Source organism: Macrotis lagotis, chromosome X, assembly GCF_037893015.1.
Source record: "Macrotis lagotis isolate mMagLag1 chromosome X, bilby.v1.9.chrom.fasta, whole genome shotgun sequence".
NCBI classification, from domain to species: domain Eukaryota; kingdom Metazoa; phylum Chordata; class Mammalia; order Peramelemorphia; family Peramelidae; genus Macrotis; species Macrotis lagotis.
In genome coordinates, this window is record NC_133666.1 from 428531980 (window position 1) to 428604068 (window position 72089).

The 72089-nt window shown below is 34.1% G+C and overlaps 1 protein-coding gene across 1 annotated transcript; it reads left to right on the forward strand.

Moving 5' to 3' along the window:
* The first annotated feature begins 12687 nt into the window (after positions 1-12687).
* ALKAL1 (ALK and LTK ligand 1) lies at positions 12688-42804 on the forward strand. Its single transcript, XM_074201150.1, has 4 exons — positions 12688-13081; positions 38199-38252; positions 39507-39587; positions 42692-42804. The coding sequence occupies exons 1-4, from the start codon at positions 12688-12690 to the stop codon at positions 42754-42756; spliced, it is 594 nt and encodes a 197-aa protein (XP_074057251.1). The 3' UTR covers positions 42757-42804.
* The last annotated feature ends 29285 nt before the right edge of the window (positions 42805-72089 follow it).

Genomic DNA, 72089 nt, shown 5'->3' on the forward strand with positions numbered 1-72089 from the left:
TGCTCTCAAGAAGCTCACATTTGGGGCAGCTAGGTGGAATAGTGGATAGACCAGCCCTGGAGTCAGGAGGACCTGAGTTCAAATCCAGATTCAGACATTTATAATTACATAGCTGTATAACCTTGGGAAAGTCACTTAACCTGCCCCCCATTCCCTTGCAACCCCCCCAAAAAAAACCAAAAAAAGAGGTTCACATTCTAATAGGGGAAGGTTACATGTAAAAAGAAACTAAAAAAATATGGTAAATGGGGAAGTTATTGTAAAGAATGTCTAAATTGTAGTTAGTGCGTGTCTGTCTGTGTGTGTGTGTGTGTGTGTGTGTGGATTACTTCCAAAGTATGAATTCTAGTGCTGGAGTGAAACCTAGAAAAGAATGATTAGCCTCATTAGAAGTAGTTTCTGCTTTTTCTGACCTATTATAATCCTTTGTATCTCTCTGATAATCACATTCTGTGTACTGTGTTTGTTATTTGTAATATATTTTTATCTCTTGGCAATTTTTAAGCTCTAGGTGAGGTCTCATTATTTATTTCCATATTCCCATTTGTGCATATCACAGCTCACAGGAGCCACTAAATAAACTTTTTTTGAACGTATGATATTCAAATATTTTAGCCTTGACTTCATTGCCAAATTCTAGTCATGTCTCCAGCTATTTTTATTCTTCTTGTAACTCCATTTTTCAACACCAAAAGCAGTCCCCCCCCCCATGACTTGTCTATTTCCATTTTCTTTAGTTATATCCGAATGAGATAATATTTGTAAAGCACATAGTACATAGTGTTGAGGAACATAGTAGTCACTATATGTATGCTTATTCCTTCTCTTTACTTTCTTTGACAATCTGGTTCAAAAATGTAAAGTCTTTGATACCTTTCCCTCACTCCCTCTCTCTATCTTGCCTCTCATATTATCAGTCAACAAATTCTTTCTGAAGTTTGTCGTTTTCTTACAATTCATTGAAACCACACTAGTTAAAGTCTTTAACTACATCAGTTCATTCTTAGCAATATGCTTGGAATAACCATGTATTATAATTATTGACACTGTCAATATAAATATTTTTAACCATAGGCCAAAACAATTTCTCTGTTTTACTGAAGTAAATTGACTACAAGAAAGGAAATAATTTATCTATGATTAGTTAAGAAGTGGTTGAGTCAAAACTGAACTGAGATTAAACTAGATTAATTTTATTATTCATTTAAATTATTTGATCTTTGTTGATGTGATTTTAATCTTTTAACAATATTCCTAGATGAGTTAAAATAAAGCAATAAATCTACCTAAAATTTTTAATAGTATTTAGAAAGTGAAAACAATAATGACAGATTGACTTTCTCTAGAAGTTTGCACATAAATAATTTTAAGGTATATTAATGCATATAGGTGAAAAATAGGACATGGATATTTATTTCTTTTCCTATCTCATGGGACAAAATGTCATTCATTTACTTGTTGAGGACTTCTTTACGAAGAATATAATTTGAATAATTTATATTGAGCCTATCTGCAGAAAACAATTATTTTAGAAAATTTGAATTCCATTGAGAAAAACTAGGTAATAGTAGAACTACATGCTCCTGGTCATAATCTCTTAGAGCTAGAAGAGATCTCATAAGTTATCTAATCAAATCTACACCTGAAGTCCGAATTCTCTTTATAACTTGGTATATCATTTAAGCTAATTGCTTAGCTCAATGTTTTATGCTATTTTTAACTCTGTGACTTTATCACTATCACATTATTGATTTCAGATGTTAGCTCTTATCAAGTTAACTTTATGATCCTTTTTAAAAAGCACATTATAGAATTTGGAATAAATACATAATAACTGCATTTCTAATGAAAATATTGTCAATTTCAATTACATAAATAATACCCAAGATTAAATTTAAATTCACACATTATTTTCTGGCAGAATTAGTGATAGAAGTATATCCTTTTTAGTTTGGAACATTTAAAGAAGATAAATATTTGCAATTTATCTGGGTACAAAGTGATGCATTCATTTATTCATTTGAGTTGTCTTCTGAGATATTTTCCTATTCATATATATATATATATATATATATATATATATAATATATGTGTGTGTGTTAAATTTATTTCATTTTTATTTTGTAATGCATGCTGAATTTATAGATAAAACCTAAATTTTAAGAACCATACTAATTATTATCATTACAAATAATAACCTTATATGTAAATGATAAAGATATAGAACATAGTGGAACATTTCCACATCAATAATAGTTGTGGATAATAGACTAGGAATTATATATAACTGTATGTGTGTGTGTGTGTGTGTGTGTGTGTGTGTGTGTTTATTAAAAAGCACCCCGTTATTTCTTAAAACTCTCCAGGATTTTGGATGAATTTAAAATAGTGTCACAATTTATTTTAATTTTTGCTTGTTTTGAAAATTTTTATGGAATAAGCAAGTATTTTCATAACATAGTATAATAAAAAATGTTTGTACATGAACCTGTAAATTTCTTTTAAATATATAATTAAGTTATACAAATTTTTTCCTTCCCTCCAACTTCATGCCCTAATGATGACCATCATTACACAAATATACGTATGCATTTAAGTAATCATTCATGCTTATTTCTATTTATCAATTCTTTCTCTGAATAGCATCTTCCTTCATATGTCCTTTGTAGTTAATTTGGGTATTACAATCATATAACACAATTTGATCCTATTCACTAATTGACAGGCATCCCCACTAGTGTCTAGTTCTTTGGCATCACAAAGAGAGTAGCTATAAATATTTTAGAACATATGGGTTCTTTTCCTTTTCCCCCTAATCATGCAATTTATTTTAGAAGTATGTATTTTAATTTAGTGAAATTTATTTAAGAGAAATACTTGAGACCTCATGAGGAATCAATAGATTGCAGTATTTTCCCCATTTATTCTATAAATTTATTTGTCATGTATGAAAAAAATAGTTTTATACTTGTAAGACCCCTCAATTTGAATATATTAAAGGATGAATGAATGTTTTCTTTTAACTCTTTTAATTTTAATTCTCTGTTCTATACATTTTGGTGTGTAAGTATATGTTTTCAGATTATTCTATATCATGTTTGTTTTATATCTCCCTAATGAGAAAGTGTAAGTTCTTTGAAGACAGGAACTTAACTATAGTTCTTCTTCCCTTTCCTCCTTTCTCTATAACTGTTCTTCCTTCTTTTTCTTACCCTCCCTTTTACTTCTGCTTGTTTCCCATCTTCTGCCCTTCTTTCCCATCTTCTTTGTTCCTTTCTCTCTTCCTCCTCCCCTTTCCTCTCCATGAACTTCTTAGGATGAGAAACAAAAGTCATAAAATGTGCCTTAAAAGTGTGATTTTGACAGTATTTCATTGCTAATTTACTAGAAAAATTAGTATTAGAATTTATATGGGGAATACCATATCATGATAAAGAGGAACATTTTGAATAGCAACACTCAAGGACAGAAAAAAAATTACAAAATGAACTTTCACTTAAACTTAATCTAGAATTAAAGTTGAAGAAAGAAGGGACCCCAGTCGCTAGCTAGTTAATCCCATAATTTTATAGATAAGGAAACTGGGGCAAAAGGAGATTAAGGTTTCAAGTCACACAGGTAGAAAATATGAGTTTTGAACCTAGATTCTCTACCTCCACAACCTATGTTCTTTTTTACTGTCCCATACCACTACAATCTGCAAGATGGACTGAGAGTAGGGGCAGCTAGTAGTGCAGTGAATAGAGCACTGGCCCTGGAGTCAGTAGGACTGAGTCAAATTTGATCTCAGATACTTAATAATTACCTAGCTGTGTGACCTTGGGCAAGTCACTTAACCCCATTGCCTTTCAAAGATCAGAAACAAAAAAAATGGTCTGAGAGTAGTCACAGAATCAAAGGACCTTAGATTAGGACCTACTAAGGACTTCTGAATTTAAAAAGAAATTCCATCCACATCATCCTAAGAATTTATACACTAGTAAGAGAAACATTACTATCTAAAGTAGCCTATTCTACTTTGATTTTTGTTTTTGTTTGTTTTTTAGGGTTCTTTTGCAAGGCAATGGGGTTAAGTGACTTGCCCAAGGTCACACAGCTAGGTAATTATTAAGTGTCTGAGGCTGGATTTGAACTCAGGTCCTCCTGACTCCAGGGCTGGTGCTCTATCCATTGCACCATCTAGCTTCCCCACCCCCAATTCCACTTTGGGCTAGAATTATGATTCTTGAGAAACTTCTAGTCAAACTAGATGGTAAAACAGTTAAACTTTGATTATGAAAGAAAGCTTGAGAATTATTTCAAGGTAATTTGTACCTGATCATATATCTTCTCTAAAATTCTCCCAGCAATTACAGTCTTTGCTTGAAGACGTACAGTATAAGGAGTTCATCTCCTGAGGCAATTCACTTTTGAACCATTCTGTTATTAGACCAGCAATATTTAGGGAGGCAAATAAATATAATTGCAGTTCAGTATCTCCACTCTTGAGAAGAGAGCACTCAGTCTAGCTACCTTTCTCCTGTTTCCCTCAAGGCAGGAATGGTAGTCTCCCTTAAAGAGGAGGGGAAAGATTCTAGAGACATTGATGGATATCACCCCATGAATTGAATTTAGATAATCCCTGTGGTCACATATAATCTACTTGGGTAGTACACACACACACACACACACACACACACACACACACACACACACAATACTGTCATGTCCTGTGTGACTTTGAACAAGTTATTTGACCTCACTAAGCCTTTTTACTATGCATGAAATAAAGAGGTTGTATAAGACGATCTCTAAGATCCTTTCTAGCATTATCTATACTTCTATGAGCTTTTCAATAGATACATAATAGGTCATTCATTAACCTATGTTATTGTTTTCTGTATCATTCCACAGTTTGTCACAAGGGTCCACCTAACAACGGGGGGGGGGGGTCTTTCTCACTTTCCCTTGACATGAGGATGAAAGTAGAACAGATGGGTTATCTAACAATTATTCCTCATACCTGTCACATGACAAGACCATCTTCTGGTTTTATATATAGTAAGAATGTCAAGATTAATATTATACAGTTTATTCAAGAGTGTTTGCTCATCTATCATGAGATAATCTATCATCTATCATATTTATAATACCAATAGCTAAAGCTAGTCTTAGTATCCTTTTCCTCTCTTCCTGATACTATATTCGCTGTCACTGTAGAAGTGGACCAGGGTTACATAGTACTGGTGCTATCAGTGGGATAAGGAATGAGGAAAAGTAACTATATCACTAGTCATAGTGACATAGTTACATAGTAACTAGACGAGTCATAACCTCTTTGTTTCTTTGTCTGTAAAATGGGGATAAAAGAGCCTACCTTGCAAATGAGGAGCAAGTAAAATAACATGAAGAGTGTTTTGTAACCCTAAAGTATGATACAAATGATAACTATTCTTATTTTTATACTGAAAACCATTTTGTACTTGTTTGTTTAAGGACTACTAAAATCAAAGAAGTCATTAGCCATTCTACTTATTCTCTTAGAGTGGTATTCACCACCAGTGAGATAAACATCTCTGTACTTAGTTGTTTAGTCAATCAATCAATAAACAATTATTAAGCAACTTCTATGGGCCAGCTAGGTGATGCAGCAGATAGAGCACTAGAACTGAAGTCAGGAAAACTCAACTATTTGAGTCCAAGTCTGGCCACAGGCACTTACTAGCTGTGATCTTTGGCAAGTCACTAAACTCCGTTGCTCCAGTTTCCTCACCAGTAAAATGAGCTGGCAAGCCACCTAGTGTCTTTGCCAAGAAAACTCTAACTGAAGTCACAAAGAGTTGAACATAAGTGAAATAACTGAACAACTCAAGAAGCTTATAATCTAATGGGGGAGACAACATGCAAGTAAAGCACAATCTGTTACAGGGACCATCCTCTAATCTTTTCCAGCAAGGCACCACATGACAGAGTTTATAATCATTTGACTTAGCTTCCAATAACTTGGGGTAACCTCTGTGCCTCAAAGATGCAACAGAAAAGATCTTTAAGGAAGAATTTCTTTCTTGAGCTGATTCAATTCCTCTACAACTTCCATCCATTGCTTCTAGTTAGAAAGCTTCTTCCCAAATGTATTGACATTGTCGATGAGGTGGCACTGGGGGAAATATTAAAAACATCATTTTCTAAAGCTTTCTGATTAGTAACATGTCAAATACTATGGCAGGATCTATTTGTCTAGCTTTCCAAAGAAGGTACTGGAGGAAGGCTTCATAGGATAATTACTAGAAAAGTATCTTACTGGATCTGGGCAAATCCAATCTCAGGCATATCATTGGACTGAGGTGCTTTTTGTAACTTCCATAATCATGGCTCAATATAGCCAGGAAAAAAATTGCAATAGATTGTAATGATAATAAATAATAATAATAACTGACATTTATATAGTGTCTATTGTGTGTCAGACACTATGCTAAGTCTTCTACAATAGCTACCTCATTTGATCTTCATGCCAAGACTGGTAGGTAAGTACTATGAAATGATTTGCCTAGGGTCACACAGCTATTAAGTGACTGAATTCATATTTGAACTTGATTCTAGGTCTGACACTCTTATTCACTGCACCTCTTTGGTACAGACTTTGTTTACCTGAATAAGTTAATCTTTGTACATGATGTTTAATTCTGCTCTTTTAAAATTTTTTTACAAGTTCAACTTTTGAGATCATTTGCTATATAAAACTGCCATTTGAAAGAAAACTTTGTACGTTGACTTTGAATCCCGAAAAAATAATAAATTATTTTCTTCAAAGTCACAATTTTATATTACTTCTACTAGTCTCCCCTTTTAGGTGAGCACTCTGAAAATATTTTCAAGAGAGATGAAAATTACCTGAAAGCATTGAGCTTATTTTGTTCATTTTGCAAGATCAATATTTTTTAGTCATTCTACTTTGATCTTTCTCTAATGCAAAAAGTTTTCTTCAGTTGTCCTTTGTTTACTCCTCTCTTCCTCCCTCCAAATTCTCTTTGGTTTGGAATGGCTCTAAGCCTACATGAGTGCAAGGGGTCTTTATACATGATGCACTTAACATAGCGTCCCACAAAAGTTTCTATTAAATGTTTATTTATTGATGGACTTATGGATCAGGAAAAATTTGGCTTAGTAGCATTTGTATTAGGTTTGAAAATAATGAAGAAATATTCAATAGCCAGAGAAAGACAATGGTTTCAGGTATGAACAAAAGCAAGGAAGTGGGAGAATGCAGGGAATTTTTCAGAGAACTCTCCAATTTGGTGAGGGAGAGGTTTGAATGCAAGGTTGTTGAGAACCTTGAATACCAAGAATGACTTATTCATTAGGCAATAGAATGTTCCTGAAGAGTTTTTAACAGAGGAATTAAGGAAAATGATATAAAAATGATTAGATCTATCTATAAGGAAGATATTTTGATAGTACCATGAAGGAAATACTGGAGGTGGCAGAGTTGAGGTAGAAAAACCTGCTAAGATTTTTTTATATTAAGTTTTATTTTCAGTTATGATTTCTCTACGTAACCTTGTTCAACTTCCATATCCATTAAGAAGGAAAGAAAATAAAAGAAAAAATTTTGTAGTTTGAGTCCATCACTTTTTATTTAGAGCTGGATAGCATATTTCATTATAGATCTTTGGAATTGTGATTGGTCATTGTGTTGATCAGTGTTCCTAGGTCATTAGGATAGTGTTACTATTATATAAATTATTTTCCTGCTTCTGCTGACTTCACTTTGCATCATGCCATACAAGTTTTCCAAAGGTTTTCTTCCCTGAAACAATCTCCTTCATCATTTGTTGTGGCACAGTAGTTTCATATAAATTAATTTTTCCATTATATAAATATTTATTTGATTTCCAATTAATAGTAGTTTCTACAATCTTTTTTTGCAAGGTTTTGAGTTTTACAATTTTTTTCTCCTGTTCTCCCTTCCTTTCCCCCTTACCCTGCTACAGAAGGCAATCTGATATCATCTTTACATTTGCATCCATGACATGCAGAGATCAAAACTAAATGTCTTGTGAGAGAAGAATCAGATACAAAAGGAAGAAAGAAATCATTAGAGATAGCAAAATTATATAATACATAAGACAACTTTTAAAAATTGAAGATAATAAGCTTTGGTCTTTGTTTAAGTTCCACACATCCTTCTCTGGATACAGATGGTATCCTTCATCCCAGATCCCCTAAAATTGTCACTGATTATTGCACTGATGTGGTGAGTGGATCTACCAAGGTTGATCATCACCACATGTTGTTGTTACTATGTAAAATGTTCTTCTGGTTCTGTTCATCTCACTCAGAATTAATTCATATAAGTAGTTTCATATATCTTAATTTGTTCATCCATTCCCCATTTAAGAGACACCTTCTCAAGTTCTAATTCTTTGACATCAAGAAAAGAACACACACATTCATATAATATATGGATCATTTCCCTCTTTTTTTGATCTCATTGGGATGTAGAACAAGTAATAGAGTCACTGAGACTAAGGTTATGAACAGTTTAATAACTTTTGGGGCACAGTTTGCAATTGCTTTCCAGGAGGCTGAACTGATTCACAGTTCCACCAGTGGTGTATTAATGTTCCTATTTTCCCACAGTCTGTCCAGTGTTTGCTATTTTCCTTTTTTTTTGGTCAACTGTCAATCTGATGGTGTTGAGGTGATAGCTCAGGGTTATTTTAATTTAATTTTTGTAATTATTAGTATGGTTAGAGTTCTCTCACAAACACATACAGGTAGATAGATATATATCTATATATGGTATTAGAAATTAAACCTTTTGAAAAGAACTATTTGTACAAAAATATTTATAACAGCTCTTTTTGTAGTGGTTAAGAATTCATTTGAGGGGATGTCCATTAACTGGAGAATGACTGAATAGGTACATGACTATAATGGGATATTTATTATTATTGTGCTTTGAGAAAAAATAAAGGGAATCGTTTTAGAAAAACTTGGGAAGACTTACATGAAATGAGCAGAATTAGGAGAACATTGTACACAACAGCAATATTGTATGATGAACAACGTTGAATGACTTTATTATTCTCAACAATAAATGATACTAGACAATCCCATTGTACTCATGATGAAAAATGTTATCTGCCTCTAGAGGAAAAAAAACTGAAGGTATTTGAATACAGATTGAAGTCTACACTTTTTACCTTCCTTCCTTCCTTCTTCCCCCCCCCTTTCTTCCTTTCTTCCTTCCTTCCTTTCAAGTTTTTCCAATAAAATGACTAATAGAGACATGTTTTCATGTTTGGACATATATAATCTATATCAGATTGCTTGCCATCTCAAGGAGGGAGAGGAAAAGGGAGTAATTGTATTTGGAACTCAAAACTTAAAAAAGATAAATATTAAAATTGTTTTCCCACATAATTGGGGAAATACAAACTATTAGAATAAAAAAAATTTAAAAAATGAGATCTTTTCAGGGAAATTTCTTGCAAAAATTTCCTCTTCCCATTTCTTGCTTCTGTTCTTATTTTATCTGCTTTTTTTTGTTCATGAATTTTTTTTAAAATTTTATGTAAGTAAAATTGTCCATTAGGAATTTATCATAATCTATTTGGGGAGTAATGTGGGTTTGTACTAGAATGACTGTTGTGAGACTAGGGAGGAATTGATGGCATAAAGGAGTTTATGTAGGTGGAATTGATAGGATACAGGAACTGACTGGAAGTGAGAGGTGAGGAAAAGGGAACTTTTAAAGACAATTCAAGATTATAAATATGGGATATAAATAGTAAAGTCAGAAATATGACCATCTTGAAGCAAAAGAAGATGTTTGGTTTTGAAAATGCTGAATTTGAGGTATCAGTAGAAAAACATGTGGGATATTTCTGGTAGAGAGTTGGTGACAGGGTGTTTAATTCATAAGAGAGATTAGGACTGCAGATCTAGATTTTAGGGAATATATAAAGGTGCTACATGAAGCTATGGGAATGAGCAAGATTGACAATTAAGAAAAGGGAGATAGAGAAAAGGACCAAGGACATAAATTTGGAGAATATTGAAATTGAGGAGAAGTAAGACAAATGGTGAAAGGAATAGAGAAAGGAAACAGAAAAGTAGGAGTTAGTGTCAAACCAAGAGAATTCAGTATTTTTAAAACCAAGGGAGAAGGTTGTCCAGAGAAGGGGTGATCAACATTATCAAAAACTGAAAAGTGTTAAAAAGTAAAAAGAAAGCATTTGCTTTGGTGATTTGGATGTCACTGATGACTTTTAAGAGAGTAGGGTCAAACCAGTATTTTTATATATATGGAAGGTGGTAGTAAAATGACAGAAGAAAAAGGTTTACAATAATTGAGAAGGGAGTCCAAGTTAAATTTGAAGGCAATAGAGGCTAAATTGGGGAAATAGATTGAGAGGATTGAGATGGTCAAGGGTACAAAAATCAAGAGAAGGAAAAAAATTGGTTTAGGGTAAATGAAGGAATAGGCAAGATAAAAAAGATAGGAGGTTGCAATATGAAAGTAGTTTGGTTAACAAACCTGAAGGAGCTTCTTGAAGCATAATCATAGTAAGGCATTTGCCTAGAACCGCAGAACTAATGAGTGTAAGAGGCTGAATTTGAATCCAGATTCTTGCTTCAAACCTAATATCCAATATTGACTCTTTAAATATAAAACAAAAAAATCCATCCATAATCAACAAAAATACTGTAATTATCTGATACAACAATATTTACTTATAATTGTCTTTTCCTCATATTTTACATAGAACTAGAAAATTTTATCTCATTTTTCTTTTAGTAGCATTTCCAAGTTTTGAGTAGGGATTTTTTTTAAGTTTAAAAATGTTGCAATTCTTTGAGTCCTTTGGAAAACATTGCTGATTTACAGAGAAATTAGATTTCACAAAGAGATCTGAGGTACTCTAAGCCAATGATTCTTCCCTTAAGTGAAGCCTATGGAGGGGAAAAGGAAGCAATAGAAGTTTGACATGAAAAGCCAGGATGAACTGAAGAAAACATTACCTAAAATGTCCTCAGCATTTGCCACCCACCCAGAGTCTACTAGAGCTCAATTGAACATGCTCATATAAAACAGAGGAATGGAATCCAGAGGGGCACTCATTCACTGTCTTTTGGGCGTGTGTGAGAGCCACACTTCATCTAGTAAGAGGGAGTTCGAAGACAATTAGGAACTGAAGGATAAGAGAAGACAAAAGCTTTGCATTTTGCTAGTGAAGAAGGATTTACTTATCTGCATAAGGTAAACTCCCCATACTTCAAGGAGCAACTCAAAGAAAGGCACTCCTTCCCCTATACTCATAATCTGGCAGCTACTCTCTTTAATATCCAGCAGAGGGGTAGTTTCTTGGGTGGTAAAACTTTTGGCCAGGCCAAGTTGTTGCTGGTTTTAGTAACCATGGAAGGAATGAAACAATATTATTCCCCTGAGATTAGTATGAGCAGTTCCCTGGAAGTAGAGGGAAGGAAGGGATTCCCTGTGAGGGTGCAAAATCATAGTAAAGGAAAGGCTTGAATTTAAAATATTGTCTTACATGGAATTATAATTTTTGCCTCTGAAAAAGCAATTGTCTTTTATACCTCTCCTTGATTGAGGGTGAGTGAAATTTTAAAGTGACCTGATCTTATTTATTTATTTAGAGAGAAAGAATGAGAGGGAGGGAGGGAGGGAGCAAGAAAGGAAAGAAGGCAGAAAGGAAGGAAGGAAGAAAAGAAAGACAAGAATGGAAGTAAGAATGGATAGAAGTAAAGAAGACATGAAGAAAAAAGGAAGAAAGGAGGCTTTGGTGAAACAGAGAGAACCCCAGGAAAAGCAGTCTGAGCATGGGAATGATTGGCTTTTCTATCCCCTCAGGTTTACCAGTGGATAGAAAAGTCTCCCAAACCTCATCCCAAATCTCCTCCTCCCTCGTCCTTTCTCCCCTTTCCTTTCACAGTACTTATAGGGGAATCTACATAGCGTTTGTGACACTTGAGTATCAGAAAGCGTCAAGCTTGTGGCTCGGGGGTCAATTTGTCCCATGGTGTATCTCCTACATGCCGGAGTGGTCTGGGGAGCTGAGGGACCACTAGAACGTGACAAAATTGTCCACGAGAAACTTTTCTTGCGATTCTGAAGTTGATTTGTGTCAGATCATACGTGTCAGATCTTCCTGGGCAATCTGGCTAAACCCATCTTTTCCTCTCTCCTCTCCCTTCTCTATACCTCCACCCTCCCCTTCCTCCCACCTCTAGAAAAGTTCTCCATCTTCTTGAGCGCCTCTTGGGCAACTGCCCGCTTCCCAGTGCATGGCTTTTGGGGAATTTGAGCTGCAAGAACTGAGACAAGGGCTGATGGACCGGTGAGGGCTACTTGTCCGAACCGCCTGGCAGTGCCCGCCAGGGTTTGGGAGGGGAAAGGGATCCGAGAGGTAGATAGGCTTTGGGGACTGGGAAAAGAAGGGTAACAGAAAGACTATTTTTTAGTTCTAAACAAGATCCTCTCTCTCTCTCTCTCTCTCTCTCTCTCTCTCTCTCTCTCTTCTACTCCCCCTCCGCCTCCAACCTCCTCGACCAAGTTCTTTTCCCCATCTGAGTCCTTCCTTTCCAGTCCAGGTTAGGAACGTGTCGGGCAAGACCCCTGGAGGATCTAAATGTTGCTGTTTTCTTTTTCTCTTTACTTCTTTCTCTTCAGACGCACGGAAGATGAGGGAAGTTAACGAGTGGCCCATGCTGCCTACCCTCTTCCTTTTACTTCTCTCTTTGGCCTCCCAGGAGAGTCAAGGAAGCCCTCGGGGCCGCAGGGAAGCAGACAAAGAGAAACTTCTCCATCACCTTCCAGCGCCCGCGGCTTCCAGAAGCACCCAAGTCCCGCAGCAGCTCCACGCGGGTAGGGAGCGCTCCTCCAGCCCGCGGGAGCGCGTGGGGTATGCAGCTACCTCCTCTTCCTCCTCATTCTCCGAATCCCTGGGGGGCCGCGACCGGGAACTGCTCTTCTCCACTACCTCCTCCTCCTCCTCCTCCTCCTCCACTTCCTCCTCCTCCTTCTCCTCCAGAGAACCAGCCGACTCCTGGCTCCTCAGCGCACCTAGGGGCACAGGTAAGAGCTCATTACAAGACCTGCTTCTTTCCTTCACCACCTGCTCGGCGTACGGGACCCGGGATGTTGGAACGGGCTAGAGTTTGAGAGAGCCTCCTATTTTATGCCAGAATCCCAGTCTCGCCGCAAAGCCAAAGCATACTATTTACACTCTCTCTGAAGCTTCCTATTCTAAAATCTGCCCCTGAGATTGGTTAGTTCCGTCCGAGGATTTTGAGAAAGAGAAGGGAAGGGAAGAGAAAGGAAGAATATGTTCCGCGACAGAAGGAGGAAGAAAGGAAGTAAATTATGCTAAGGGGCATGGAAGTCCAACTCACCGAAAAAAAAATCAACATTAAAACTCTTCTACATGAATTTGGGCTTTAGCTTCCTTTGAGGACAAGCAGTCAGAGGTTTACATTTCTTCCCAACTGGCCACACACGTTGATTTCTATTATTATTAAAGTGGGTAGCATGCAAAGTTACTGGATTGAGAACAAGCATTATATAAATCCATATTATTTAGAACTGGATTTAGAGTCAGAGGACCTGTGTTTGAATAGGGCTCTGCTATTTATAACCTGTGTGACTGAGCAAGTTAGAAGTTCTCTGGGTCTTTAACATTCCTTCTATTTTGACATCTATTTTTCTGTGATCTAAATTTCCACCTGTTAGTCAGCTTCTCTGGGTTTTTTAAAATATCGAAGGGTTTGGAAAGAGACAGAAATCCCCAAACTATTTTAGGGAGCAAGTTGCCAACAGGTGGACAGTGGGAGAGGAGAAAAGACTGGTTATGGAGAGAACTGCTAAACAGGGAAGTGTTTAGAGAAGGCAGAAGATATGGGCTAGGATGAAAAGGACAGATATTAGATGGAAAGTGTATAAAATTATTGGCAGTCACCTGTACTTATACATACATAGATACATACAAATATAAATACATAGATATCATAAAGCATGATCACATATATTATTCATTGGATACGGGATAAGCTATTGTTTTCTTTTCCCTTCACCTTGTCAGCCAGTGACTAAGTACTGAGGATACAGTTTTACAATTGAAGAAATCAAGGATAGTCAAATAATTTAACTAATACATGGCTGAATCAGAACTAGAATTCAGATCTTCTGATTTTAAAGTCAATGACTTTCCACTAAAGTACTGCTATGTCAAGTTAGCTGGGAAACTTGAAGAAATAAAGTACTGAAGAGATGATTTTTCTGGTGTTTTTTTTTAAACATCATTATTCATTGCTTCTTAGTACTAGATTACTGTTCATGGTCCCCCCCCCATCTGTATAGAGTCATATGATCATGGATTTAAAGCTAGAGGGACCTTACAAATTATTTAGACTTGACCTCTATTGCTTACCATTTGTATGCCCATAGAAAACTCACTGCTTTTTTTTGTTGTTGTTTAGTTGTTTTCCAGTAATATCCAACTCTTTGTGATCCCATTTGGGGTTTTCTTGGCAAAGAAACTGGAGTCATTTGCCATTTCTTTCTCCAGCTCATTTTATAGATGAGAAACTGAGGCAAACACAGTTAAGTGACTTGACTAGTGTCACATAGCTACTAAGTGTCTGAAGCCAGATCTGAGCTCAGGAAGATGAATCCACTTCACTAAGTTGTACCTCATATGTTTCTCATGTAAAATGAAGGCATTGGACTTGAAGTCTCTTCCAGCTCTAAATCTATGATCCTTAACCTTGAATAGTAAAGATTTGAACCTAGCTCTTTTGATTGCCAATCCTGCACAATTTACATTGCAAAAGTATCACATGTAAAGCCCCAAATGATGTTATTCCTGAGAGCTTTTAGAAACCCACCCCCTAGAAGGCTAGGTAAGGTCTTCTCAAGCCCAGATTGTAAAGAAAGTGTAGTTGTTTCTGCTTAGACCCAGAATCTCCAAGCAGACTACCTCTTTCTCAGGTCAACTCCTTAAAGCCATCAATCTTGCCCCATAAAATAAACATAAAATGATTCTCTGTTGCTGTGTCCTATCTGTAAGAGGCCTCATGACATAATGCTCTCCCAACCAGGAATTAAGCAGAATGGAAACTCAAAGTTCTTGCCAGACCCTAACTTTCTGGGGCATACCACATATATTCAGGCCCCCTCTACCTCATTTTTCACATTTTACAAATTAAGAGAATCTAGGACAGTGGAATCAGAAGTCTGTCACAGGACCATTTCCTTTTAATTATAGATATTGTACAAGTAGACCAAAATTATGATGCTCTAAGTGTTTTATTTATATAAACTAATTTTTAATATATTTTAGCTCAACTAACCCAAATTGTAGCTAAGAAAGATTTTTTTTTGCATGATATAAAAATGTTCAAGTTTTCCCCCCTTTTCTAGGCCAACTTTTATATAGTTGGTATAAATTGGTATTTCTAAGACATAAATTTTATTATGTCATTGTCCTACTAAAAAATTTGTGGCTCCTTATGGTTTCTTCACAATCCAAATCCCATTTCCTTTTCCAGTCTTATTCTATATTGCTTCCCAGCAAGCATTATTTCAATCACATGGTTCATTAGGAGTTCACCACACAAACATTCCACCCCCTCATGGCTAGGTTTTTGATCAGATATAATAAAATATGTCATGTAATTTCTTTTTTTCTCTGCATTATAGAATTCCTAACTTTCTTTAAAGCATAACTCCTATAGGAGACTCTCTCACTCTTTTTTTTATTGTTTTAGATTTTTGCAAGGCAATGGGGTTAAGTGGCTTGCCCAAGGCCACGTGGCTAAATAATTGTTAAGTGTCTGAGGCTGGTTTTGAACTCAGGTACTCCTGACTCCCGGGGTGGTACTCTATCCATTACACCACCTAGTCGCCCCTAAGACTCTCTTACTCTTGAAATTACTTCATATTACTTTTGTGTATACCAGGTGTTTACTTATCTGTATACATGTTTCATTCCTCTCCTAATAATAAACACCTTAAAGGGATTTTTTTCTTTGTACCTCCATTGCATAGCATGTTCTTTCAACCCTAATACTTATTTGTTGATTGAATTGACAAAGGGATATCACCCACATGTAAGTTATTTAGTCTAAAATGAATGAACAATTTTTGTATTGATAAAACTGGAAGATGGTTGCTGAACTATTATCAGATGTATTTGAAAGACCATGAAAAAATGAAAGAAGTACAAAAAGGTTTTAGAAGTGTACGGTCTTGATTTTCACACACACACACACACACACACACACACACAGAGAGAGAGAGAGAGAGAGAGAGAGAGAGAGAGAGAGAGAGAGAGGAGAACAGAAAAGTCAGTCAGCTATGGGTAAGGAAGATTAACTTTGATTCCCAGGAAAATTCAAATGATGGTAAATAAAATGAAAGAGATAACAAAGGGCAGTATCATTTCATTAGAAAGGGAAAAGAGATAACAAAGGGCAGTATGGTTTCATTAAGACCAAGCAGGTAATGCCAGCTTAATCTCATTTCCTTTTTTGACAATTTCTCAAACTGGTAGATGATAAGAACACTATAGATATAGCTTATTTACATTTTAGCAAAGCTTTGATAAAAATTGTATTCTATTTTTTTGGAGAAGATGGGGAGATATATAGTACATGCTAATGCAATTAGATGAATTTAGAATTGATTGAATATCCAAAATTTAAAAAGTATTTGTTAATAATTCAATGACTGCAGTAGGACACTTTTAGTGGAGTACTTCAGGGATCTGTGTTTCATTCTGGATCATTTTTATTAGTGACTTGGATAAAGGCATAGATGGAATGCTTATCATATTTGTTGAGGATACAAAGCTGGGAGAGATAGATAACATATAACATGAAAAATTTAAAAATTTAGGATCCAGGCAGGTGAGTGGTACAATGTATAGAGCATTAGTCCTAGAATCAGGAAGAATGGAGTTCAAAGCTGGCCTCAGACAACTTGCTAGATTTCTCTCTCTCTCTCTCTCTCTCTCTGGTGAAGAAGGATAACTTTATTTTTTATTTATTTATCTATTTAGCTATCCATTTATTTATTTTCATCCATATGCACATATATATTTTTAAGTTACAAAATTTTCTTCCACCCTCCCTTCCCACCTCCTCCCCTAAGGGACAAATAGTCAGTTTAGAATTGTACATACATAATTTTTTTTTAGGTTTTTGCAAGGCAAATGAGGTTAAGTGGCTTGCTCAAGGCCACACAGCTAGGTAATTATTAAGTGTCTGAGGTCAGATTTGAACTCGGGTATTCCTGACTCCAGGGCGGGTGCTCTATCCCCTGCACCACTTAAGCCGACCTGCTACATATATATTTTTGATAAACATGTTTACAGATTAGTTATTTTCTGAATGATGAATTAGGTTTAAAGGAAAGAGATATTTGAGGTAATTGTATAAAGTGTTCATCTGATTCTGAAGGGGTGTGTGTGTGTGTGTGTGTGTGTGTTTTGTTTTGTTTTGTTTCTTCCTCTGGATGTGGATAACATTTTTAATGTCCTAGCACTGGATAAATCTCTTAACCCTGATTGCCTCTAAAATAAATAAATAAATAAATAAAGTACACAGAACTGTATATGTGTCCAGAAGGATGTAAAAATGTATTGTATTATATTATACTTAGGTTCCAAAAGGTCTTCTTATGTTGCTAGAATATAGGACTGAATTAAATAAAATGAATTTAATAGGGACAAATGTAACCCAACATTTAGGTACAAATAAATCAACTTCATAAGTATAAGATGAGGAAATCCTGGTTAGAAAATATTTATTCTGTAAAGGAAATGGGGTGTTTAATGAACAATTTCAATATGAATCAGTAGTATAAAATGACAGCCAAAAAGACCTAATTTTATCTGGAGTAGCTTTAAGAAAATTCCTGCTTTCAGGAAGGTGAGGACAGAATTCCACTGTACTCTTCCCTAATCAGACCTTTTATGGAATATTGTGTTCCTCCTGGGTACATGAGTTAAGAATGACATCAAAAAATTGGAGGAAGACTATTTCTAAGCAAGACAGCCAAGATGATGACGATCCTTAAGATCATGTCATATGAAAACTGGTTGAAAGAACTGAACTTGTCTAGCTTGAAGAAGAGAAAGCCTTGGGGAGAATCTGTCTTCAAGCATCTCAAGAGCTGTCATGTGAAAAAGGGATTAAACTTGTTATGTTTGAGGCCAGACAGTAGGAACAGGATCAATGAATGGAAATTGCAAAGAGGGCAATTTAAGCTTGATGTCATTTCCCTAACAATAATAGTTTTCAGGAAGAATTATGTGCTACATCAAGAGATGAGTTCCCCATACTTGGAGATCTTTAAGCAGAAGGTAGACAACCACTTCTAGACCTGTTATAATGGAGATTATTAGTTCCTTTTAGTTTTCAAATTCTGTGCTTCAGTATTCATTTTTATCAGATGAACTGAGAAGCCTCTCTTCATCTAACATTGACCTATTGTGTAATCCTAAATGATGTTTTTTGGAGGGCATCTGGACAAATGACTTCATTGTTATAGAGACTTTCAGATGCTAAACTTCCTTCTACTAATGAGTATCTAAAATTGTTCTGCAATTTAAAGTCTTAGAAAGATGCCTTAGGACAGTTAGAGATTTGCCCAGGATTACACAATTAGTTTGTATCAGAAGTAAAATCTAAATCCAGGTCTTCTAAACCTAATTCTGACTCTTTAGCCTCTACCATGAAACCCCTTTCAAATTCCTATATGGATTTTGAATTCTATTGCTAGAATACAACTCTAGAAATAAGAATTATTCCTTAGAATTTTAGCTCTTATAGCTTTTATTAGGAAGAGGTGGAAGAGAAGGCACTGAAAATGGTTGTTTGGTTGCTATAGGGAGAGATGAAAGAGTCCCAGTTTATTTTTCTCCTCACAAACTTATGGTAGTTGTGAAGAGAGTTAGGCAAGTGTGAAGTTGCCATATGCTAGTATATTTTAGCATATACACAGGTATTATTGGCATATTTTAGTTCATAGGCATTCATATATGTGGACAGAATACATTTTCTAAGAAATTTCCTAGTATGTTTAGCTTATATGAAAATGTATCATCTCATCTTAAGGAGATATAGTATGTTCTTTAAATGTAACTTAATTAGAATTATTGTATATTTTGAAATGATCTGGGTTTTATTATTTCTGAGAACATTGGCTATCACCCTTAAACAACTAAATAAAACCCTTAGTTTCTTCACATAATGCCTGCCCTATGTGTCTCTCATAATTATTGTGTGATTCAAATGAAATGACATGTAAAAATGCTTTGTCAGTTGTTCACCTGTTAATATAGACAGGAAAGTTCTTCAATTGAGTTGGGGGTGGGGGAGGAGTGGCAACAGTTACAGCCAGTAGTTTTGAGAAGTGCCTCAAAGTCTCCTGCTCAGTGTTCTGTTTGCAAACAATTACAATTAAAACATTACTGTAAATGATTGGAAGCCAGACAGAGTAGATAGAGGGTTTGGAGGAAGGAGAGGGAAGGAACTTGTAAGTTTACTAGCTTAGCTAAAAAAGATTAAGTATTCTTAGCATCTATATCTGAGATTGTATATTTTTCCTGTGCTGTGAATATTCCCTGGAGAGTGACAGGTATCTTTTTTAAACATTTTTTTCTTTTTTCATTTAAGGCAATGGGGTTAAGTGACTTGCCCAAAGTCACACAACTAGTTAATTATTAAGTGTCTGAAGTCAAATTTGAACTCAGGTCCTCCTGACTCCAGGACCAGTGTTCTATCTGCTACCCCAGGTGACAGGTATCTTAAATGCCAGGTCATGCTGATGAGATATTGGGGACGCAAAGAACATTAAAAAGATTTTGAAAAATCACTGAGAAAACAAATTTGACCATATCTGTTGAATCACGCCATTGTTCAGAGTGCATTTATGGAACTTTGTACAAATGTAATCTTTAGTCATTATTAGTTTTTAAGATTTATCATGAAATCTGGTAATATATCTGATTGCTTACTTATAACACTATCCTAGTTCTTCTTCTGTCTGTGAGCTCTTCTCCTTTGCTGTGTCTTCATCCAGGTCACTGAAGCTTCCTATACTGGGATAGTATCCCTCAGTACTTTCTCTCTAACCTATTTCCCTTGCTGACCTCATCAACTCCCATGGCTTCACAATGATCATTTCGATGCTGATCTTTGATGCTTCACAGATCTACTCTTTTAGCCTTAAACTCTCTTCTAACCTTCAGATTTGCCTCTTCAACTGCTTATTAGATATTTAAAACTGGATGGCCTGTAGACATTTTAAACTCAAAACTTAAAATGCCAAACTGAATGTATTATTGCTTTCCCCAAACCCTTTCCTCTTCCAAATTTTTCTATTATTTTTTGAGGCACCATCATCTTCCCACTCTCTCAGGCTTGCAACTTGGTGTCATCCTCGACTCCTCCCTATTTCTCACTCCCCCATATCCAATCTGTTGATTTTACCTTCATAACATCTGTCATATATGCTTCCTTCTTTCCTCTCACTACTACCATTACCCTGGTATAAGCCCTTATCTCAGGTCTGGATTATTGCAATAGCCTACTGGGGGAGTCTCCTTTCTTCAAGTCTCTCCCCTTTCCTGTTTATCTTAATGCAAGTCTGATCAATTTACCCACCCCACCAATTCAATAAAGTCCAGGGGTTCCCTATCACCTCCAATCTCTTGAAAGTTTTTCACTTTTAGGGGTGGCTAGGTGGCATAGTGGATAAAGCACCGGCCCTGGAGTCAGGAGTACCTGGGTTCAAATCTGGTCTCAGACACTTAATAATGACCTAGCTGTGTGGCCTTGGGCAAGCCACTTAACCCCATTTGCCTTGCAAAAACCTAAAAAAAAAAAAAGTTTTTCACTTTTACTGCCTCCTTACTGTAATTCAATGACTTTGTCCTTGCTATTCCTCATCCATCTACTAACTCTGGGCTTTTTCCCTGATTGTCTCCCATGCCTGGGATATATACCTCCTCAGTTCTACCTTCTGGCTTTCCTGTCTTCTTTTTCATCTCAGCTAAAATTCTACCATCTCTAAGAAGGCTTTCCCATTTCACCATCATCTTAGTTCCTTCTTTTTTTGATTATCTTTTGATTTGCTTATATCTTATTTATACATAATTGTTTGCCCTCTCTTACCTGCTCCCTGTAATTAGACTACAAGATACTTGAGAACAGGGATAAAGATTATCTTTTGTCTTATTTTGTATTCCTATTGCTTAGCACAGGGCTTAGTACATGACATAGGTTAATAAATGCTTGACTGTTGTACAATAGAAATGACATAACCTGAATATGATCATCAGTTGTGATGTTAGTGTTATCAAAGAACATTTATTAAAACATATTACTTTTAGGGCAGTGAGGGGTGGTTTAGGCAACTGGCCTTAGAACATCTGGTTCAAGCCCCATTTCTGACTCTTAACCCTGGGCAAATCCCTTAGACAACTTTCTCTTAAACTGTAGGACAGTTGCCAATATGCATTAGTAGAGGAAGTTTCCCCCCTGAGAATTATACAATTGAAACAGATGTCTGGTATTAAAAAAAAAAGCACAAAACCCAAAAAAACCTCAGGGACCATACTTGATGCTGGTGATAATAAAACAAACTAGTTCTTGCCTTAAAGTAACTTGCATTCTTTTGAAGCAAGCAATGAATTTGGCCCTAGAATGCAAAAAAAATGGACAGAACTTGCAAAAAGACAAGATTTATACTTAAAAGGAAGAAAAACTTCCTCAGAAACATAGTTGTCTAAAAGAACATTCCCCACTCATACATCTCCAAGAAAAGACTAGATGACAAATTGTAAAATTTGTTATAAGGGTTCTTTTTCCAATATGGTTTGGAGTAGAGAACTTTTCATGTTCCTTCCATCTCTGTATTCTGTGATTCTGTGCTGTGTACACATATGAGTAAATGTATTTTCTTGAGCTTTTAGGCAATCTCTAATTTAGAAAGAAGATCTGACATTTCAAAAGATCTTGTTTTCTTCTTAAGGAATGCTATTCTCTGAGTTAGATGCTAGGGGAAAAAATTTGAGGAGGGAAAGAGAGCACTGTTCAAAATAATTCACATGTTTAAGATAGAATTTAATTTTTCTCAATTTCCGAAGAATAAATTACTTTAAAGGAATCAACAGGGAGAAAAGTTGTTCTTTGTTTTTCTTGATATTTTATTTTTACAAATATATTATGAAAGTTTTTCAACATATCATGTGTATATTTTTAAGTTACAACATTTTCTTCTACACTCCCTTCTCAACCCCTCCCCTAGTCAGGTTAACATTGTACATACATATTTGTGATAAACATGTTTGCAGATTAGTCATTTTTGGTATATATGTATATATTTACTTAATTACAAAAAGTTACAGAACAAATTCTAACATGGAAAAGTGTGACTTTAGAAAAAAATGAATAAATGAATCAAAAAGCATTTATTAAATGTTTATTATATGACAAGCAATGTGCTAATAGAATATAAATATAAAAGCAAAGATGATTCTTATCCTCAAGAAGCCTATATTTTGAGGAGAACTAACATTCATTAGGAATGTATATGTCACACAATAAAACTTTATTAATGTAATCATTAATTTAGAGTTAATTTCTGATAATTGGATTTGTTCTGAATGAAGCTTTCCTTAGCACTATCTATGAAGAAAAGAATTAATGGATGTTATTAAGAACAATTAACAGCCCAGAGGAAGAGAAGGGGAAAGGGAAGATTCCCCCGAGTTACTTGAATACTTTGTTAAGAAGAATAGCCACAAATTCAGAGGTCTAAGTAAAGACTAATAAAAATAAATGGTTAGGATAGTTATCTAAATAAGGAGAAAGAAAGGCTTTAAGTAAGAAGATAGCAGCGCTAGGCAACAAAAGGAATGAATGATATCATCATGGAGGTGGATAGAGACATGTCAGAATGTCAGGCAATAGTACTTTTGATGAAAGACTGCAAGAATGAAAGATTTTTCTCACATCTCTGCCCAGTTTAGTATTCTTCTTAAGGAAGCTATGTATACTTTGCTGTGAATGTGGAATCAAGTAACATGCTTATTTTAATTTAGACATCTTTTCATTAAAATAGAATTTCTGCTTGGTAATACAGCACTTTATTAAATTTAGTTTAATGTATTACAAAACTAGAAAATAACCATGATTTCTAAAAAGCATTCTATAAATTAGACTTAAATAAAAATAAAGATGGTTTATGTAAAGTCCCCAATTTTAGTCCTTTAACATTTCACTGATCCATTTATTTGATTTTATATGTTGCATTTTTCACCATCTTTACCTAATTATTTGGCTCTTTCTTCAAAAGACTATTGACACAATAGTCAGTACACTTTTATTTTTGAATTAGCAGTTCTCTAGTGCAAGGGTTCTTTTTTTTTTTTAAGGTTTTTGCAAGGCAAATGGGGTTAAGTGGCTTGCCCAAAGCCACACAGCTAGGTAATCATTAAGTGTCTGAGACTGGATTTGAACCCAGGTACTCCTGACTCCAAGGCTGGTGCTTTATCCACTACACCACCTAGCCACCCCAAGTGCAAGGGTTCTTGAACTGGATCTGTGGTCTGTGAATTTGGTTTTTGTTTTATAGTATTGATAAATGCTTCAATATAGCTGGTTCTGTTGTAATCTTGTGTATTTTCTTTATTTAAAAATATTTTGAAGAAAGCTAGGTGGATAGAGTATCTGATTTCAAATCCGGTCTCAGACACTTAATGATTGCCTAGCTGTGTGACCTTGGGCAAGTCACTTACCCTATTGCCTTAAGTAAATTAAAAAAATATTCTGAAGAGGAGTTTATAGACTTCATCAGATGGATAAAGAGGTACATACCACACAAAAAGTCTAAGAACTACAGTCTTGTTAGAAATGTTTTGAAATCCATTTTAAGTTTGTTCTTAGAAATAACTATTTTATGGATTCCAGTGGACACTTCTGGATAACATGTCAAGGAAATATGAAATAATGAGATGTTGAGAATTTTTTTTTGCGGTTGCAAATAAAATAGGTATTTGTTGAACAAATAACTTGTACATTGCATTTTTCATCTGAATCATTTTGTTCCTAACTATACTGCAGAAGACAATTTTGGTATTTTAAAAGCTATCTGACTTCATTTTTCTTTTTGTAGAAAAGTATGCAAAACAGATGGGATAAGGATGGACAGGGTTTTGGGCTTAGATTGCCTTGAGAATTATAAGACTGATCATCTTCTGAAGGGAATGTATGGGGTTTGTCCAAACATTCTTCTCTAGGCCAGACAGAGAACAGCATATTTAGAATTGTTTGTGTCAGAAAAGAATTAGAAAGAGTAACAACATTATTAAAAAAAAATAAACCTGAAGCTTAATACTGAACAGTTATCCTTGTAGCTTTAAATAACATGAAGTGATTTGTAAAATGTGAAAAGGATTCATGGTGGATCAGTTCTCATTTTTAAAAAAACTTTTCAAAAATCCAGAAGAAAACACTGACAAACTGATTAACTTTGGAAGTTACACTCTGAGTTGATCATACCTTCACAAAAGTAGCACACAATGAAGAGTTGAGGATTCTACTTTATATATGAAAATGTTCATTTTATTTTGTGCTTTAGTTTAAAATTTTTTAAAAAACAAGACAAAAATAAACAACCCTTCAAAGGGAAAAATGCTACCATTGCCAATCAATAATTCATAACTATCTCATTTTTGAGGTTGGGTCTAGGGTTCTAAGTTCTAAGGTTTAAGGTAAATAATTCTGAATGCTTTTTCTGCTTATTATGGATAATATTTTTATCTGTTCAGTGTTCTAGGTCTATGATGTCATGAATGTAGAGAAATTCTGGTGTGTCAAGCCCATCCACCAATGCAGCTAGATAACAAGATTGTATCTTACTATATTAAAAAGTTGTCTTGGGTGACTAGGTGCCGCAATAGAGCACCAGCCCTGGAGTCAGGAGTGCATGAGTTCAAATCCAGACTCAGACACTTAATGATTACCTAGCTGTGTGGCCTTGGGCAAGCCACTTAACCCCATTGCCTGGCAAAACAAACAAACAAAAAACTAAAAAAAAAAGTGGTCTGGCATACTAAAAAATTAATTAATATAACCTTGAATTAAAGTCATAAACTGGTATGTATCAGTGGCAGGACTTGAATTCAAGTTCTTCCTTTGGAGGAATCCTTGAAGTTTTGTTCCCTCTCATTGCACACGTCCAATCAGTTTTCGATGCTTGCTTAATTATAACCTTTATTCAGGCCTTCATCATCTCTTCTTAGCTTCTTGTACCAATCTTCAAACTGTTCTTTCTGCCCTGTCTTTTCCTAGTCCAGCCTATCTTCCACATTGTCAAAATAATTTTCCAAAATAATTTTCCTTATGTGCACATCCAGCCATGTCACTCTCCTATTTTTTAAAGAAAGGTTTTATTTATTTTGAGTTTTACAATTTTTCCTCCATTCTTGCTTCCCTCCTCCCCCCACCCCAAAGGCATTCTGTTAGTCTTTACAATGCTTCCATGGTATACATTGATCTCAGTTGAATGTGATGAGAGAGAAATCATACCCTTAAGGAAGAAAAATAAAGTATAAGAGATAGCAAAATTACATAATAAGATAATGTTTTTTTTTTTTCTAAATTGAAGGTAATACTCTTTGGTCTTTGTTCAAACTCCACAATTCTTTCTCTGGATACAGATGGCATTCTCCATCACAGATAGCCCCAAATTGTCCCTGGTTGTTGCAATGATGGAATGAACAAGTCCATCAAGGTTGATCGTCACCCCCATGTTGCTGTTAGGGTGTACCATGTTTTTCTGGTTCTGCTCATCTCACTCAGCATCAGTTCATGCAAATCCTTCCAGGCTTCCCTGAATTTCCATCCCTCCTGGTTTTTAATAGAACAATAGTGTTCCATGACATACGTATACCAGCTTGTTAAGCCATTCACCAATTGATGGACATTCACTTAATTTCTAATTCTTTGCCACCAACAAACAGGGCTGCTATGAATATTTTTGTACAAGTGTTGTTTTTACCCTTTTTCATAATCTCGTCATGGTATAGACCCAGTAGTGGTATTGCTGGATCAAAGGGTATGCACATTTTTGTTGCCCTTTGGGCATAATTCCAAATTACTCTCCAGAAAGGTTGGATGAGTTCACAGCTCCACCAACAATGTACTAGTGTCCCAGATTTCCCACATCCCTTCCAACATTGATCATTGTCCTTTCTGTCATATTGTCCAGTCTGAGAGGTGTGAGGTGGTATCTCAGAGATGCTTTAATTTGCATTTCTCTAATAAGTAATGATTTAAAGCAATTTTTCATATGACTATGGATTGCTTTGATTTCCTCATCTGTAAATTGCCTTTGCATATCCTTTGACCATTTGTTAATTGGGGTCCTATTTGATAAACTCCAGGAGCTCTCATTATGTATAGGATAAAATATAAACTCATCTTTTTAGTTTTTCAAACCCTTCAAACATGTTTCCAGACTATCTTTCTAACCTCATTGTATATTACCTCTTCCCCTCACTCCATGAACTATCAAAACTAGCTTTCTCTCTATTCTTTATAACCACAACCTATCTCTTATCTATTTGCCACTATAATCTTGTCTACTTGCCACTTTTATCTACTTGCCACTGTCCTCTATACACTCTCTTCTTACTTTTTCCTTGTCTCTGTAATGACTATCCTCCAGACACTCTCATCTCACTTTTGCTTTAAAGATTACTGATTCTTTTTAAACATAATTCTCTCAAACACTGACTTCTATGTGATATCTTTCTCGATTCTCACAACTTTTAGTGCTCTGTTTTCCAAGCTACATTGTGTTTATTCTTTATATTCTTCATATATTTATGCATGCATTTATTATCTCTTCCATTATAATATAAATTGTCTTGAGAATTGTTATGTGATTTGTGCCTGTATAATAATTGGTACATATTAGGTGCTAAATAAATGTTTCTAGATGAGTTTATTAAAATAATTTAAAATTTGAGATTCTCTTATCTTTGATGGTATCTGTGCCTTCCATTTGAGATAAACTATTAGTAATTTGTGTCCTCATAATCTTTCCATGCTTTTCTATTGTTATGATAAATTACTTGATGGTGTGATTTCCATAATCCTCAAAATACATGATACCAACCAGAGGATTAAAAGGTCATATTTATAAAATGATTTCTATTTAGTTAATTATTAATTATTCAAGACAAACTAAATATAAATATCATAAATAAAAATGTTTTTATATAAATTTATATATATGTTTATTGTTATTGGTTGCTTGTTCTCAAAGAGGATCATGACATCAGGGATGTGATGCCATGGCATTCAACTGAATTGAATTTAAGTGAGGGAGCATTGTGCAAAGTCATCAGCCTTACTTTCTCTTGAAGATTAGACCTGTGACTAGATATGGTCAGGATGATTGGAAATGGCCCCAGATGCTGTGAAAGACTCATGTATGCAGAGAGGAGAGGGAGGGAAGGAGGGAGGGAGAGAGAGAGAGAGAGAGAGAGAGAGAGAGAGAGAGGTAGCCAGACTGACAGACAGACAATGCAATACAACTAATTTTTTAAAAAAAATTATGTACTAGAAATAAAATTGTTACATACTTGTGTCCCCAAAAACAGTATTTTTAGGAAAGTATTTTCCTGCTCAAAGGAGTCACAATGGAAGGCACTCCTTGTCTAATGATAGTTATCTAGTGTGACCTCAAAACACACACTTACTAGCTTTATGACCTTGGTTTAGTCATTTAACCTTGATTGTCTTGCATCCAAGGTCATCTCCACTTGCACTGATTCATATCTGAACACTGCACCCACTGGACCCAGATGGCTTTGGATTGGTTCTTTCCTTCATTATTGAAGAAGACCAAAATGACATCACTATGTTTGAGACAAATTACAGAATGTCTGACTGTGGCTGATCAGACCAATACATGCTCTACTACAGGTTGGGCACAAATAGTTCATGTGGACACCTGGGGTGGGTACTCTAAAGTTACATATATCCCATTTCCTTTGAGCTGCTTCAATTCTACGTTCTTCATAGAGTGCAGCACCCTCACTAATGAGGGAATGCCATGTTGAGTGGTCCTGTGCCAGTGTCTCCCATACTGTACAATCAGTTCTAAAGTTCTCCAATGAGGCCTTCAGGGTGTCTTGTTATTGCTTCTTCTGAGTCCCTTGTGAATGCTTGCCCTATGTGAGTTCTCCATAAGACAGTTTTTTTTTTTGGCAAGTGTACCTCTGGCATTCTAACAATGTGTCCAGCCCATCATAGTTACATTCTCTATAGTAATGTTGGAATGCTATGCAGTTTAGCTCAAGAAAGGACTTCAGTGTTCTCACTGAAAATACCTCAGGTATTTTTTCCTGCCAGGTGATATTCAGGATCTTCTTAAGACAATTTAAATAGAAGTGATTCAGTTTTCTGACGTGGTGCTGGTAGTGTTCAGGTTTCACAGACATATAGCAATGAAGTCAGCATAACACCTTCAGTTTGGTAGTCAGTCTAATACTTCTTCTCCCCCACACTTTCTTTTGGAGCCATCCAAATACTGAGCTAGCTCTGGCAATGCAAGTGTCAACCTCATTGTCAATGTGTACCTCCTTGGAAAGAACACTGCGAAGGTAAGGGAACTTGTCCACAGTACTTAAAACTTCTCCATTTACTGTAATCAATAGTTCCATATATGGATGGTGCGGTGCTGGCTGATGGAGTGCAGTGGTCCAGCCTCTGCGGGGTTCTTAGAACCTGTCAGGAGGGATAGAGTTGGCGAAATGAGTTGAGTCAACAAGTGGGTACAGGCAGGAGCAGGTTGACTGACTGTCAGCTACTTGGATTTATTTTTATAGTTTCAGAATCATATATGTTTCAAGCAAGCAAGCAAGCTGAGATCATTTCCTTGGTTACAAGAGTGTACAATTTTCATCATCAATCATATAGTTCATATGGTTACAAGTTTTAATCATGTGATTACAAGTTTAAGTAATAATCATATAGTTAATTGATTTCTTATCCCTACTCAGACCATGATGACCTCAACCTGTTACCATATTTATTACTACATTGTATAATTATTAATTCGTTTAAAGTTATTAATTAAGCAATTCTTTTAATGGAATTTTTTTTATATGTTTTGTGTAGGTAATGTTTTTCGATACACTTCCTTAACAGTCTGTAGTAAGGGTCTTTATGCTTGTCCACCCGTCCATTAACTCTTACAATAACCAATTTTTCTTTCTGGCCTAGTTGGTAGAAGCCACAGTTTCTGTGACTTTTTTATTCTTTCCCATGAAACTAAGGCTGCTGGAGTTCACATATAGGTCACCTGTACTATTTTCTCACCATCTTTTTCATATATTTCCATTTATGGTAAGGGGGCAAAACTATTAATTTCTCTGGAATTCTATCTGACCCATCTTGTATCTGTTTTCCCTGTATATATTCTGGTATCTCCTTGGAAATCCCAGTGCTGGGTTTTCCAGAGATTTCATAATGCTGAAGCCTTTTGTATGCCTCAGGGAGAGGCAGTCCTGTTAAATTTAGAGAGTTTACAATCTGTTTTATTCAAGGAATTTTTCTGAAATCCTTCCTTTATAGTCATTCCAGTATTAGGGTGAGTAAATATTGTAATCAATAATAAACCTATAAATATTGGTAAGCATGAAATCCCTATATATATTGAAGAAGGAAATGTTGTTCCATCAGGCAGTGTGACTGCCTTGAGTCTTCTTGCTGCGACTGTGTCAAACAGCTTAGAGACCCTGGCTCCCAACAATGGAGCACCTGTGTTTTCTTGGTGTTGATTGTTAGACCAAAATTAGCACAAGCAGCAGAAAATTGATCCATACTTTATTGCATCTCAGCCTCAGATGGTGCATTGAGTGCACAGTAATCTGCAAACAGAAGGTTATGAAGTAACACTCCTTCCACTTTGGTCTTGGCTTGTAGCCTTTTCAAGTTGAAGAATTTGCCATCATTGTGGTTGCTGACCTTGGACACATCCTTGTTTCACTCCATTGGTGACTGGGAAATCTCAAGAGCATTGTCTACTATCCAGAACCTTGGGTATGCATGCCATCATGAGATTGACATACAATACTGACATAATTTTCCAAGGATATACTACTCAGTGCTGATGGAACCACATTTATTAATTATAGGGACATGATCCTAGAGAAATGGGCTGAATATTTTTTCCATAGTGTTCTTAACAGACCATCATCAATCAACGCGGAAGTCATTGACTGTTTACTTCAAGTTGAAGTCAATCAGATCCTAATTGAAATTACTTCAAGTTGAAGTCAATCAGACCCTAATTGAAATTCCAACTGAAGAAAAGGTTTTGAATATTTCCTTTCAAGTGGCAAAACACCTGGAGCTGATTCTATTCCAGCCAAGCTCTACAAGGTGTGTGGGGGGGGTCCATTGTTCATCCAAAAACTTAGTGAAATTTTCCAGGTTATATGGCTTGAAGAGGTTATCCCCCCAAGAATTCAAAGATGCCTCCATTGTTCTATAAAGGTAAAGGGAATAGATTGTCCTGTGGAAATCACAAGGGTATTTCTCTTTCAGTCTTTGCTGGTATGATTCTTGCTAGAATCCTTCTCAATAGGATGATTCTTCACCTGGTTTATGATCACCTCCCTGAAAGCCAGTATAGCTTCAGAAAGAGTCAAGGAATATCAATATAGTGTTTGCTGCCCGACAACTCTAGGAGAAATGCCAGAAATAAAATAAAGGTTTGTATACAATGATGGCTCTGGAGGAGAAAGGGAAACTGGCAACTTAGCATTGTACTCCTTCACTCAAATTGAATTCATGTGCTTGCCATGTCATTATCTTCTTGATGTCATGGTCTTTTTTCAGGAATGAAGGACCAACAAGAAGAAGAAGAAGAAGTCACATCTGTATTATCTTCTTATGAAAGGGCTCTGCAATAATCTGATTCTTTTGAGCTAAATCATGGAGACATCTATTTTATTAAAGAACAGTTGTAAAGTAGAAAAATCAAAATAGAGTACCAGAATAGAACATTCTGATCATGACTAGTCCTTAATGAATGCTTTAAATTCTTCACTTTGGGCACTTTGGCAGAAAAATGAATAGTACTTGAAGGGAAACAAATTAACTTTAGTTGAACTAAATTGATGGTGGGAGAGAGAATTACATTTTGGAACATTTTTCTTTGTGTTTCAGCATTTAGTACCATGCCAGGAATCTAGTAGGTTTTTAATAAACTCTTCTTAACTATAAATACAGCAAAAGTCCTTGAAGCAGGAAAGTGTTGGCTCCTGGTAAATTTTAACATCTTTTTTCAGTTTCAGTGTAGCTGTGATCTATCTATATATGTGCTTTTCCCAGGTATATTTCATATTCTATCCATGTCTTCCAATCCCATGAAGTTCTTGTCCAACCAATTCTCCTACATTAAAGATCTATACTATGTGTTGTAGTCTTTCATTTAGGTCTTGTTCCTTTTCATAGGTATCAGTATTAGCATGTAGACTACACATATGCTATGTCTTTGCAGAATATGAGCATATTTGGGAAGGGGATTATTTATCATTGATCTATTGTCTTATTTCTCTCTCTCTAAGAATCTGATATTTTCTTGAAGAAAATGATCACAATAATCATTCAAATCTTACCTAAAAATGCCATTTAAAAATACTTGAGAAAAACAACATTGTTTCCCCCCTCATTTAACTGCCTTCATGGAGTATCAGTCTATGAATATAATGTACCAGAAGCATGGCATAATGGATAGAGAACTGACCTCTAATTCAGGAAGACCCAGGTGCATCTACCTCCATGCTGGCTGATTAACCAAAGACAAGTTTCTTAACCTTTCAGAATTCCATTCAACTCTCTAAGACTCTTAACTTTCAGAGAAACATTTAATGCAGTACTCATCACAAAGTACTTAGTAAACATTTTTTGTATTGTGTAAGATGATGAACTAGATAGGTAGAAGACATTTTTTTAACTGGGAACTGCTTGTATAAGCACAGCCCCCATCCTTATCTTTGAAAATGTCAATCTTAAATTAATTAAAAATATGGTTAAAAAAGCAATTTAACAAAGCTGATTTTCAAAGGGAAGGAATGAAATTTCAAAATATAGTTTCTAACAATATCTTTCTGGCCCTGTTTTTTCAGAAATGGGAGGAAATAGTTTGAAAAGTCAACTTAATTGCTTCTAAATGAGAATGTCTTTAGTTTTCTGCATAAGTTAATTATAAATACTTTGTTCTTTATTGAACATCCTTGCAGGCTTTTGGGGGGACATTTCTGATCTTTGTTTTGATATATGTGGTAAAATGGTAAAATATGATTCCAAATCATTCTAAAAGTCTCCAATGAGCAGTTCTATGTAGAATATGATTCAGCATGACTGTATATGATCCAACTAAAATGATTTACAAGTATTTAAATGGTTTAAACTGATTAAAAACGTTTAAACAACATTCTTAATATTTAAGTGGTTGAATAGCACTGAAAAGTTACAGATACTGCACATTCTAAATGAACATTCTCTAAAACTAGTGTACTCTTCTAAAAATAGTTTGGATTCTACATGGCATAGAAATCATACTTCATAAAATCTAAGTTGATAAAATAATTTCAACAGGTGGAAATATGAAGGGAATATAATTCATAAATGGGGGAAGGGTGAAGGGAGAGCTAGCTTAAGGTTATTAAATGTAATAAAGAAATTGAGGAAGAGCCTTAATCTAGTTTTACTATAAGATGATAAGAAGAGTGAAATAAGGATGGACAGGTAGATTGAAACCTTAACAGAAAAAATTTTTAAAGCTATGTTAAGGAGTTTATCTAGACAATGGAGAATCATTCAAGATTTTTGAGCAGATTAGAGACTTTTATATATTAGAAAGATAATTTTGGCAGCTATGTAAAGCATGAATTGAAGAGGGGAAAGACCATTAGTTAGACAGATTTTACATTATACCCAAATTGGAACAATAGCTATTCAAGTGAAGAGAATTGGAAGTATGACCAATAATGCCAAAACAGAATCAGTAGGTCTTGAGAAAAGTTTGGAAGGTAGGTGATGAGGAGAAAGAGGATTTAAAATGTGGACAGCTTTTAAAATACTCATCTGTCTTAGACTCTAGGACTATTTAAATAGTTGGCCTAAGATATTGACTGCCTGGCTACTAATCCATAGATTTATAAATCTGATATATTAGAGGGAACATGAGGTCATTTAATACAACCAACTAATGACTTCTCCAAAAATTGATATTCTAGCTTCTCATGAAAGCTAGTATGGTAACAAAAAAGTCATCAACCAGCTATAATACCCTGTCTATGATTTGAGTTCTAATTTTTATGAAATTCTCACTCATGTTGATTCAAAAAAGCATAATCCACTTTATATATTCAATAAGTAACAACTATGTACAAGGAATTTTGTGAGGTCCTCAGGCTATAAAACAAAGTAAAGAAACATCCCCTACCCTAATGACTCCCCCACAGAGTATATTAGTCTTTCACCAAAGTTTTCCTGTAGTAAGAGAAAAATCACTGCCAAATAAATCAAATTATTCCATTATTAGAAAGTTCTTATTGTCTAAATTTCTAATAGACAGGACAAAAACATTCCCAAACCTATCAACTGATAATCATTCAACACTTCTAGTTCCCTTTGGTCAATGTCGCTACTAATATATATATATATATATATATATATATATATATATATATATATATATATATATATAGTGAGTCAAGAATCAAGAAAAGTATATAAGATAGTCTGAACAAAGCAGAATTCATCTAAAATTCTGACTACCTTGTTTTGTATAGTATATTCTAATTCAGCTCAAGAAGATTTTTTTTAACAGGTTGATTCATTTATTTTTCCTTTGAGATTTTTCAAGATAATTACTAAACATTAACCAGAGATTTTGTTTTAATATTTTTGGGAAAATTCAACCTAAAATAATCATTTTATCTTGTAGCCTCCAGAGAAGCAAACATTTTCTTTCTATCAAGAAAAATTTTTAAAAGAAAATTATGCTTTAGGGGCAGCTAGGTGGTACAGTGGTAAGAGAATCAGGAGGCCCTGAGTTCAAATCCGATCTCAGACACTTAGTAAATTTCCTAGTTGTGTGACCTTGGGCAAGTCACTTAACCCCAGTGCCTTAAATAAAAAAAAATTATGCTTTAGATATTGTTTTGATTACCAAATGGCAAATTTGTGTTTTTCTGATCAAAGACTACTTACTTAATCATTAAGTAACATATTTGTTATTATAGTACTTAAAATCTCCATCTAAGCTCTCTATAGAAATTAATCAATAAAATTACTAATTAAAATAAAGGTGACATAATTTATTAGAATTTTTGCATTTTCTTGGTGAATTTTAAGCCTACTTGCATTAAACATATTTCTATTATCTTTTTGTTACATCATCTCACCTTCCAGTTTATCCTTATCTCCTTCCCTATTCTTTGTATATTCCTTATAAACAAAGAATATAGAAAGAAAAAAAAAGTCCAGTAGTTAACAACATCTGACACTATAGCCAATGCTCCATATTCATAGCTTCTCCATAGAAGGAATGAAATTGCATTCTTATATCTTTTTTTTTCAGTGTCAAGTTTGATCATTATAATTTCAGAATATTCATATTCTATTGTTTGTGTACTTTTCAGAATTTGCCTTGTTTGAATATTGTTTTCTTTTTATGCTTATATTGCTTTGGCTAAGTTCATCTAAGTCTTCCTGTGCTTCTTGGAAGTCTTCCTAGTTCTTGCATCTTATGGGAAATTAATATTTCATTAAATTTACATAACACAGTTTAATCATTTTCCATAAATGGGCTTTTATCTTATTTCCAATTTTTTCTATTACAAAAATTGCTGCCATAAATATTTCTTCTGTATTATAACTATATCTATTACACACACCTATACACATTTACCTTCTTGGGGGATAGAATGAACATGGGATATCTGGGTCAAAGGGAACACACAATTTTTAAAATCATATTATAGGAAAAGATAATTAAATTATTGGAAGGACATGTATTTTTATAGAATAAACAACATTTTCAAATTGCTTTTAGCCAATAAAAGTATTTATAAAATTTTCTACTGCATTCAGCTGGCTTAGTTCCCAGAAAGGATCACTCTAGTTACCTTGCCAAATATCACACAGAATATTGACACCACAGAGACCAATTTGCTATGTATGGTAGCAAAGTGCATACTTATGAGTGCTTCTGATTTATGAAGGAATGTTTAAATTAGTGAACAAATTCATGATTGTAAGGGAAAGGACCAGCAGATTCACATAAAGATAATGTATTTTTTTTTATCATTAATTGTTCTTTGCATATATTGTGAAGGCATCAATTGCTAGTTAGACTATTAATGGAATAAAGTTAAGGTCTGACATTATTTACCTTTAGTTCAGCCTGTACCTGGCTTATGAAGGGATGATGTTTGATTGATAGTGAACTGTCTATACTGAGTATAGGCTTACACTTTCCCTTATTCCAAAGGAGAATACAAAACTCATGGGACTTCAGGACATGTATAACTTTTGGGTGAAAGATTTCCTCTTCAGTATGTGCACAAGTCCAGATAGTATTAATCTTTTCAGGTGGGGTAATACTATACTGAATAGGAACTTAGAATAACCTGTGGAATATGGATAAGACATCTCTTCCTCCTTATTGTATGGGTATTATATGTACCTGCTTTTTATGTAGCTAGAAATAATTCTATAATAAAATTGTGTCACAGTAATGTATAGTATAAAGAATTCTAAATTTTAAATGGATAGATTTGTGCCTGAAAGGTATTTTTCATCTATACTATTTAGCTAATCCTGGGAAAGTCACTTAATTTCTAGGAAGCTTCATTTTCTTATCTACAAAATGGGAAATACCTTCCACACATTTGAATTGTGAAGAATTCCCTTTTAATATCTTGGAGTTATATATAAATGCATCTTATCATCATCATTATAGTATCACTGTTGGAATAAACCTTTATGGAGGCAATGGGAGAAAACTACACAGTATATCTGGATCTGAAATTATCATGAAAATAAGATTCTCCTTTAGCCTTGGGTGTGGTTGAATGACTAATTAATTAGCATTTATATGACACTTTAAAGGATAAAAGGTTCTTACAAGTGTTATCTTAGATGGGTCCTCACAATACCATAGGTGCTATTTTGTTTCCATTTTCCAGATGAGGAAACTGAGTAAGAAAGAGGATAAGAGACTTACTGAGGGTCATACAGATATTGTGAATATTGTGTTTGTAGAATTCAAACTCAGATATGCCTAATTCTAAATCCAACCCGTCATCCATTATGTCACATGACTGCCTGTGCATAGTAGCCAACAAACAGTGGTTTGTTGGAATGGCACTGATTTGCACTTAAGTACTGGCTTCTCATTGACCATAGAGCAATTCAATTGAGCTCATTGAAGAACTGCATGATGTTTAAAAAGTTTGAGAGAAGGGATAGCTAGATGATGCAGGGGATAGAGCACTAGCCCTGGAATCAGGAGGACCTGAGTTCAAATCCAAGTCTCAGACACTTAATACTAATAATATTAATAGCTATGTGACTTTGGGCAAATCATAACCCCACTGCCTTGCCAAAAGAAAAACAGTAAAAAAAAAGTTTGAGACAAAAGTTCTGAGAATCAATTATTTGATTTGCTAACATTTTATCAATAAGAGGAATGATCATTTGATTGTTTCATGGTGGTGGATTCATAGTTTATATGCCTTGGAAGAATGAGTGTTGAAGGTGGCAATCAACTCTGAAGGGTTAATAATTATTGAGAAAATGAATATTACAATGAGAAGTGGACCCACTCCAATGATGAGCTGGAGAATTTAACTTTGAATATGTCATTTGCTTCTAAATTGCCCAACTTTGGGCATTCTAATCAAAGAATTTATTCCCTCCCAAACCTAGGTAGAACTATCTTATATAAGATAGGTGGGGGTAAAATTTTGGCAGAGGTCAGTAATGTCCTTCAAAGACTGGACTTTGAACAAGGAAATATGATAGTGAAAAAACCTGGATCTCCCCAATAATTGGTAATTAATAATCATTTCTCTCAATGGTACTGTACTAAGGGATAGGGATGGAGATCAGACCTATGTTTTCATTGGCATAGGGAATTTCCACATGAGGAAACACCTTCTACCATTGCAGATCATCACCTTTGCAAGTTAGAAACTTGAGAGTGGAACAAAATCCAAAGAAGTTCAATGGCTTCCTCAGCAGTATTTTGCCAGTATGGGTAAGAGACAGGGCCTGACCCCAGATCTTCCTATTCTAGGAATAACCATAATGAGAATAATTTGAATTTTTATGTGTTTGTGTATATATATATATGTATACATATATATATATATATGTATACATATATATATATATGTATATATATATAGTTTGTCTCCAAGGATCTTACAGAGTTTTACTATGTTTGCCTTTGAAATAGACAGAAATATTATGGTATTATGGTACATCTGCATGGATCCAGAAATAGAACTCTAGCTTTCTGATTTCCAGTCCAGTAAAATGATATTCTTTTTCTCTAGACTTGTGATTTCATAAATTTTAAGCGGCACTGGGAACAAAGTCTCTTTCCACCAATGCTGCACATCAGTAATTTATAGTTTTACAGAGTCATTTGCAGAATCCTGAGATATAACTTGAGAGGATGGCCACACAGAGTTTGTAGTTATCAGAAGCTGACTTCACAGTCAGCCTTCTATCCACCACTTGTTAGGGTCTTTTTGTGCAAATTACCATTCTCAAATTAAAACCCCAAAGGATGACTCTAATTCTGTTTTTCAGCTCTGTTATTAACATTTTTATGTTTATAAGGTAAACATATTCATAGTCTCTAGGCACAAGGCTAAGAAAACAACAGTAACAGTTTCAATAAGATTATGTACACTTGGATTTATATCCCACTATAAAATTATTAACTATGGGAATAAATTTCTGCTGATATGTATGCTTAGTTGGATAGAAACATTTTTTGCATGAAATTTGTAGTAAAATTGGGAGTTTATTTCAGTAGTTAAAACATTTTAAAACAATTAAAATGACATTTTTTTTTGTAGAAATACTTCCAAGGGATCTGAACTTAAAGGAGAAATTCATAAAGCACTTTACAGGTAAAAACTTTGTTTCTTGATGAGATTTTAATATGTCATAACTAAGAAAACAAAAAAATATAGATTAGATATTCAATTGTCATATATCATATATCAATTGGGAAAAATAATGATTAAAGGTCTTGGTTTTTTTTTCTATCCTATTGGTCAAAATTTTGGAGCCAAGAGGAATTTTAGAAATTGTTGAGTCTGGATCTCTTATTTTAAAATAAAAAACTTGAGATTTAGAAAGGAAGGTCACACAATTAGTAATGACTGAGGTGGGATTAGAATGTCGTCATTCCTGATTCCAAGATCAATATTCTAACCATAACACTATTCTCTGGTTTAAATCTTAAATGAGAATATAAATGACACCAGAGTTGTACTTAGAGAATAAGTGGTTTGCCTTAGCAGCAAGATTAAGACATCTCTGATAATAACAAAGTACAATAGTGCTTTGTCAATGCACTAATTCAGTTGGAAATTCAACTGTATTAACCTCTTTTGAATTCTTGTTTAGAAAATAGTCTTTTGATGATAGGTTGAGATGTAGCCTTTATTGAAAGTAGGGTGTTTGAAAATCACTTGGTAGTGATTCTCAAGCTTTTTGGTCTTCAGACCCATTATTACTTTTAAAAATTATTGAGGGTATTTCAAAGAGCTTTTGTTTATAGGGTTTATGTCTATCAACTTTTTTATCATAAATTCAGACATCTTACTATTGTTATAAAAATAGTTTTGACTTCACAGATACTGTTAAAGACTCAGTTTGAGAACTGCTCATCTAGAGACACCTTAAGATTTCTTGCTGCTTTATTATTTCTTAATATGGAAATCTAGAATATGAATGTTGAGCTTTAAAAAAATGTAACTCTTCTATAAACAGAAATTCTCAAGAAACAAACATAAAATAAGTATATACAGTTTTATTTAGCCCCATTACTGCCAAATTCTCCTAGATTAGTCTATTGCTTGTCCCTCCCTAAATATGCTAAAAGAAAAAAACCCCTCTGAAAACAATAGAGGTTCCATTATGTGAACTTTGAATAATGGACAGCAAAGTTGAAAGGTTTTTTAATATAGCTTTTGAAAAGACTGATTTGCTTCTTCCTATAGTGGAGGGATGAGGACCTGGGAGAATGGTCAAGCTCTTTTAAGGAAATGCAAGGTTGTGAACTACGGAGCTACATTATTCCTGTCAATTAAGTGCTAGCAAGGTAGTATGGATAACAACTCTCTGTATATAATAAACATTCTTTTGTTGTTCAATAGGACCAGTCACATTTTCAGCTGAATGTAGCAAACACTTCCATCGACTGTATCATAATACTAGGGATTGTACTATACCAGCTTGTAAGTAAAATTGAAAGTATTTTTACTTTAAATGCAATCTTTCTCTAATATTAAATGCACATGATCTTTAACTACATGCTCCTGACTCTTGGAAGGTAATAGACTAAACACTGTGTGATATTATTTATACAACTGACAAAATTTGAGTGCTGTATTGTAAATTCATTGAGTGGTACCGTTTTCCAAATGGAAATATACCCAAAACTTAAAAGCTAGATTCCATGAAGACACAAATGAATTATTATCTCTCTTTTATCAACTTTCAAAAATATCAGGCAGGAAAATATTTTCCATCCATGTGATGACAAAATGTTTTCTGAATTATAAATTTAAAATCTTCACAAGAAAATAATTGAAAAATAAAAATAATTATCTTTGAAGTTCCTAGTATAAAGCCATACATACAAAGGATATAAATTCTTCTGGATAATGAAGTCTTATTTTCAGTATTTTATTTTCCCTTAATTACATGTAAAAACAATTTTTAACATACATTTTTGACACTTTGAGTTCCAAATTCTCTCATTTCTTCCCTCTCCAGTGTCTTCCCCCCAATGAAAAGTGAAATAATTCAATATAGGTTATATCTTTGTAGTCTTGCAAAAAATTTTCCATAGTGGTCATAGTGTGAAAGAAAATAAAGACAACCCCCACAAAAAACATCTCAAAAAAATAAAGTTTAAAAAAATCTGTATTTATATATAATCAATTCTTTTTCTGGGGATGGATAGCACTTTTTATCATAAGTTATGAAATCTTAATTTAAAAAATTACTGAATATGGTCCTCTGAAAACCTAAGTTGATGAAAGTAATGATATTTTCAAATAACATTAAAATACAAATCTCTTCCACTTCCTACATATAATGGCCCTCTATAAGCATGTATTCTTATCAAAAATAAAACTAGTGAATAGAAAAGAATAACTATATATATTTGTGAGGTTTGGCCTATTACTAGGTCTTAACTGATAGAAGTGTTTGAATGCTATGTAACAATAAGTTACTATGAACCTAATACTGGTTTGGTTAGCTTTCTTTAGACAAGGAATTCAAGACTTTCCTGATGATAACCAGTTGAGCAAACCATTAATATGCAAAGCTAGGACTTTCCTAATCACAATGCACCAAAGATAAATAATGGGTTCATTTATAGTCTAAGGTACCCACTGAATTGACTATTCTTAAAGTCTCCCAATCTGCCCAACAGCAACCATCAATTATAATAGAGACCCAGAGCTCTGTTTACTCATCTCACCATAAGCCTGCATCACTACCCATATTTGCCTGTGGGATTAAGAACTGGGATGCTGCATGCTCCCATACCTGTGAGTAGAAAACTGTCTGAACTGTGATGACTGAGTCCTTGTGTTTCTTCTCAGTACTGATTTTACTTTATGATTTATGTCAAGGTTCTCCTAGATTTCAAGATATCATAGATATTAAGATTTCTCATATATTACTTGAGGGATTTGTCATTTTTCTCTTTACTGTACAAAAGAATCCTTTTGAGTCTTTTATAAGATAAAGGATCATTATGTATGTTGTGAAGCATATGTAGCAAAGTTAGATGATTTTTGGTGTCCTCCAACCCTATTATATCACACATGGGCAAGAACTTACTCAGAAGTTCTTCCTATGAAAAATACTCATGGATTTTAGTTGGCCAAATCCCAGAAACAATGGGATGGCTCTCTGGGAAGGGGTAGAGAAATATATAGATAATTTATCAACAAGTTATATAAATAAAATCAATTTTTAAAACTTAAAAAATAATATTTCAACCAAAAATTGGAATCATGTGTAGAAGTAGCCAAAAAATCTAAGGTATTCCATATATTATTAATAAAAGTTTAGTTCTAGAACAAAGGAAGTAATGGTTCTAACTCTACTTAGTTTATTCAGATCAGATGTAGATAACTTCATTCATTTCTTTAAGAGGGACCTTCCTGGAATATATCCAAAGGAAGATTTTGCAGAGGCTTAAAATCATGTGAGGAATAGGTGGAGGAATATTGATCCTGGAGAAGACTTGGAAATAGTCATGTTAACATGTTCATACAGCTAGAGGATTTTCATATATATAGAAGAAAGGTTAAATTTAATCTGTGTAGCTCTATACAGATAAACTATGATCAATGGGTGGGAGCTATGGTAAGGCAAATTTTGACTCAATATAAGAAAAACTGTTTTAACAATTAGAATTGTCCATAAAAGGACTGCCTATGAGATCATGAATTTCCTTCTTTGCCAATGTTTCAAGCAGAGTTTGAATATCTATAGTTAGGATACTGTTAAGGGAATTTCTGTATGAGGTGGCAGCTGGAGTAGATGACTGCGAAATTATCAAACTTACTATTATTTAATATAATAGAGTTTTTTTTAGAAATCTGAGTTCTCTTTTTTTCACTGAAACTAAAACTTTGTGTTTAAGAACATAAAATATTGTCCTTTTTGATTTTTAGCAAGACAATCAGGGTTAATGACTTGGTCAGGGTCACACAGCTAGCAAGTGTCAAATTCTGGGGCTAGATTTGAACTCAGGTCCTGCTGACTTCAGGGCTAGGGATCTATTCACTGTGTTACCTAGCTGCCCCTAAAATATTGCTTTTTTGTTTGTTTGTTTTTTTAGGTTTTTGCAAGGCAAATGGGATTAAGTAGCTTGCCCAAAGCCACACAGCTAGGTAATTATTAAGTGTCTGAGACTGGATTTGAACCCAGGTACTCCTGACTCCAAGGCTGGTGCTTTATCTACTACACCACCTAGCCGCCCCCCCCCCTAAAATATTGTTTTTAGGAAAAAACTATAAATAAAATTAAGTCAACTTTAGAATAGCTTATTAGGTATAGAAATGAGTAAAATCAATTGGAACCAAAGCAAAGATACTTAATTAAGCAAAAACCTATGAATCCCACATGAAGGAAATATTCATTGCAATTGGGGTATTCAAAATAAAAAAAAAACTCTATGCCTTCAAAAGTTATTTAGATACATATGATGATAGGCCCATTATGTACAATGATAAATGATAACATGAGCAAAGAACTATGTTGAGTTTCTTAGTTAATGCAAATGAACCATTTTCCACTCTTTCTTTTTTTATAGATTACAAGAGATGTGCAAGACTGCTAACAAGGTTAGCAGTGAGCCCGCTATGTACACAGCCTTAGAAAATCTGGCATGTAAGTATGTACCTATTTATGTCACATCCTTCTGCTGCATTTCCTGGCTTTATTATCAGGATGTGACTAATATAGTAGCATGAAGCTAATTAATCCAACATATAGTTTTCATGTAACTTACAATGTTCTCATTCTATTGCCTGTTCCCAGGGAGAACTCAGAGCTAAGGTAAATTGTCATTTTCCAGTAATGGAAAATTTATTTACCTATTATGTTTGTCATTATTGTCATATACCAATATTAAAACTTACAGATCAAGTCATGTAAAACCAGTAATGTTTTTGAAGTTTTAAGGAAATGTTAATGATATACAAACTCTTGAATAGTATATAAGGCTTTGGCATTGACTTTACTTGCATTTTATTATGTTCTTCCTAGAAGTTTTTTACCTTTACATCCTAAGCAAACACAATGGTTAATAAGATGTGTTTGTTTTATAGTGGTTTATTTATGCTTATCTTCATCTTGAGCATGTCAAGGTGAGATGGTCATTGGTCAAGCAATGATATTTTTGCCACTTTTAGAGGCATAGTGAAATTAATTCTGCCAACATCTTCATTAAGCTATAGTTTCAAATACTTTTAGTTTCATTCATAACAAGAGCCTCTCATATCTGTTCTCTTTCTATCCACTCACATAACCACTCCATAGTTTAAGGCCTTATTTCCTTTGCCTGATATATATCAGTGGTTTTCTAATTGGTTTTCCTCTCTGAAGTCTCTCTCTCTCCTCTGATTCATCCTCCACATAGCTAAATGACAATATGAAAGGCAACACTGACCAAGGGACTATCCAACTCAAAAGCTTCTGTTTCTCCCTATTGCCTCAGGGGGAAAATATACTCTTTTTCTCTGACTTTCAAAGCTCTTCACAATCCTCCTTCAGTGTGTCTTTTCAAAGTGATTTCTCATTACCTTCCTCTTACAATATATATTCTACTTGTTTGTAATCTGACAGGCTTAATTTATCCAAGGGGAATATAAGTATTTTGAAAGGTCCCAAAAGGCATCTTTTCTTCCTTATTAGCTTGCATTTAGATAAGACTCTGAATTAGCTACTGAAAATTAATGCAAACTTAAATCTGTTCTATTCTGAAATAGATTATATGCATTCAGGACCAATGATCCCCAAATAGTAAAACAATTCATTTTCAAAAGGTCTTTTGAATTTATAATCTTTGCAGTAGGCAGTAAAACTTTCCTGCCCTGGATTTCAGCACCATGGAGAAGTCCATACAAAAAAACCATTAGGGTGAAACATTAGAATGGTATTCAAATTAATATAATAGCAAAAAAAACCCCCACTTCATTAATAAACCAAGTAAGCAATGTTTTGAAATCAGGCTACAAATATAACACTTAAAAAATCCAGAGAATGAACTATGGAATTTGAATGCAGATCAAAGCTCATTATTTTCACTAACATTTTTTTTATTTCTCATTCCCCCCCCCTTTTTGTTTGTGTTCTTCTTTCACATGACCAATATGTAAATATGTTTAACATAATTGTACATGTATAATCTATATCAGATTATTTTCTGTTTTAGGGATAGTTAGGGAAGGCAGGGAAGGGAAAAAAATTTGGAATTCAAAAATCTTACAAAAATTTATTTTGAAAATTATCTTTACATTTAATTGAAAAATACTATTAAGTTTAAAAATGAATGTATATTTAAAAATTGAAATATTGCACATCCTTTAGAGCAGAGGTGCCAAACCTGTGGTCTGGTAGCAAGACATTACAAAACTTCCAATTGCATTGAACCATATTAAAATGCAATTGGGAAATGCTTAACAAAATAAATGCAAATATAATACAAAAAACCCAATCCTGATTAATTTTGCTTCTTTATCTTCTAAATATTATGAATTTTAGATATTAATTTAGATGAACTAGAATGGCTCTAAATCATATAGCCTCAATTTTCTGACACATTTGAGTTAACTAAATTTGCTTTTATGTTGCATAGCTTCCACAAGTATACAAGTATACTGGCATTTGATTGACATTTGCAAAAACTTCCCTAAAAGGTTTCAACAGTTTTACATTCCAAAAATATTACATCATATCACCTTCTTAAAATGAAGGGTTTCTTTGAAAATTTGAAAAATGTACATGAAAAAAATAATTCATTGAGGAATGAAAATTTCATTTCATTTTTATACTGTGGAAACAGCTTAAAATGATATTTTGTCCTTTTACTCACTCTCCACAGATCATCCCAATGTTCTATGGTTCTTCTGCTATGTGGTCAATTTGAAAGTTGACCCATCCTGAAAATTGAGTTTGAAGCTATCCAAGTAAAGGAAAAAGTTTGATGAGGAAGTTAAAGAAACAATTAATATTCTTTTACCTAAAATTTATTATTTTGAATTAAAATTGTGCTTTTAAAATAAAAAATTCTTGCCTAACTAGCCTTAGATCAAACTTTTGCCACATTTTACTAAGTTCTATGCTGATTCTTAAGTGGATTGCTACATTTTATGTCTGAGCCATCATAAAATTTAATTATATGTGGAAAAGCCTATAAGTAGAATAAAAGAGGACTAAAATTACTCCTCAAAAATCGTATGTGAATTATGCTTTCATTGTACAAATTGGTCTTCATTCATCTTTGCACAATTTTATTTGATAATATTATCTTAAAATGCTTATGATTAAAATGAGTAAAAAATACTTTTTATGATAATTACTTCTAATGTGCACAGAGCAGTTGCTCTGATTAAGTGGACAAATTATGTGATCAACTTGAAAAGCTCCTCCACATTAAGTAATAGTGAAATTATTTTATTAGATCCATTATTGGTTACTTTTCAAAAACTTCCTTAACCTAAAAATATTGATTTAAGGGAAAAATAAATTGTGAATAAAATAATAACTAGAAGAAATCACAAAATTCAGATACTCTACTAGAATTTAATCTCTTATCTGAAACTATATTCTGTCAAAGCTAAACAATTTAGAATATAGAGATGACAAATATTTGGTTTTAAAATACTAGATCTTTTCTCTCTCTTTTTTTTAAACAAAGGAATTTATTTTGTCTTCTATCTTCTAATTACTTATTTAGAAATACAAATTAGATCTATTAGTATTCATTAATCTTTTTATCCTTTTTTAAATAAAATTTCAAGTGGTGAACTCTAACTTATCTTTCCCTTTATCTGGATGCCATGTATCATGAAAGGGTGAGCTATTATTTCTATTATGTAACTTTTAGAGGGGATAGCACATAATACCTGTTAATATTTAGTCTAGGGGCAGCTAGGTGGTGCAGTGGATAAAGCACTGGCCCTGGAGTCAGGAGTACCTGGGTTCAAATACAGTCTCAGACAGACACTTAATAATTACCTAGCTGTGTGACCTTGGGCAAGCCACTTAACCCCATTTTCCTTGCAAAAACCTAAAAAAACTTTAGTCTGGATTTAAAATTCAGATTGCAAAAGATGCAATAATTCCATCCTCTCCTGCTTCCTCAATCAATAATGAATTCATAAGTATTTTAAATTTAAGATATAAAAGATATTCTGAAATATACATGAAAAAAGTAATTTTTCTATGAATGAAAATGTTTTGGATTATTTTTAATACTGAAAAACAAGTTTAAAAATGGAATTTTTGTCTTCTTTGCTCCTATAGATTATCTCAAAAAAGAACCCTAATTTGAAGAAAAAGTGCCTTGGAATTTTTTGTGATGCAATTAAAATGAAAGGCCTCATTCCATGGATGAATAGGGTTAACACAGAAGGAAAGTCCCCAGGAATATATTTATTTGATTGCATTACAGATTGAAAACTTTTATCTCATTTATCTTTGTATATATATATATATATATATATATATATATATATATATATATATATACCATAAATTCCACTTTCTAAATAAAAATAGACCATCGTGGTATTTTTTTTTAACATGTGAATTTTTCTTATTTGGTGAACATTCCATATATGTCTCTATCTATAATTTTGATTGTGTAAATTAAATTAAATCTTAGAACTTAAACAAATTATTTGGACCAATTGTATAACAGTATTTACAATATGTTTGATCAATATTATGATCATGCAAAAAATAATTCTTGTAATTTGTTTTATTTCAATTTATTTTTAATATATTTCTCAAGCTTATTTTGATTGTGTAAATTAAATTAAATCTTAGAACTTAAACAAATTATTTGGACCAATTGTATAACAGTATTTACAATATGTTTGATCAATATTATGATCATGCAAAAAATAATTCTTGTAATTTGTTTTATTTCAATTTATTTTTAATATATTTCTCAAGCTTATATTTGCACTAATTTTAGATGTATTACTCAAATAATTTAGGATGTTTGTCTTTAAATGGAATTGTATAATTTATATTAGCAAATTATATATATATATATATAATTGTATAATTTATATTAGCAAATTATGATGAGATACTTGCATGTCAATAGAGTATCCATGCACACACAAATATATATATATATATATGTATGTATGTATGTATATATGTAATTTCAAGGATGTTGTACTAGCACCCATTTGTCATGTTACTGGATCATATCTGCCTACTTAGACTTAGCTCTCATACTATTGATCTAATGTTGAAAACATGTGGTAATTTTGTTTCTGTTTATGGTAGGGGAAGAAAGCCCTATTTCATGAGGGTGAAAATGTGTAAAATGTGTATGTATATATCTGTCTATCTGTCTAGGTTGCTCACATTTAGAACTAAAACCAGATTCTGTCCCCCCTCTCCAAATCTAGTTTATTAGAACACACACACACACACACACACACACACACACACACACACACACACAGAGTAAATAGTAAATTGAATAAACAAATTAGCCGACTCAACTCCTTTATAACCAAAAACATTCCCTAATTGACTATATTTTTCGCTCTTCCACAGTTCATGTTGCTGTTATAAAGACATAGACATGTTTTTGAATTATCTGCTGTTTTCCATTTCAGTCATTGTCTCCATTTACAGATAGTTAAATGTGTCTAGTGGATGTTTACATATTTGCATAAAAAGTTCAGAAATGCATTTTGCTTTCAGGAATACTTGTAAAGCTATTTTATATAATCATCAGTTACATTTCTACTGGCATACAAATAAGAATTGGAAATGATGTATGTAATAAAGACTGGAAATTTTACTGAAAAAAGAATAAAAAAATAGCCTGCATTTATATGGTGGTTTTTCAATTTTATTTTTGAAATTATTTGATATAATATTTGATAGATTGCATGGGAAATTGGTATTAGTCTTTACGTAAAGTAATTTAGTGCCAGAGAGTTATTTCATTAATATATTTGTGGGGAAAATTGCATAATGAAGAAATGTGAAATAACTAGGAGGGAGAATTTGATTAACAACCAGGGAATGATCAACAGGTATTTCATTATTGGTATAAATAGTAATAATGAGATTAACTTTATTAATTTCCAAATATGCTCTGAGGATTAACCAGTTTAAATTTTTTTAATAAAATATAGATAAATACCTATTAAGTCACAATGTCAAAGTCCTATGATGTTTTTTAAGGCAATGGGTTTAAGTGATTTGCCCAAGGTCATACAATGAGGCACTTATTAAGTGTCTGAGGCCAGATTTGACCTCATGTCCTCAAAGTCCTATGATTTTTGACAGTTTGAAAGCTACATCTTCTGATGAGGATGATGACAAATTATAATATAATCTTGCAGAATTACCTGCAGCTCAGAGATGTTAAATTATTTACCTATGACTATGTAGCTAGCAAGTGTCAAAGTTAGAATTCGAATTTAGGATTTTTTGTACTCAAAGTCTGCTATTCTAAACTGTTTGCCTTACTGATTCTTACATTCTGCCTTATTTTGTTAATAATATTCTTTAAACGTGCTTAATGGAAGAATGTCAAGTTCAGAAATCAGCTTCACAAATACATGATAAGAAAAAAATGACTAAATAGTAATTCTTCAGATAAAGTTCTGTAGAGTGTAGAAATCTAAAAATTTAACATATGTCAACAGTAATATTGTAGTCAAAAAAGTTTACGTGAACTTGGACTGCATTAAGCTATATCACTTTCAGGAGTTAAAAAAATCTGCTGTGTTCAGATCACATCCAAAGTATTGTGTTCTGTTCTACATGATACATTTGAGAAAAGCCATTGATAAAATGGAATATGTCCAGAGGGAGGCAATAGCATATTGACTTTCTTGAGAGACTTGAGTTAATTCTAAATAGATATTTGTTGAAAGAAATGGGAAATTTTAGCCTGGAGAAGTAAAAACTTTTGTGAGGTAGGGCATAGGGAGATAACCTGAAGGGTTATTTGAGGGATTGAACACATATTTGAGAGTCTTATAGAAAAGATATTAAATTTGTTCTACTTAGTCCCTGAAAGCACAACTATAAGCAAAAGAGTAGAAATTGTAAAAAGAAAAATTGAGATGATGATTAGGAAACATTTTTTCTTTAGAGATATTCAAAAAGTATATGACTTAATTTGTAATCAGGTTCTCTTGGACAGATGTATTCATGGTAAAAGCTATGTCAATGTCAGGTATATTGTAAAATTGTGTTCTTGATTGCTTTAGACAAGAAAGATATTTTCCAATTTAGAGATTCTGTGAGTCTGTAATCAATTATCAGGAATTTTTTTTAAAAAATTAAGAAAATATAGCATTTAGTTCACTAAATTATATAATATTACTCATCTAAATCATATAATAAAGATGTTGGAGTGATAATAAAAAGACTTTGTTCTCATAGAGAAAATTCTTTCCAACAAGTAGATAGTCAAAAGTTGAATAAAATATAATTTTCATTTAATCTTAGAATATATGCCATTTTTATTGTCTATTAAAAACATTCTCACAGTCTAATCAGTGATAATGAGTGAGGGCAATAATATTTAATAGAGGGTACATAAAGTCAGATAAATCAAGTTGTACATACAATAGTCACTTAAGAAATTTAACTAAATGATCTTAGCTTTGCCCAAGTTATTAGGATAATTGTCCATCCTTAGACTTCACTTGTTCTGTATGACCTTTGAGTATTTAGTTAAGCTATTAGCTATCCAAATTATAGTATCATTGATTTAGAGCTTGAAGGAATCTTCAAGAGCTCCTGGTCCAGTCTCTAATTTTGTAGACATAGAAACAAAATCTCTAAGATATTAAGTGACTTGACCAAGTTTACATAGGTAGTGAGAAAAAAAAAAACAGAGTTGGAGCCCAGATGTTCTTTTTTTGTTGTTTGTTTTTTTTTCAAGGCAGTGGGAGTTAAGTGACTTGCCCAAGGTCACACAACTGGGTTATTATTAAGTGTCTGAGGCTGGATTTGAACTCAGGTCCTCCTGACTCCAGGACCAGCACTCTATCCACTGTGCCACCTAGCTGCCCCTCCAGTTATAGATTCTGTGAGTTTGTAATCAATTATCAGGAATCTCTAACTACAAATCCAACAGTTTCTCAATCACACCAATTTTCTCCAAAAGGACAAGAAGTTAAGCATCTAGAGGACAATGGCCATATTCCATTTATTTTTGTATCCTCCAGAGTACCTGTTAACTGTCATGTACAAAATATGTGTTTAAAAATATCTGTTTATTAATTAGAAAACCAAGGGATAATTAATAATTATATGGATATTTGGGAATAAAAAATCCCACTTTACCAAAATGATCAAATGAAATAAAAATATTAATTCAGTGCAAGTAATGCTGTTCTCATGGCCCCCAAATCCTTCCTTCCTGCCTTCTGAGACCTAACTCTTACATATACATAAAAAATAAGATTATGGGTCATAACTGAGAATATTAAAATTTGGTTCTGTATCAGATTTCCTAGGCCCAATCCTTGAAGCTTGGCAAAAAACCAAATGAGATTTTTCTAACCAATCAAAGAGCATTTGGGGGGACATTATCCAAACAATCCCTTTAATATAGCTGAGCATCAATCTATACAGATGGTTGAACATGAGACATTATAACAGTTAGTCTAACCTCCAATTTCTCTGACTGAAAGCAATAGGAATTAAGGTGTCTGGTACCTGACAAAGTGCTCTGTAAACTTTTAAGTACTATGCCAGGTGCTGAGGAAACATACAAAAGGAAGCAAGTCCCTGCCCTCAAGGAGCTTATTTTTGATTAAGGTTTACCTCTGGACTAAATCAAAGGCTCAGTATATTATGGTCTGCCTTGGGGAAATGGAATGAGTTCCGATGACATCACATATGTTTCCCTCTGATGAAATTATAGGATTATTTGTTTAATACTCAGTGAGTAATTTGCTGAAAAAAAGTATAATGTAATTAATGGTACTTTAAATTGACAGTAAGATCTAAACAATGACTCAGTGAAGCAGTTCAAAAAATTGACATTTTACTTTGAGAACATAATACAATTTATCCTATAATGTTTGTTGAGACAAAGATTATTTGGAAAGCACCAATTGCATTTTACAGACTATGTCTGTCAGCAGAGACATGACTTCACTGGTCAATGTTGTAATCATTGCTGAGTCAGACCACCTTAAAACAAAAGAGACAAATGATTTAGCCAAGAAATACAAAATAAAATACGTCATAAGGAGTTCTGCATTCTTCTCTCATCCTCCTACAAAATTGGAGAATCTTCTACTGAGGATGGTATGGTGCTGGGTCAAGTCATGTCTCTTGAGACTATAATCATCTCCTTCCTCTCTCCAAGGTCATTCACTATTCAAATCCCAGAAAGTGTGGGAGGACCCAGTGGAATATGTCATACCAGAAACATTCCCCCAAACTTATCAACATTGGCCTTTTCACTTGGTTGAATACTAAAATCTCTTTCCCTTTGCCCCCTTCCCAACCCCAATTTCCATTCCACCCTTACTGGGAGGAGAAACAGAGCCTCTGCTCCATTTCCACCCTTGGGCACATTCCCCCTATCCCAGCAGTGGGAGATTCAGCCTCACTAGCTCCCACCACAAATGGGTTCTAACATCTCTTGAATAAATAGGAAGGGATCAAATACAATATTTTCTATAATATGGAAGATCACTACTTCTCCCAGAAAGCCATCCTAGATAACAAATAGTACATTTTGTGACAAAAGAGAAGAGAAAACAATCAGCATAACTCATCAATTCAATGAAAAAATCTGAAAATATGTGTAATGGGTAATACTTGTAAATTCTTACCTCTAAAAAGAGTATAATGGGAGGATCTTCTCATATTTCTTCTTTCAAGCTATACCCATTCTTTAAAATTTTGTCACATTCCTCTTTCTTTTTTTGTGAATATGATTATTCATTCATTTGACTTTGTAGTCATTATGTCTACTATTTTCTTGTCTTTGATTGATTCCCCCATATAGATTTTTCAAGGCTTCTCTATATTCATCACACATATAATTTCTTGTAGCACAGCAATATTCAATTACATTCATCTACCATAATTTGTTTAGTTATTCCCCAACTGACAGATATCTACTTGATATGTAATTGTTTCCTTTCATAAAAAGTACTTCTAAAAATATTTTGGTGTATATAAAGACTTTCTTTTTATCAATGGTTTTCCTGTAATATAACCCCAGTATTGAAATCTCTGGGTCAAAATATAAAGACATTTTAATAATTTTAATTTGCATAATTCCAAATTCTAAAATAGTTATATTGATTCACAGCTCCACAATCATCTTCTCACAACCTCTTGAACACTGGACATTGCCATTTTTCATTATTTTTGCCACTTTGCAAGGTATGAAAGGAATCCTCAGGCTTTTTTTTTTAGATTTTTTAGATTTCTCTTTGGAGCTTTTTTTCATGTGGTGATTAATACCTTGCAATTCTCCTTTTGAGAACTCTATTCAAATCCTTTGATCACATATTTTAAGCATTGAATTTTGTAATATATATATCTATTAATTGCTTATATGTCTTGAATATCAAACATTAATAAGAGAAATTTGCTACAAAGATTTATTCTTATTTCACTATTTCTTGTCCTATGTGCATCATCTTTTCTATAAAGAAGATTTGCAGTTTCATGTCATCAAAGTTGTCTTTTTAATCTTTTATAATTTCCTCTCTGCTATAGTTAGGAATAAATTTCCTAGAGGGCAGAACCAAGTTGGAAGAATAGCAGAAAGCAATTTGTCAAACTCTATAACTAGAACTCCTCCAACCAGTTCTAGAAAATGCGCTAGAGATAATCCTAATGGAGAAAACCAAGAAAAACTCAGTGAATCATTTTTCCAGCACAGGTTGGCATAGGGAGAAAGATAAAGAAATATCTTCAGATATTGGGGATAGATTTGGATAGTAGCATACAGTTCAGAGAGCATCTAGCCCTAGAGAGGGTGTTCATCAGGGCTAGAATAGGTCAAAGATGCATACTAGGACATTTTGATGGGAAAAAGTGAATCTGGTAGATTTGTAACCTATATCCAGTTTCTGGTTACAGATCCAGGGTGGACTGAGGAGGGGACCCATGCACCGGGGGTAGGAACCAGTTTCAGGTCATAGGTAGTTTACTGAAAGAGAAGGAAGTTCAGAAACAAGCAGAATGAATCAAATTTTCATATCAGAGCATGGTCTCAATTCTGGCACCTAGCTCAGTCTAAAATATACAGAAGCATAATAAAGGCAAGAATTCTAGAGCAAAGGGGAGCCTACAGTTCTGTCACTTAAGCAGCAGAGTTTCTCAGTTGGCTAATAGTACTTGAATAAAGTGGCTAGGTAGGAGGTAAAGTGGATCAAGCACCAGCCTGGAGTCAAGAGGACTCATCCTCCTGAATTCAAATGTGGCCTCAGGTACTTATTTGCAGTGTGACTCTGGGCAAGTCACTCAATCCTGTTTATCTTGGTTTCCTCATCTGTAAAATAATGATGAAATGGAAAAACATTCTAGTATTTTTTTTTTTACCAAGAAAACACCAATTGTGGGGGGGGGGGGGTCACAAAAAATTGGATATAACTAAAACGACTGAAAAACAACAAACTGTTGCTCTGTTCCAAACCCAGGTCAGGAACTTGCAGAGTCCCCAGGAGGGGATGGGACAGCAGCATTCAAACCTTCCCTGTGGGAAGCAGTGAAAGCTTTCAGGTCCCCGTTTGAACTTTCCCTTAGAGCCTGGAAAAGAATAACAATATCACAAGAAAATAGTAACAGGACTAGCTCAGATCTTCACTCCAGAAGTGTGTACAGCCCAGTCCTAATATCAAGTCTGAAGCCAGGAAGTAGAACGAAAGAATGGGCAACAAAAAAAAAAAATAAAGAACTATTATTGGGATTAGAGATGCTCAAGACACAAACCCAAGAAAAAAAGCAATGATTCCAATATATCTACAAACAAATTTCAGATGAAAACACAGCTTAGGGACCAATTAAACTAGGGTTCCTGGAAGAAAAGAAGCAAGACTTTAAAAGAGAGTTAAAATATTCTTATTAATTACACAAGAGTGCTAGAGGGGAAAATTGGAGGTAAAATGTGCTCTATCCACTGTGCTACCTAGCAGCTCCAGAAGTGGAGTATTTTTGATGGGGAAAGGAAAGGTAGGCTTGAGAAAATTATGTCATAATCAAGATATGAAAGTGGACCTCTATACAAACAAGGAGGAATAAGTAGGGAGAGTAGTTCAACCTCTCTCTTAGCTGTTTCCTTTAGGAATTTAGAAGCAAAGGAATTTAAAGAATATAAATTTATTAATATTGATTTTTTTGTATATGGTTCCTTTGAGCTTAATGTAGGTTCCTTGTTTATCCTTTTTAATGTTTTGATTGTTTGCTTTGCTTTGTCAAATAGTATGATTGCTACTCTTGATTTTTTGGATTTAATTGATGCATAATAAATATTTTCCCCCAATCTAGTGTTTTTATTCTATGCATGTTCTTGATTTTAAATGAATTTCTTGCAAGGGACACATTGTGATGTTTTGTTTTCTTTTCCAATGTCAGTCTTTTCTGTTTTATTAGATTGTTTAATTAATTCAAATTTAAAGTCATTAGAATTAGGTTTTTATTTTCTTCAATTCAAAATTAGATTTTGCTCTCTTTCTCTATAAACATAGTATAATTTCTCTTCCGTTGCTATTTAGCTTAATCTATTTTAAGGTGAAGCTATTCCCAACAGGTGCCTTCCCTTCCCTTTTAATCTCCCTCCCAACTGTAATTCCTTAGTCTGGTTTTATAGTTTTGTTAATTAGTACCTCTTTCTTACTTGTTTTTATCTGCTTATTTAATCATTCTTCTCTCTTTTTTCCAAGGCAATGGGGTTAAGTGACTTATCCAAGGTCACATTTGAATTCAGGTCCTCCTGACTCCAGGGCTGGTGCTCTATCCATTGCATCACCTTGCTACCCCCATTCTTCTCTTTTTTAACCTCTCAAGTGGTCAAACAGAATCTTTCTTCCTCTCATCTCTTCAACTTGCTTTATTCAATAGTTTTTTTAAAAAAAATTAATTTTTATACCTTTTTCTAATAAAGAACTTTCCCCCTGATTATATTTATTATTCATCTTTTTTTCTTACTATTCTAGATTTTTATGCATGGTCATTAGGGCTATTTGGTCCTTCTTTGTTCTCTCTATGCCTTATAGAATTAAAATTTTTTCCCTTGATAGGGAGCTCCTTGATGGCAAGAATGTTCTCAATTTTATCCAAGATTTTCCAGCACTGAGTAGAATTCCTGGCATGTAATATGTACTTAATATTCGTGTTAATTCATTGTGATAGCTTACCACCCAATGTTGATATTTTGAGAGTATCTAAAACATACACAAGTTTTGTTCCAACTAAGAATGACTTTGAAAATTTAGCCTAGTAGAAGGAGCATTGGATTTTATGTGGGAGGACCTGGGTTCACAATTGGATTGTTACTTAAAACTTGACCTAGGGCGAGTTACTTAACCTCTATGGCCTTCAGTCTATTCATTTGTCATTCTGGGAAATTTGACTAGATGACTTTGTCAACTTATTCATATATGACTCCATTATTAATTCAGTCTTCCAAACATTGATTAAATACTTACTATTTGCAAGGAACTATGTGGCCAGGGATGGAGATAGAAAGACAAAAGTCCCATAAGCTTCTATTGGAAGCTACAGCATAAATACGGAAAGTAAATTTGAAATATATACAAAATAATATCAAAGAGAATTTGAATGTTACTTACATATATGATATAATTAGCATTCATTAAGCATTTACCATGTACCAGTCATGTATAACAATTCCTTTCTCAAGGATCTTATAATCTAATGGAGGGAAGAAAATAAACAAGGAAGAGGAGAGGGTTCCTAGGAGAGACCAGGAACTATTTCTTGTAGGAATTGGCATGTGCTCTTTTTTTTTTTTTTTAAGATTTTTCAAGGCAATGGGGTTAAGTGGCTTGCCCAAGGCCACATGGCTAGGTAATTATCAAGCTAAGTAATTATCAAGCGTCTGAGGTCGAATTTGAATCCAGGTACTCCTGACTCCAAGGCTGGTGCTCTATCCATTGTGCCACCTGGCCACCCCATGCTCTATCTTTTGAAGAAAGTTAGGACTTCCAAAGGCCCAGGTAAGTAGAAAGTATGGTACAGATAGGCAGCTTTATTTCTGCAAAATCATAGAAGTGGGAGATAGAATGTTGAATATGGAAATTTGCCAGGAGGTTAATCTGACTACAAAAGATATATGTGTAGATGAGAAGTACAAAATAAGAAAGGAAGTGAGATGACAAATTATTGAAGGTTTGTTAGCTTAAAATTTTGTTTGTTAGTTTTTATCCTAAAAGTAATAGAAAGCCACTGAAGATTTTTTAGTAGTGGGGGGGGTAATGTAATTAGATGTAGATTTTAGGAAAATCAATTTGGCAACTGAATAGAGGATTGTTTGAAAAGGAAAGACATTGGAAGCCGGAACTTTATTAAAAGACTGTTACAGAATTCTACAAAGTTTCTTCTATGACACAGATATCATTTTGATACTTAAACCAAGGAGAATAAAAACAGAGAAAGAAAGCTATAGACCAATTTTCCTAAAAAATACTGATACAAAAGATTATTCAAATAGGCAACCATTTGGTTTGTTTACAAAAGGAGTAATATTACAGTAATATATTACAAAGATCATACACTATGACCAGGTAGGTTTCATATCAGCAATGTAGGATTTAATTGGTATTGGGGAAATTGTAAGCATAGTGTATGATGGTGGCGTAGTGGATAAAGCACTGGCCTTGGAGTCAGGCATACCTGGGTTCAAATCCACTTAATAATTACCTAGTTGTGTGGCCTTGGGCAAGCCACTTAACCCCATTTGCCTTGCAAAATCCTAATTAAAAATGTCAGAAATATTTGGAATAAATGGAACTTTTCTTAAAATAATAAGTAGCATCTATCTAAAACCAAGAGCAAGCATTATGTGTAATGGGGATAAATTAGAAGCTTTCCTAGCAAGATTAGTGATGAAAGAAGGATGTACATTATCACCTATATTATTAAATATTTTGCTAGACATGCTAGCTTTAGAAATAAGACAAGAAAAAGAAATAGAAAGAATAAAATAGTCAATGAGGAAATCTTTGCAGATGATATTATGGTATGCATCAAGAACCCTAGAGAATCTACTAAAAAAAATGCCACAAGCCTAGTTGAAATAAGTAACAATTTTAGTAAAGGTACAGGATATAAAATAAATCCACAGAAACCATCAGTATTTCTAGATGTTACCAACAGAACTCAGCATGAAGAGATAGAGATTCCATTTAAAATACCAATAGATAGTATAAAATACTTAAGAAATCTTCTTGTCAAGACATATACAGGAACTATATGAACCCAACTAAAGATATGGAAAAAATATTAACAGCTCATGAGAAGGATGAGTCAATATAAACAAAATAACAAAACTGCCATTTATGTACTAAATCAAATGCCAAAACAGTCAAACTACAAACAATTATTTTATAAAGGTAGAAGAAATATCATGTAATTCATCTGAAAGAGTAAAGGGTCAAGAGAAAAAGTGAAGAAATGTAGCTTAACAATACCAGATTTCAGACTATATTACAAATCATTAAAACATTATGGTCCTGGATAAGAAATAGAATGATTGAGCAGTAGAATAGATTAGCTATACAATATACAGAAATAAATTACTACAGTAATCTAATATACTGATAAATCCAAAGATCCAAACATTGGAGACAAGAATTACTCACTATTTGACAAAAACTACTGGGAAAACTGGAAAGTAGTCAGGTAGAAATTAGACATTGTTAATGTATATCAAGAAAACATCAAAACTGATACATTATTTAGTCATAAAGCATGATACAAACAAATTAGGGAGAATAGAAAAAAATTGCATGTCAAATATATGATTAAGAGAATTAATGACCAATGAAAAGATAGTGAGGATGACAGGAAGTAAAATGGATCATTTTGAATGCATGAAATTTTAAAAAAAAGTTTTGCACAGGCAAAACCAATGCAAGCAAAATTAGAAGAAAGGCAGGAAAGTGAGAAAAATTATTGCGTTTCTCTGATAAAAGTCCTTATCACTTCAAATTTAGACTAAAACTATTTCCTTCTAATTGGTCTTCCTGCCTCATCTCTCCCCACTCCAGTCCATTCTCTATTTATCTGTCAAATTTAAGTATAGAATTGACTAGGTTACCTTACTATTCAATTCCCTATCATATTCAGACTCAGATATTAAAGTCTTTTTTTTTGGCATCCAAAGTCTATCATAACCTAGTACTCTTTGTTTTCTCCAACTATACTCCTCTTCCCCCGCCCCCATATTCTGTGATTGACCTCCTTAACATTTCTTGAACAAGGCAAACTCTTTCAATGCTGCTTATTGGCTTCCTGTTTTCTCTGTCTTCCTTTACTGCCAAAGCTAAAAATCTCACATGCTACAAGAAGATTTTTCAAAATTGTTCCTAATTCTAGTGATTCCTCTCTGTAATAATTGTCTCCAGCTATCTTGTTTTTTGCATAGTTGTCATATCTCTCCCATTAGATTTTAAACTCCTTGAGGACATTCTTTTACCTCTTTTTTATTTCTCACTATACTTAGCATGGGGCCTGGCATTGAAAAGAACTTAATACATGCTAATTTACCATGATTGCCATAGCATAAAGAAATTATGAATTCCTGGATGAGAATAGAAGTACATGACTATAAAGGAATGGAATTTCAGACTTTGAGGAGATAGGATCAACAATTCTTGGCAATGGGTTCTTTTCCTTTTTATTTGATCTTTTTTTGGGGTATATGTTTCAAAGTGGCATTACTGAGTCAAAGAGTATGCTCAGTTTAATTGTTCTTTGGATACAGTTCCAAATTGTTCTCTCCTCCATATTCTGTGATTATATACAATTTAGAGAATAAGAAGAGTAAGTAATGGTTCCAAGGGCATAAGCTAATGAGTGGAATAGTGGCAATACTTGAAAAGAAGTGGGAAAGTTTAGACAAGGTATGCATTTGGGGGAAAATAGGATGAGTTCTATTTTAAATATGTTACATTGAAAGACCCTGTGGGAGATTCAGATGACAGTCTCAAAAACAGTTGTCAGTTCAGGGCTGGAGTTCAGGGAAGAGATAAGGATTAGATGTATTAATTGAAAGTCATTTGTAGGGGTGGCTAGGTGGTGTAGTGGATAAAGGACCAGCCTTGGAGTCAGGAGTACCTGGGTTCAAATCTGATCTCAGACACTTAATAATTACCTAGCCGTGTGGCCTTGGGCAAGCCACTTAACCCCATTTGCCTTGCAAAAAAAAAAGAAAGTCATTTGTATAGAGATTACAATAGCACTCAAGTGGATCTGATAATATCTAGGGAGAGATAGAAAAGGAAAGGGCACCAGATAGAGCTTTAGGAGATGTCCATATAGTGCACAAGAGAAAGCTGATGATCCAGTACAGAGATTAAAAAAGAAGAGCCAGGGAAGTGAGCCAAGTGAGTTTATGTTAGAAACAGTCAAATTTATAAAAATAAGAGTAATTTCTTAATTGATAAATAGTCAACAAGTTTGAAAACAATTTTCAGAGGAAGAGATCAAAGTTATCAAGTCATGAAAAACTGCTGTAAATTACTAATATTTAGAAAGATGCAAATTAAAACAACTCTGGAGTACCACCTCATATGCATGAAATTGGTTAAGTTGACAGAAAAGGAAAATGACAAATTCTAGAGAGTTGTGGGAAAATAGGTACATTAATTCAGTGTGTTGGTGGAACTCTGAAAGAATTCATGTATTCTGGAGGACAATTTGAAACTATATCCAAAGGACAATTAAACTGGGTGTACCCTTTGACTCAGCAATGACACTTTGAAATATAAGCTGCCAAAGATCAAAGAAAAAGGAAAAGAATTCATACAAACAAAAATATTTATAGCAGCTTTTTTTGTGGTGGCAAAGAATTGGGAATTGAAAGGATATCCATCAATTGAATGATGACTGAAGATATTATATATATATACATATATAATTGTGATGGAATAATGATCTGCTGTAAGAAAATGATGAAGAGAATGGTTTCAGGAAAACCCAGGGAAACTTTCATGAACTGATGCAAAATGCAGTGAGCAGAACCAGGAGCACAATTTACCCAGCAATATTGTAATGATAATCAATTGTGAAAGACAATATGGGTCACCACAATTCCAAAATACTCATGATGAAAAATGTTACTCATCACCAGAGAGAGAGAGAACAGATAAGTTCAGAATGAAGTTTGAAATATATTCTATTCCCCCAGAAGATGACTAATATAGAAAAGTTTTATGTGACTTGACATATATAATGAGTATTGCATTTTCTTTTTAGCCTTCTCGATGGTTGGAAGAGGGAGAAAATTTGGAACTTAAAATATTTTCTTAAAAGGAGCAGTCAGATGGTAGGAATAAAATTAGGAGGTAGTGTCACAGAGATCTTTAATTTCTGTGAGGCTATTTTCTTTTGAAATAATTGTGATCAGATAAGAATACTGGTTTCTAGTTGCCAACTTTTAAAAAACTATTCAACATAATAAAACTAAAAATAATTTCACCTGAATGACCTTCATATTCTTCTTGATCAGTTGGGAAGGGAACACAGGGAATTTCATTACTGTCTTTTAAACATTAATATGTGGATTTCTGCCTTTTAAAAAACAAACTATAGGAGCAGCTAGGTGGTGCAACAGATAGAGCATTGACCCTGAAGTTAGGAGAGCCTGAGATTAAGTCTAGCTTCAGACACTTACTAGTGATGTGACCCTAGATATGTCACTCAACTCTGATTGCTTTGCCAAAAAAACTGTACAAAAAAGAAATTCAAAATTTCTTATGCAATTCTACCTCTTCTTTTTATAGTGAAATGTTTGTGGTTGTTGGGAAAAATTAAACATCAAATAGTCCTATTTAAATGTCAACTATTACCAAAATATCATCATATTTATTATGATCATCATCTTCATTACAGAGTACAACTATAATGGTTTTTAATATTGGTAAGCTCTATAAAACATGAGGAAAACTCAATTAAAACTTTACTGACCTCTAGTGGTTTTTATTAATTAGCCAATACTGTAATTTTTTTTCTATGCAAAGTACTGTGGTTTTTAAATTTATCCAAAAAGTAAATAGTCAACTAGGTGGTGTAGTAGATAGAGCTCTGGCCCTAGAGTCAGGAACAGCTGAGTTCAAATCTAGCTTCCAACTTGACATGTACTAGCTTGTGACCATGAGCAAGTCATTTAACCCTGATTATCTCACATCCAAGGCCATCTATAGTCATCCTGATCATATCTGACTACTGGACCTAGATGGCTCCAGAAGAAAAAGTGAGGCTGGTGATTAAACATAGCACCCTTTCACTCAAATCCTATTCACGTACTTGTCATGACATTGCTTCCCTGATATCCATTCAAGAATGGAAAACAACAACAGCTATTTGTCTAAAGTTGAGGTTTTCTGACATTTTTGTGAAAGGAACACACTAAATTGGAAATTCCTGTCATGATTCTGGACCAAATCCCTGAGATAATGGAATTTTCCATGTCTGCTATGACCTCAGTTTTGTGGGGAATAAGAATGCACTCTTACAGATGTCTCATAATGTTCCAGGGTTCCACAAAATCTATATCCTCAGTCTAAAATATTGTTTTAGTCAGGAATGAACTTTTTTTTCTTTTGGTCTAGTTCTATGATTTTATCTCTGTAGGGAAATTCCCTTACACATACTGTAGCAGTTATATGGTTAAGTGATATGCAACATTCATATAGGTAAAATATATTATTGGCAGTCTTTTTGATTTCAAATTGGGCTTCTATTCACTGTACCATGCTATTTCAATACCTGCTTTTTTTGTTGTTAGCAGCTTAATTCAACTTGACAAATTATGGTTCAAGAACTTAGAATTGGAAGAGACCTTAAAGGCTATCTAATGCAAACAAACCCCTTATTCTGAAATAGGGGAAACTGAGACTTTCAGAAATTAAGTGACTTTCTCAAGGTCAGACATTATGATTAGAATTTGAACCCAGGTACTCTTATTCCATAACTGACTCCACAAATTATAATGACTCCCTGAAATAGTTCAGGTTGTAAAGACAGCCAATTTGTTGAATTTTAATTAAAATTTTATTTTTTAAATTTAACTAATAATGGTCTACTTTCATTCCCTCTCATCATTCCTTTAACCTACCCTCCCACAAACATTAAAAGAAAACCTTTGTAATTGATATATATAGACAAATAAATATTACTGCCTTGGCTATATTCAAAAAAATGTGACTTTATTGTTCACCCTGAGTCCATCACCTTTCTGTGAGTAGTGTGCTTCATCATTAATATCCTGGAGTCATAATTGATTATTATGTTGATCACAGTTCTTAAGTCTTTCAAAATTTTTACAAATTTTTACACTGTTTACAATGTTGTTACTGAATTAATTTTTCTCTTAATTCTGATAAATTTCATTTTGCATCAGATCAGATAATTCTCTCCAGATTTCCAGTATGGCAAATTAGAAAGACTAGGGGATTGATTATCAGGAGAAGTGTTATAATTCTTATCTGACATTAGCTAAATATATGATTTTGGACATGACAATCTCTCTATGTCGTGGCTATCAATTTCCCCATCTATAAAATTTAGAGAATAAATTAGCAATAACGTAAGTAAGGAAAGCTATCTTTCTGCATTTTTATTAAAACAGTCGTAGAAATATCAAAATATATATATAGTGTCCCAAAAGTGTTAGTGCAGTTTAAGCTTTAATAATATATACATATGTGTATTACATATATACATACATTGTTATAATAAATCTATATTATTATATATGTATATTTGAGAAGTTTAAATTGAAATGAGATTAGAAATCTTTTCTATCAACCTCACCTTACAGCTTTATACATTTAATTTAATTTAATTTATATAATCTGTCAGTTCAATAGTAAGACAAAGTAGTAATTATTTATTTTCCCCAAATGGCCTTTGTTATAATGTACATGTATGACCTAGGAACTGAAAGAATTGCCCTGAGGAGCTTCTATAGCCTTCCACTATTGGCACATTAATATAATTATCCTAACAAATTAGCTAATTAACACTTTGGAAGGCTAGACATGTCTGGCTCTGAGGAGATGAGGTATGAGATGAAGGGATTGGAAATAGGAGGAGGAGGGAAAATAAAGTATGACCTTAGCAAGTCCAAAGGGAATAGCTTTCAAAAAAAGGTCAATGACTAAGGAGAACAGACCCAATTAGGGCATGAAACCACTTGGGAAGGAGGGAAGGAGTAGGTGCTCAGAATTTGAGATGGTCTTTGTATGCCTGATTAAAAACATGAAACCTGGACCCTAATATCAAGAGCTAGCATTTATATAGGACTTTAGGGCTTGCAAAGTGCTATATTATCTTACTTAATCCTTATAACAACCATGAGGAAATAGGGTTATTATTATTATTATTATTATTATTATTCCTATTTTGCAGATAAGGAAACTGAGATGAGGTACCAGGGACAAGTGATTCTTGGATTCTCTCTGCTGGCCTCTGTCTTCCTATAAACATTCCCAAAGGAAGCATGCATTCTAAAATATTCAGGTTTTAAGAGACACTTTGTTGCATATCATACTCTGAAAAGGTGATCATAGAATCACAGAATTTGAGGTGGAAGGAACCCCCAGAGGCCATCTAGAACAACTCAAATATGAAAGCAATCTCTAGGATAACAGGTTTCTAGACTCTTTTTAAAGACCTCTAAAGAGTGGAACACAGTCTTTCTAGGTAACCCATTCCATGTTTGAACAGCTTTCTTCTTTTTTTTTTTAGGTTTGTTTGTTTTTTGGCAAGGCAAATGGGGTTAAGTGACACAGCTTAGGTAATTATTAAGTGTCTGAGGTCAGATTTGAACTCAGGTTCTCCTGATTCCAGGGCCAGTGCTCTATCCACTGTGCCACCTAGCTGCCCCCTAGCCGGCTTTATTCTTAAGAAATTATTCTTTATATCAAGTTTAGTTTTCTACAGAGAAATTAGGTCTGCCAAGCATTCAGTGTTGGCATTCCAAAGATATTATCTGGTGTTGTATAGAAAAGGGACCTATTTACCAGCTATTTGGTGATGTAAGAAGCATGTATCCATATAAGGGAAAAGTCTCTAACGTCTCAAGGCAGATAAAATAATAATTAGGAGGATGTTGAGGTAAAAACTTTTAAATGTGTCTTATTTCTAAGTTCTTGAAATAGTTCTCTCTTCTGACTTTTGGTTTTTGAAGATCTAATTTCATGCAGATTCATAATATTCTCTTCATCAGTTAGCATTCACATTGCCCTCCACAAATGCAATGGCATGAAAAATGTCCCACACTTCATTGGAAGCTTGGTTACATTGATACCCCCAATTTCCCTCAAGAACTCCTTACATTAGTCTTGTCTCAACTTCTGTCAATCCACAGAGGCTTAGTCTTTGCATTGTTTGGTTATACAATCTACAAGCATCCTTCTAAAAACATAAACAAACCTATAATGCAGTTTTTCTCTTGAAATATATAATGGATTGCAGTAGAACACTAAGAGTATAAAGGGATCTAGGAAAGTTTGTGGGGCAGATTGTTGTTGTTACTTCCTCAAGCAGCCACAAGGAACTGCAGGAACTCACAGATGCCTCCATGGTAGATTATAATAGGAACTTTATCAAGATGAATTAAAAATCCTTCTCCTGTGATAGCTAAGTTAATCCTTTTGCTGAATGAGCTATCAGAATCTCATTCTGTTCCATGTTCAGGAGTCAGCCTGAATCAGCCCAGAAAAGCAATAGTGGAAAGCATAGTTAGATAGCAGTTTGTACCCTTATCCCCATCCCTGTGCTAGTCCCTTGCTACCCAGCTTCTGCCATACTACTTCCTCATTCATCTTGAAGATTTGATAATGAGGATTTAGCCTTAATTGTCTCTTGTGTCTCTCTCTGTCTCTGTCTCTGCCTCTGCTTCTATTTGGCTGCCTGTCTCTTTATCTCTTTCTGTCTTTGTCTCTCTCCTTTTTTTGTCTGTTTTTCTCTCTTTCCCTTCTGTTTCTGTCTCTGTTTCTGATCACCACCTTTGTCTCTATTTTCTTTTCCATTAAATCAAATCTAAACAGCCTAGAGGCTATTCTTGTTCCTTACTCAGTAATAGGTGTATCCACAAAGATTGATCATATACCAATGCCTTGTACATTTTGTTCAGGCTCACATCATCCATCTGTTCAACTGGCACACAGTTCCTTTAATTACTTCTTTTTTTTCTAGATTTTTTCAAGGCAATGGGGTTAAGTGGCTTGCCCAAGGCCACATGGCTAGGTAATTATTAAGTGTCTGAGACTGGATTTGAACCCAGGTACTCCTGACTCCAAGGCAGGTGCTCTATTCACTACGCCACCTAGCTGCCCCTAATTACTTCTTTCTGGGAGCAACCTTTCTAAATGTGACACAGTCTAGTCTCTCATTGTTGAAGGTTACTGGAGAACTGGACATAGAGGTTCTCTGCATTCTCTTCCTCATCAGATTTCCCATCTAGCCTCTGAAAACACAATTTCAAGGAATGTACCAAGTCAAAAGTGGCTCCTTTTATGATCCTTGTTAGACTTCTACATTTAAAAAAAATTAGTCTAACCTGGCCACTTCTGCATTACTCCTCTGATATGTCTTAGCCAGGATTCAAAAGTACTCCTTTACTGACAGATAGGGATGTCCTACTGATAAAGACCATGACTTTCAATGGAGGGTCCCTAGTACCAAAGCTGGGTATCTGCCCTCTAAGACCAATCATTTCCATGGATTACTGTTTACCAAAAAAGTTATGGATGTTGTGCTACTGACCTTTGAGGATGGTGTTTTCTCTTCCACCACAACATGAGTTTTGGGAGATGCAATTGTCCCTTTCAGAATGCTTCTCGAATTTTCCTCAGCCAATCCTTTTGTCACAGGGTTTCAATCTTTCTTACCATTAGCAATATTCTGGGATCATCCTGTCTAGGAAAGCCTCAGTCCCTAGGTAGACAGTCATATTCTGGAACTTTCCAACTAGGGACGGCAATATTAGGTAGGTAAATAATAATTAGGACTGGAAATAGACTGCCGGACCTGGTAATCCAGTGATCAATGATTATTTTACGAAAAAAGTAATTTCAATTGAGTGATGAGTTCAGAAGCTAGATTGCAAAGGGTTGAGGAGGGGGGTGGGATGAAAAGGTGGAGAACATAAATCATATTTTCAAGGAGTTTGATTATGAAAAAAGGAAAGATAAAACAGCTGAAGATCATGGTAGGGTCTAGTTTTCTGGGTTTTGGGCTATTTTTTTTAAAGGCTAGAGAAGGCATGTTTTGTTTTTGTTCTTTGCAAGGCAGTGCAGTTAAGGTAACTTGCTAACAGTCATACAGCTAGGTAATTTTTAAGAGTCTGAGGTCATATTTGAATTCAGGTCCTACTGACTTCAGGGACAGGTTTTCTATCCACTGCACCACCTAGCTGCCCCTGAGAAGGCATGTTTTAAGGCAATAAGGAAAGGCCAGTGGATAAAAGAGATACTTGTGTTTGCTCACAAGGAAATTCCTGAGCAAGGTAAATGCCAAGGATATCTCTTCCTCCTGTTAGAAGTCAATATTCAGGGATCATTTTGCCTAGGAAAGCCTCCTTCCTTAGTCATATTATGGAAATTTCTAACTAGGAATGTCTAGAGAGATAATATTAAACAATTCTCAGCATTTAACCAAATGGCAAGCCTCTTTTGCCTCACCTATACTTTTGATTTTATTGTACTCTCAGGATTTCTCCAGAAAGACAAAAGGAAAAATAAGAGAATACATAAACCAGCACAAAAAAGCCTTCTATCACAAGATCCTATCTCAGAGCAGTAGAAGTCAAGCAAGGTGACCTAGATAAATGAAAGCCACACCAGCAGGATTATCCATATTATCCATAGGTAGATACCATCAAAGTCACAAACAAATGTTCACCACTCTATAACCTCATCAACATGTAAAAGGAACCTCTTTGATCAATCTCCTATAAAAGAGATAATGCAAGTTAGGATAGTACAAAAAAGAAAAATCTCTCCAGCTCTACCCTTCACTACCATTTTTCCAAATGAGACTATACAACCAAAGAAAATATATATACAGCCAGATGACCCCAAAAAGGAATTACCTAAGAACTTATAAATCTCAGCTGTTTGTATCTTTCACACAAAGCTATGGAAATCATAATTTGGTAGGTTTCTAACACTATTCTTTCCTAATGTGTGAGATAAATTATTTCTTCCCTCCTGTTTCAAGTTCCTTCTCTTTATCTTTTTTTTTTAGGACTGACTAGCTTTCTATTCTTTTCCCATATTCCTCTAATACTAAGTTAGAATATCTGACAAATGATTCAGCCCTAATAATATTTAGAGGGTATCAAATGTCCAAGAAACATTTTTGGGCAGTTTTCTGTAATAGAAACCATTTATGATTCAACATGAATGCAGACAGATTAGTGCAATTAATCTTTAGACTCAATTTGAGAAAAATATTAAATGTCTGAGTCATATTTTTCAATAAAATGATAGCAAGATATACTCAAGAGGTTGATAAAGACCCATCATCAATTTTTAAAGTCTAGAACTGTTTAAATACACTTTGAGTCTTATATAAAAGGAGAGGTTGTTTTCAAAGAATAATTAAAAAAAAGTTCATGCATTCGTTACCTTTATATGTCTTAACTTTCGTGATTTATAATAATGACTAATAATAAATGCCTTGTATCATCACTTTGATTTCCATAGTAGTTGACTGTGTGCTATCTCCAATTAGTTTCACAGTTTGTTTTTTTATAGACATACATGTATGTAGAGGTAGCTAGGTTATGTTATAAAACACTAGTAGTATAGTATATTGAATAGTTTGTAATACTAACCTAGATGTTAATTGTGCTGATCAAGGTCATCCTACAAGACTTTTGCTGCTTTGGTCTTTTTTCTCTACTGTGGTTCTGCCACAGGCTTCCCTGATACTTTTCTATCATTTTTTCCTGCTCTAGTGAAGGTACAAGCCACAAGGGCTCCATGTTGAACATTCACTGTATGAATTTTGAGCCCAGTACATGCTGCCTAGCACTGACCTGACCTTCTCTCCTCAAGTCTTTGAGACAAGTCCTGCACCATATGCTGGTCTAGTTTACTCTCCTGCTACTATTCAATTTGCATGTATGCAATTTTATCTACTCTGATTAGTCTCTGCTAAAGAGCTTATATCAGTTTCTTTTTTGCTTTCTTTATAACTGTACCTTATTTTTTAGCTTTACTAAAATGTTTGTGGGGAATCTGGTCTCTTCTATGTCCTAATATTTTACCATCTTCTTAAAATTCCCTCCCATTCCACTTTTGGACAACCCTCTTAGTAAGATTATTCTCCCACCCCATATTAAACCAAATTCACCTCTCTGTAGATTCTATTGTCTTAGCCCATCTTGCTTCTTCCAATGACAGTTCATCAATACTTGAAGATAGCTTTAATGTTCCCCCTTAGTCTACTTTTCTCTAAACTAAGTCTTCCCAGTGTCTTCAACTGATCCTCAAGTAATATGGACTTGAAACCTTTCAACATTCAGTACAATTCTCTGAATTTATCAATTTCCATCCTTAACTGTGATGCTTGGAACTTAATGCAATGACCCATATATTATCTGAGTAGGCCAGAATATAGTGGACTCATTTCCTCCTAATCCCTGGAAGCAATGTGTCTTTTAATATACATTGCTTTGCATATATTTGCTTGCATGCAATCTTCCTATTCCATTGCAAGTTCCTTGAAGGCCAGGACTGGTTTTTTTACTGCTTTTTGCATCTCTAGTATTTAGCATGGTGCCTGGAACATATTTAACACAATAAATTTTTGATTATAGATCAAGATCATTGTCATATTGTACTGTTGACACATATTGAGTCTGTTGTCTCTAAAACCTCCAGATTTTTTTCAGATAACGATTATCTAACCATGTTGTCATTCTGCACTTGTAGATTTCTTCAGTCCAAGTATATGAATTTATCTGTATTACAGAATGTATCCTGTATCGCAGGAGCTGAGCTTGGAGTCTGTAATACCTGGGTTTAAATCTCGCCTCAAGCATTTACTAACTGTGTAATTCTGGAGAAGTCACTCAACCTCTGCCTGTCTCAGTTACCTCACCTATATGATAATAAAAACACTTATCTCCCAAGGTTGATGTGAGGAACAAATAAAATATTTGTTAAATGCTATATAAATATTATCATTTCTGTCATCATTTTTAAGAAATTATTTTTAAAATTTATTCTAGAATCCTTTAGGAATTGAAGCCAAACTAATTGACTTATAGAACGATATATATGACCCTCTTCTCTATTTTTAGAAAATCAGGACAGTTCCAGTCCTGTTGTAACTCTGTTCCCTGTCTTCTATTGTTTCACTGATCCTTAATAGAGGCTCAACACCACATCAGCATAACAAGCTTCCAGGATCAAAGATATTCCTTTGGGTCAAATAACCTGAATATGACAAAGGCAATCATACTTACTCTTCCACTATTTCCTCATTTCAATGGGGTATCAACTTCCTATTAATGATTTCTTTTTTGACCTTTCTATCCAAACAGCTATTTTGTTTTTTTAAAAACAAGGGAATTGAAACAAAGATTTGAGATTTGATTTCAGTGCTTAGGTGGCATTTATAGTTCTTTCATTACTGGGTTTTTGTGGAAGTTAAATGAAACAATGTAAAGTGCTTTGTAAACAATAAATTGTTACCTAAATGTTACTCCAACAATAGATACTTTTCCATATTTTTAACATTTGTTGTTGTTCAGTCATTTCAGTTAAGTCTAACTTTTTAAGACTCATTTAAGGTTTTCTTCAAAAAGATGTGGTTTGCCATTTTAAAGTTGAGAAAACTGAGGCAGTTAATTGATACTCAGGGTCACACAACTCCTATCTGGGGGCCATATTTGAACTCAGATGATGAATCTTCCTAACTCCAGGTCCAGCTCCATCTAAAGCACCACCTATATGCTTGTACACCTATATACCTGTGTCTATTTTTAATACATTACACATGCCCTTAATTATTTCAATACTTTCTAGTATTCCCCCAAATTTGCGATCCTATTAATTGCATGTGCTTACCATATCCTCCCATAGATTTGATACGAGAGATGCACCCAAAGGGTTGGAGATCTTCATATTCCCTTGACACAGAGGAAATTCCAATTAAAAAATGTATTTTCCTTTGGTTGTCATTCCTGCTATCTGATCAGCCCATCTTGTGCGGGATGTATGTATGAATGTGTATGTGAGGTTTTATTGTTCATTTTTAAAGTATTGTGGTTTATGCATAATTTTTCATGAACTTTAGTTCTTCAGAAATTATAGGATTTCATGTCTTGTAGTCATGTAATTTTTCTGTAAGAAAATTAATATTTTTTTAGGGTTTTTTTTTTTTGCAAGGCAAACGGGGTTAAGTGGCTTGCCCATGGTCACACAGCTAGGTAATTATCAAGTGTCTGAGACCAGATTTGAACCCAGGTACTCCTGACTCCAGGGCTGTATCCACTAAGCCACCTAGCCGCCCCAAGAAAATTAATATTAATAGGTCTTTACTTTTTAAAATTTCCTTTCTTTTTTTTTTATTTGAGGCAATAGGGTTAAGAGCAACTTGCCCAAGGTCACCCAGCTAGAAAATTATTATTAAGTGTCTGAGACAGATTTGAACACAGGTTCTCCTGACTCCAGGGCTGGTGCTCTATCCACTGCACCAGCTAGCTGCCCTCTGAATAGGTCTTTTTTTTTAGTTTTTTTACAAGGCAATGGGGTTAAGTGGCTTGCCCAAGGTCACACGGCTAGGTAATTATGTGTCTAAGGTTGGATTTGAACTTAGGTACTCCTGACTCCAAGGCCAGTGCTCTATCCACTGTGCCACCTAGCTGCCCCATAGGTCTTTATTTCAAAGAAAATCTTGGAGTCTTTCTTAAATATTATAACATTCAAACGAGACCAATAGAGTGAAAATATTTGACTAAAGGTCAAGCCAAGGATCAAGAGCTTAAAACTATAGAAGCTATATGATATTTATAGACACTTTTGTAACAACTTGTAGAATTGATGCTGACATTTTAAAACTTTGAGGAAATTGGAATATTTTGTGTGTATTTATATTACTTTCTTTCTTGATTTTAAAAATCCATAATAGAAAGAGTGTTATTGTCAATAGTAAGAAAATATGGGTCCGAGATTTGACTCTGTTACTAACTGAATTGCAACCTTGTACAAGTTTTTTATGTTAGGGCTTCAAAGATAATGGGTGTGAGTAATTTTTCAGGATAAAGAACAGGCAGATGATGGGCATTACAATGTTAAAGATTGGTGTTGAAAGATTGTTCCTAATAAGACTTCAAGTCAGGGAGATAGGCTGGAAGAGAGTGACAGTCCCTCACAGCAAAAGCACACCCCTTTAGTAAATATATCTTCCTATCTTATGCCTTTCCTGTTATTCATATGACAGGATTATTGAGCAATTATCTTTGTTGTTTTGCCTATCAAGGAATCTTACAAAATCTTAATATATGAATATATTATCTTGCTGGAGAAAACTCTAAGTAAGAGGAAAGCTTTAAAGGTTACCCTTAGCTCTACAAAATGAATGCTTTTTTTTAAAAGGGGGCAATAAAATGCATACTTTTTGATCCAGCAATACAATTACTAATAAAAATATTTATAGCAGCTCTTTTTGTAGGAGCAAAAAACTGGAAACTGAGGGGATGACCATTAATTAGAGAATAGCTGAACAAATTGTGGTATATGAATGTGATGGAG

Bases quoted from the DNA above. Each gene is read 5' to 3' on its own strand.
- ALKAL1 (XM_074201150.1), top strand. From the start codon at position 12,688: ATGAGGGAAGTTAACGAGTGGCCCATGCTGCCTACCCTCTTCCTTTTA. The intron at 38,253-39,506 runs GTAAAAACTTTG...GTTGTTCAATAG, and splicing joins ATTCATAAAGCACTTTACAG to GACCAGTCACATTTTCAGCT. The intron at 39,588-42,691 runs GTAAGTAAAATT...CTTTTTTTATAG, and splicing joins GGATTGTACTATACCAGCTT to ATTACAAGAGATGTGCAAGA.